Source organism: Pimephales promelas, chromosome 15 (genome assembly GCF_988280905.1).
Source record: "Pimephales promelas chromosome 15, fPimPro1.hap1.1, whole genome shotgun sequence".
Lineage (NCBI taxonomy): Eukaryota > Metazoa > Chordata > Actinopteri > Cypriniformes > Leuciscidae > Pimephales > Pimephales promelas.
Window position 1 is genome coordinate 17,973,156 of NC_142783.1, and position 72,089 is coordinate 18,045,244.

The 72,089-nt window shown below is 37.7% G+C and overlaps 4 long non-coding RNA genes across 6 annotated transcripts; 2 read left to right on the plus strand and 2 right to left on the minus strand.

The window, feature by feature from the left end:
• Positions 1-10,036: 10,036 nt before the first annotated feature.
• Positions 10,037-12,151, minus strand: LOC120474905 (uncharacterized). The gene is made up of 3 exons (XR_016146671.1): positions 11,938-12,151; positions 11,776-11,865; positions 10,037-11,691 (listed from the first exon to the last, which is right to left on the minus strand). It is a non-coding gene; the product is annotated as an uncharacterized LOC120474905 (long non-coding RNA).
• A 24-nt stretch (positions 12,152-12,175) lies between these two features.
• On the plus strand, positions 12,176-13,520 carry LOC148973550 (uncharacterized). 2 transcript variants are annotated; one of them, XR_016146670.1, is made up of 4 exons: positions 12,176-12,468; positions 12,893-12,969; positions 13,183-13,326; positions 13,421-13,464. It is a non-coding gene; the product is annotated as an uncharacterized LOC148973550 (long non-coding RNA). The 2 variants fall into 2 exon arrangements; XR_016146669.1 differs by having other exon boundaries at positions 12,183-12,468; positions 13,183-13,272; positions 13,421-13,520.
• Positions 13,521-44,711: 31,191 nt separating this feature from the next.
• On the plus strand, positions 44,712-49,610 carry LOC120478852 (uncharacterized). Of its 2 annotated transcripts, XR_016146672.1 has the most exons (3): positions 44,720-45,156; positions 45,365-45,644; positions 45,993-49,610. It is a non-coding gene; the product is annotated as an uncharacterized LOC120478852 (long non-coding RNA). The 2 variants fall into 2 exon arrangements; XR_005622774.2 differs by having other exon boundaries at positions 44,712-45,156; positions 45,365-49,610.
• Positions 49,611-52,928: 3,318 nt separating this feature from the next.
• Positions 52,929-54,358, minus strand: LOC120478858 (uncharacterized). The gene is made up of 3 exons (XR_005622780.2): positions 53,528-54,358; positions 53,078-53,182; positions 52,929-52,954 (listed from the first exon to the last, which is right to left on the minus strand). It is a non-coding gene; the product is annotated as an uncharacterized LOC120478858 (long non-coding RNA).
• Between the last annotated feature and the right edge of the window lie 17,731 nt (positions 54,359-72,089).

Consider the following 72,089-nt stretch of genomic DNA (forward strand, 5'->3'; position numbering starts at 1 on the left):
AGTTTCTCCAATCTTCCCAAATTCTGATAGAGGGCCATGAGACTTAGACCTGAGTGCAAAAATGGAGGCTCTAGCCCCTTCCAGAGCTGAGATATCGAAACTGAAAAATTCGGCCCGAAAAAAAAACGACAGTGGTACCCCTTACGTTTTTTTTTTTGGGGCGAAAAATTAAGTTTCTCCAATCTTCCCAAATTCTGATAGAGGGCCATGAGACTTAGACCTGAGTGCAAAAATGGAGGCTCTAGCCCCTTCCAGAGCTGAGATATCGAAACTGAAAAATTCGGCCCGAAAAAAAAAAACGACAGTGGTACCCCTTACGTTTTTTTTTTTTGGGCGAAAATTTAAGTTTCTCCAATCTTCCCAAAACTCTGGATTCTGATAGAGGGCCATGAGACTTAGACATGAGTGCAAAAATGGAGGCTCTAGCCCCTTCCAGAGCTGAGATATCGAAACTCAAAAATTCGGCCCGAAAAAAAAACGACAGTGGTACCCCTTACGTTTTTTTTTTTGGGCGAAAAATTAAGTTTCTCCAATCTTCCCAAATTCTTATAGAGGGCCATGAGACTTAGACCTGAGTGCAAAAATGGAGGCTCTAGCCCCTTCCAGAGCTGAGATATCGAAACTCAAAAATTCGGCCCGAAAAAAAAAAACGACAGTGGTACCCCTTACGTTTTTTTTTTTGGGTGAAAAATTAAGTTTCTCCAATCTTCCCAAAACTCTGGATTCTGATAGAGGGCCATGAGACTTAGACCTGAGTGCAAAAATGGAGGCTCTAGCCCCTTCCAGAGCTGAGATATCGAAACTCGAAAATTCGGCCCGAAAAAAAAACGACAGTGGTACCCCTTACGTTTTTTTTTTTGGGCGAAAAATTAAGTTTCTCCAATCTTCCCAAATTCTGATAGAGGGCCATGAGACTTAGACCTGAGTGCAAAAATGGAGGCTCTAGCCCCTTCCAGAGCTGAGATATCGAAACTCAAAAATTCGGCCCGAAAAAAAAAACGACAGTGGTACCTCTTACGTTTTTTTTTTTGGGGCGAAAAATTAAGTTTCTCCAATCTTCCCAAATTCTGATAGAGGGCCATGAGACTTAGACCTGAGTGCAAAAATGGAGGCTCTAGCACCTTCCAGAGCTGAGATATCGAAACTCAAAAATTCGGCCCGAAAAAAAAAACGACAGTGGTACCCCTTACGTTTTTTTTTTTGGGCGAAAAATTAAGTTTCTCCAATCTTCCCAAATTCTGATAGAGGGCCATGAGACTTAGACCTGAGTGCCAAAATGGAGGCTCTAGCCCCTTCCAGAGCTGAGATATCGAAACTCAAAAATTCGGCCCGAAAAAAAAAACGACAGTGGTACCCCTTACGTTTTTTTTTTTGGGCGAAAAATTACGTTTCTCCAATCTTCCCAGATTCTGATAGAGGGCCATGAGGCTTAGACCTGAGTGCAAAAATGGAGGCTCTAGCCCCTTCCAGAGCTGAGATATCGAAACTCAAAAATTCGGCCCGAAAAAAAAACGACAGTGGTACCCCTTACGTTTTTTTTTTTTGGGCGAAAAATTAAGTTTCTCCAATCTTCCCAAATTCTGGTAGAGGGCCATGAGACTTAGATCTGAGTGCAAAAATTGAGGCTCTAGCCCCTTCCAGAGCTGAGATATCGAAACTCAAAAATTCAGCACGAAAAAAAAAACGACAGTGGTACCCCTTACGTTTTTTTTTTTTTGGGCGAAAAATTAAGTTTCTCCAATCTTCCCAAATTCTGATAGAGGGCCATGAGACTTACACCTGAGTGCAAAAATGGAGGCTCTAGCCCCTTCCAGAGCTGAGATATTGAAACTCAAAAATTCGGCCCGAAAAAAAAAAACGACAGTGGTACCCCTTACGTTTTTTTTGGGCGAAAAATTAAGTTTCTCCAATCTTCCCAAAACTCTGGATTCTGATAGAGGGCCATGAGACTTAGACCTGAGTGCAAAAATGGAGGCTCTAGCCCCTTCCAGAGCTGAGATATCGAAACTCAAAAATTTGGCCCGAAAAAAAAACGACAGTGGTACCCCTTACGTTTTTTTTTTGGGCGAAAAATTAAGTTTCTCCAATCTTCCCAAATTCTGATAGAGGGCCATGAGACTTAGACCTGAGTGCAAAAATGGAGGCTCTAGCCCCTTCCAGAGCTGAGATATCGAAACTCAAAAATTCGGCCCGAAAAAAAAACGACAGTGGTACCCCTTACGTTTTTTTTGGGGGGGGGGGGGGGCGAAAAATTTAGTTTCTCCAATCTTCCCAAATTCTGATAGAGGGCCATGAGACTTAGACCTGAGTGCAAAAATGGAGGCTCTAGCCCCTTCCAGAGCTGAGATATCGAAACTAAAAAATTCGGCCCGAAAAAAAAAAAACGACAGTGGTACCCCTTACGTTTTTTTTTTTTGGGCGAAAAATTACGTTTCTCCAATCTTTCCAAATTCTGATAGAGGGCCATAAGACTTAGACCTGAGTGCAAAAATGGAGGCTCTAGCCCCTTCCAGAGCTGAGATATCGAAACTCAAAAATTCGGCCCGAAAAAAAAACGACAGTGGTACCCCTTACGTTTTTTTTGGGGGGGGGGGGGGGGCGAAAAATTTAGTTTCTCCAATCTTCCCAAATTCTGATAGAGGGCCATGAGACTTAGACCTGAGTGCAAAAATGGAGGCTCTAGCCCCTTCCAGAGCTGAGATATCGAAACTAAAAAATTCGGCCCGAAAAAAAAAAACGACAGTGGTACCCCTTACGTTTTTTTTGGGCGAAAAATTAAGTTTCTCCAATCTTCCCAAATTCTGATAGAGGGCCATGAGACTTAGACCTGAGTGCAAAAATGGAGGCTCTAGCCCCTTCCAGAGCTGAGATATCGAAACTCAAAAATTCGGCCCGAAAAAAAAAACGACAGTGGTACCCCTTGCGTTTTTTTTTTTTGGGTCGAAAAATTAAGTTTCTCCAATCTTCCCAAAACTCTGGATTCTGATAGAGGGCCATGAGACTTAGACCTGAGTGCAAACATGGAGGCTCTAGCCCCTTCCAGAGCTGAGATATCGAAACTCAAAAATTTGGCCCGAAAAAAAAAACGACAGTGGTACCCCTTACGTTTTTTTTTTGGGCGAAAAATTAAGTTTCTCCAATCTTCCCAAATTCTGATAGAGGGCCATGAGACTTAGACCTGAGTGCAAAAATGGAGGCTCTAGCCCCTTCCAGAGCTGAGATATCAAAACTCAAAAATTCGGCCCGAAAAAAAAAAACGACAGTGGTACCCCTTACGTTTTTTTGGGGGGGGGCGAAAAATTAAGTTTCTCCAATCTTCCCAAATTCTGATAGAGGGCCATGAGACTTAGACCTGAGTGCAAAAATGGAGGCTCTAGCCCCTTCCAGAGCTGAGATATCGAAACTCAAAAATTCGGCCTGAAAAAAAAAAAAAAACGACAGTGGTACCCCTTACGTTTTTTTTTGGGGCGAAAAATTAAGTTTCTCCAATCTTCCCAAATTCTGATAGAGGGCCATGAGACTTAGACCTGAGTGCAAAAATGGAGGCTCTAGCCCCTTCCAGAGCTGAGATATCGAAACTCAAAAATTCGGCCCGAAAAAAAAAACGACAGTGGTACCCCTTACGTTTTTTTTTTGGGCGAAAAATTAAGTTTCTCCAATCTTCCCAAATTCTGATAGAGGGCCATGAGACTTAGACCTGAGTGCAAAAATGGAGGCTCTAGCCCCTTCCAGAGCTGAGATATCGAAACTCAAAAATTCGGCCCGAAAAAAAAAACGACAGTGGTTCCCCTTACGTTTTTTTTTTGGGGCGAAAAATTAAGTTTCTCCAATCTTCCCAAATTCTGATAGAGGGCCATGAGACTTAGACCTGATCGCAAAAATGGAGGCTCTAGCCCCTTCCAGAGCTGAGATATCGAAACTCAAAAATTCGGCCCGAAAAAAAAAAACGACAGTGGTACCCCTTACGTTTTTTTTTTTTGGGCGAAAAATTAAGTTTCTCCAATCTTACCAAATTCTGGTAGAGGGCCATGAGACTTAGACCCGAGTGCAAAAATGGAGGCTCTAGCCCCTTCCAGAGCTGAGATATCGAAACTCAAAAATTCGGCCCGAAAAAAAAACGACAGTGGTACCCCTTACGTTTTTTTTTTTGGGCGAAAAATTAAGTTTCTCCAATCTTCCCAAATTCTGGTAGAGGGCCATGAGACTTAGACCTGAGTGCAAAAATTGAGGCTCTAGCCCCTTCCAGAGCTGAGATATCGAAACTCAAAAATTCGGCCCGAAAAAAAAAAAACGACAGTGGTACCCCTTACGTTTTTTTTTTGGGCGAAAAATTAAGTTTCTCCAATCTTCCCAAATTCTGATAGAGGGCCATGAGACTTAGACCTGAGTGCAAAAATGGAGGCTCTAGCCCCTTCCAGAGCTGAGATATCAAAACTCAAAAATTCGGCCCGAAAAAAAAAAACGACTGTGGTACCCCTTACGTTTTTTTTTTTGGGCGAAAAATTACGTTTCTCCAATCTTCCCAAATTCTGATAGAGGGCCATGAGACTTAGACCTGAGTGCAAAAATGGAGGCTCTAGCCCCTTCCAGAGCTGAGATATCGAAACTCAAAAATTCGGCCCGAAAAAAAACGACAGTGGTACCCCTTACGTTTTTTTTTTTGGGCAAAAAATTAAGTTTCTCCAATCTTCCCAAATTCTGGTAGAGGGCCATGAGACTTAGACCTGAGTGCAAAAATGGAGGCTCTAGCCCCTTCCAGAGCTGAGATATCGAAACTCAAAAATTCAGCCCGAAAAAAAAACGACAGTGGTACCCCTTACGTTTTTTTTTTTGGGCGAAAAATTACGTTTCTCCAATCTTCCCAAATTCTGGTAGAGGGCCATGAGACTTAGACCTGAGTGCAAAAATGGAGGCTCTAGCCCCTTCCAGAGCTGAGATATCGAAACTCAAAAATTCGGCCCGAAAAAAAAAACGACAGTGGTACCCCTTACGTTTTTTTTGGGGGGTGAAAAATTAAGTTTCTCCAATCTTCCCAAATTCTGGTAGAGGGCCATGAGACTTAGACCTAAGTGCAAAAATGGAGGCTCTAGCCCCTTCCAGAGCTGAGATATCGAAACTCAAAAATTCGGCCCGAAAAAAAAACGACAGTGGTACCCCTTACGGGTTTTTTTTTTGGCGAAAAATTAAGTTTCTCAAATCTTCCCAAATTCTGGTAGAGGGCCATGAGACTTAGACCTGAGTGCAAAAATGGAGGCTCTAGCCCCTTCCAGAGCTGAGATATCGAAACTCAAAAATTCGGCCCGAAAAAAAAAACGACAGTGGTACCCCTTACGTTTTTTTTTTTGGGGCGAAAAATTAAGTTTCTCCAATCTTCCCAAAACTCTGGATTCTGATAGAGGGCCATGAGACTTAGACCTGAGTGCAAAAATGGAGGCTCTAGCCCCTTCCAGAGCTGAGATATCGAAACTCAAAAATTCGGCCCGAAAAAAAAACGACAGTGGTGTACCCCTTACGTTTTTTTTTTGGGCGAAAAATTAAGTTTCTCCAATCTTCCCAAATTCTGATAGAGGGCCATGAGACTTAGACCTGAGTGCAAAAATGGAGGCTCTAGCCCCTTCCAGAGCTGAGATATCGAAACTCAAAAATTCGGCCCGAAAAAAAAAAAACGACAGTGGTACCCCTTACGTTTTTTTTTTGGGCGAAAAATTAAGTTTCTCCAATCTTCCCAAATTCTGATAGAGGGCCATGAGACTTAGACCTGAGTGCAAAAATGGAGGCTCTAGCCCCTTCCAGAGCTGAGATATCGAAACTCAAAAATTCGGCCCGAAAAAAAAAACGACAGTGGTACCCCTTACGTTTTTTTTTTGGGTCGAAAAATTAAGTTTCTCCAATGTTCCCAAATTCTGATAGAGGGCCATGAGACTTAGACGTGAGTGCAAAAATGGAGGCTCTAGCCCCTTCCAGAGCTGAGATATCGAAACTCAAAAATTCGGCCCGAAAAAAAAACGACAGTGGTACCCCTTACGTTTTTTTTTTGGGCGAAAAATTAAGTTTCTCCAATCTTCCCAAATTCTGATAGAGGGCCATGAGACTTAGACCTGAGTGCAAAAATGGAGGCTCTAGCCCCTTCCAGAGCTGAGATATCGAAACTCAAAAATTCGGCCCGAAAAAAAAAAAACGACAGTGGTACCCCTTACGTTTTTTTTTTGGGCGAAAAATTAAGTTTCTCCAATCTTCCCAAATTCTGATAGAGGGCCATGAGACTTAGACCTGAGTGCAAAAATGGAGGCTCTAGCCCCTTCCAGAGCTGAGATATCGAAACTCAAAAATTCGGCCCGAAAAAAAAAACGACAGTGGTACCCCTTACGTTTTTTTTTTGGGTCGAAAAATTAAGTTTCTCCAATGTTCCCAAATTCTGATAGAGGGCCATGAGACTTAGACGTGAGTGCAAAAATGGAGGCTCTAGCCCCTTCCAGAGCTGAGATATCGAAACTCAAAAATTCGGCCCGAAAAAAAAACGACAGTGGTACCCCTTACGTTTTTTTTTTTGGGCGAAAAATTAAGTTTCTCCAATATTCCCAAATTCTGGTAGAGGGCCATGAGACTTAGACCTGAGTGCAAAAATGGAGGCTCTAGCCCCTTCCAGAGCTGAGATATCGAAACTAAAAAATTCGGCCCGAAAAAAAAAACGACAGTGGTACCCCTTACGTTTTTTTTGGGGGGCGAAAAATTAAGTTTCTCCAATCTTCCCAAATTCTGGTAGAGGGCCATGAGACTAAGACCTGAGTGCAAAAATGGAGGCTCTAGCCCCTTCCAGAGCTGAGATATCGAAACTCAAAAATTCAGCCTGAAAAAAAAAACGACAGTGGTACCCCTTACGTTTTTTTTTTTGGGCGAAAAATTAAGTTTCTCCAATCTTCCCAAATTCTGATAGAGGGCCATGAGACTTAGACCTGAGTGCAAAAATGGAGGCTCTAGCCCCTTCCAGAGCTGAGATATCGAAACTCAAAAATTCGGCCCGAAAAAAAAAACGACAGTGGTACCCCTTACGTTTTTTTTTTTGGGTCGAAAAATTAAGTTTCTCCAGTCTTCCCAAATTCTGATAGAGGGCCATGAGACTTAGACGTGAGTGCAAAAATGGAGGCTCTAGCCCCTTCCAGAGCTGAGATATCGAAACTCAAAAATTCGGCCCGAAAAAAAAAAACGACAGTGGTACCCCTTACGTTTTTTTTTGGGGGCAAAAAATTAAGTTTCTCCAATCTTCCCAAAACTCTGGATTCTGATAGAGGGCCATGAGACTTAGACCTGAGTGTAAAAATGGAGGCTCTAGTCCCTTCCAGAGCTGAGATATCGAAACTCAAAAATTTGGCCCGAAAAAAAAAAACGACAGTGGTACCCCTTACGGTTTTTTTTGGGGGCGAAAAATTAAGTTTCTCCAATCTTCCCAAATTCTGATAGAGGGCCATGAGACTTAGACCTGAGTGCAAAAATGGAGGCTCTAGCCCCTTCCAGAGCTGAGATATCGAAACTCAAAAATTCGGCCCGAAAAAAAAATGACAGTGGTACCCCTTACGTTTTTTTTTTTTTTTGGGCGAAAAATTAAGTTTCTCCAATCTTCCCAAATTTTGATAGAGGGCCATGAGACTTAGACCTGAGTGCAAAAATGGAGGCTCTAGCCCCTTCCAGAGCTGAGATATCGAAACTCAAAAATTCGGCCCGAAAAAAAAAAAAACGACAGTGGTACCCCTTACGTTTTTTTTTTTGGGCGAAAAATTAAGTTTCTCCAATCTTCCCAAATTCTGATAGAGGGTCATGAGACTTAGACCTGAGTGCAAAAATGGAGGCTCTAGCCCCTTCCAGAGCTGAGATATCGAAACTCAAAAATTCGGCCCGAAAAAAAAAACGACAGTGGTACCCCTTGCGTTTTTTTTTTCGGGCGAAAAATTAAGTTTCACCAATCTTCCCAAAACTCTGGATTCTGATAGAGGGCCATGAGACTTAGACCTGAGTGCAAAAATGGAGGCTCTAGCCCCTTCCAGAGCTGAGATATCGAAACTCAAAAATTCGGCCCGAAAAAAAAAAACGACAGTGGTACCCCTTACGTTTTTTTTTTTCAGATGAAAAATTAAGTTTCTCCAATCTTCCCAAAACTCCGGATTCTTATAGAGGGCCATGAGACTTAGACCTGAGTGCAAAAATTGAGGCTCTAGCCCCTTCCAGAGCTGAGATATTGAAACTCAAAAATTCGGCCCGAAAAAAAAACGACAGTGGTACCCCTTACGTTTTTTTTTTCGGGCGAAATATTAAGTTTCACCAATCTTCCCAAAACTCTGGATTCTGATAGAGGGCCATGAGACGTAGACCTGAGTGCAAAAATGGGGGCTCTAGCCCCTTCCAGAGCTGAGATATCGAAACTCAAAAATTCGGCCCGAAAAAAAACGACAGTGGTACCCCTTACGTTTTTTTTTTTCGGGCGAAAAATTAAGTTTCTCCAATCTTCCCAAAACTCTGGATTCTGATAGAGGGCCATGAAACTTAGACCTGAGTGCAAAAATGGAGGCTCTAGCCCCTTCCAGAGCTGAGATATCGAAACTCAAAAATTCGGCCCGAAAAAAAAACGACAGTGGTACCCCTTACGTTTTTTTTTTTTTTTCGGGCGAAAAATTAAGTTTCTCCAATCTTCCCAAAACTCTGGATTCTGATAGAGGGCCATGAGACTTAGACCTGAGTGCAAAAATGGAGGCTCTAGCCCCTTCCAGAGCTGAGATATCGAAACTCAAAAATTCGGCCCGAAAAAAAAAAACGACAGTGATACCCCTTACGTTTTTTTTTTTTCGGATGAAAAATTAAGTTTCTCCAATCTTCCCAAAACTCCGGATTGTGATAGAGGGCCATGAGACTTAGACCTGAGTGCAAAAATTGAGGCTCTAGCCCCTTCCAGAGCTGAGATATTGAAACTCAAAAATTCGGCCCGAAAAAAAAAAACGACAGTGGTACCCCTTACGTTTTTTTTTTCTGGCTAAAAATTAAGTTTCTCCAATCTTCCCAAAACTCTGGATTCTGATAGAGGGCCATGAGACTTAGACCTGAGCGCAAAAATGGAGGCTCTAGCCCCTTCCAGAGCTGAGATATCGAAACTCAAAAATTCGGCCCGAAAAAAAAAACGACAGTGGTACCCCTTACGTTTTTTTTTTTTCTGGCGAAAAATTAAGTTTCTCCAATCTTCCCAAAACTATGGATTCTGATAGAGGGCCATGAGACTTAGACCTGAGCGCAAAAAATGGAGGCTCTAGCCCCTTCCAGAGCTGAGATACCGAAACTCAAAATTTCGGCCCGAAAAAAAAAACGACAGTGGTACCCCTTACGTTTTTTTTTTTTCGGGCGAAAAATTAAGTTTCACCAATCTTCCCAAAACTCTGGATTCTGATAGAGGGCAATGAGACTTAGACCTGAGTGCAAAAAACGGAGGCTCTAGCCCCTTCCAGAGCTGAGATATCAGAACTCAAAAAATCGGCCCGAAAAAAAAAAACGACAGTGGTACCCCTTACGTTTTTTTTTTTCGGGCGAAAAATTAAGTTTCACCAATCTTCCCAAAACTCTGGATTCTGATAGAGGACGATGAGACTTAGACCTGAGTGCAAAAATGGAGGCTCTAGCCCCTTCCAGAGCTGAGATATCGAAACTCAAAAATTCGGCCCGAAAAAAAAAACGACAGTGGTACCCCTTACGTTTTTTTTTTTTTTTCGGGCAAAATATTAAGTTTCTCCAATCTTCCCAAAACTCTGGATTCTGATAGAGGGCCATGAGATTTAGACCTGAGTGCAAAAATGGAGGCTCTAGCCCCTTCCAGAGCTGAGATATCGAAACTCAAAAATTCGGCCTGAAAAAAACACGACAGTGGTACCCCTTACGTTTTTTTTTTTTTTTTTTTCTGGCAAAAAATTAAGTTTCTCCAATCTTCCCAAAACTCTGGATTCTGATAGAGGGCGATGGGACGTAGACTTGAATGCAAAAATGGAGGCTCTAGACCCTTCCAGAGCTGAGATATTGAGATATTTATAATGGCATAAATGCTACGTGGGATCTCAATTGCTGCGTTCCAAAAACCGCATACTTAATGAGTAGGTACTTAATTTCGATAAGTACTTACTTACTCAACGAGCGCTAAAAGCGTAGGTACTTTATAACCAAATCTTGTTGAGTATGAATGAGAACCGGACATCTGCCATGTTGACGTTATCATGTGACCTACTAAGCGTTATTACAAGCGCAACTACTTAAAATATATGAAGGATACGTTTAATTCATCTATCCATAAATATTTTGATATTGATGAAACTTGCTCATTTTTTTGTGTTATTGTTGAAGAAACAGCTTCCCGTTAATTTTTTGAATACATTTAGGGTTGATTTAAGTTGTTATATTTTAAACCTTACTAATGTGACCCACAGTGTTATTCTTATAGCGATATTTTTTTTTAATTAAGAAACCCCAAAATCGTCATCTCTTGAATATGTTGTTAATTTCTTCATTTTATAACCAAAAAAGTTTCTCCTTAAAGTTTTACTCTTTTTATTGATGAATTTACCTTGTTTCATCCTCAGACTTAAAACAACAACACATTTTTAATGTATTATGAAGATATTTAGCCTTGGTATTGTTTTTTCCTGTATATATATATATAATTGTATGATGTCACATTATGATGTACACAAACCAATGATCCTTATATTTTCTGTTTTGTCATTTTGATTGTTACAAGATCATGGAAAGATACCATAGTTGCATGTATGTAATAAGTTTAAAATATATATGCAACAGGTGCACTAACACTTCATAACATCAGTAACTCGACAGCACAACCTAGAACAGTTTTCCTCTGCATTTGTAATGTCTGCACAAAGGACACGGGCAGCTGCTCGAAGATCTCTTTTGGAGAAAACTGTTGATTTTATACTCGGAAAAAATGTAAGTATCACTCCTTAAAAATTAATATTACCTCAGAATGAATTGCATTGTTAGCCCACCCCAAAACTTAAACACAACAATAATATTAAATGCTGACCAATACTTAGTTATATAACTTTTTTACATACTAAAAATATAATTTAATAAAACAAGCAAAATTAAATTTGTTTTGTCATGACAGTTGCATGAATACATTTATATTGCTAAATGCAGTGAAACATCTCAATTGTCAGTCAATCGATGAATTAATGCATACATTAATTAAATAATTATATTTTATATACTGACAACAATAAGAAACATGAATAAATGAGTAAAACAACAAATAAAAGTAACCATCACAATAAACAAATGCATATATACAAGTCAACAACACATGAAACAAAGCTTTATTCAAACTACAAGCATGTATTTACAGGCGCTGAACACCACATCCTACTGCCGACTCAACACATCGGTTCCCATTCTGCAGCTTTATTCTGATGAATTCACCAGAGGGGACTGTGCCTTCATGCCGGAGCTTGTTGCTGTGCTGCGCTTCACAATCTGAGGCAATAAGGGCAGGTGGAGCGATAGAGGGACTCATAAGGGCAGATGGAGAGATGGAGGGTATCATAAGGGCAGGTGGAGCGATGGATGGTCTCATCCATGGGACCACTTCCAGGATTCAGCTCTGGGCTCCTCATCCTCAGTGCTCACACCAGTCTGCAGACATTTCAGATCCTACAAAAATGCACAAACATTACACAAAAGCAGTCATTTTAACAGCACAATGTCATTTAATTTATGTATTAAAAATTACCTTACTTTATATTTGAGTAAAATCCCCAAAACTTTTTTTCCCAAACAAATACTGCCATCATCTTTCCTTGCAGGTCCTGCTCCACCACAAAAGGTCTGCAGCAAATGCACAGAAATCAAGACTCAGAAAAATGTTGTAATTTCTATCCATTTCTGTAGTATACTCACTCAAAGCCTTTGATGACAGCATTCAGCATCATGAGCCTCTCTCTATTCCGGATAAACACACGCGTGTTCTTCTGTCCCTGTAACATACAGACAAGATTCACGTTACGAGCACAACACTGCATTTAGCCTACATGCTGAGGTTGATGTGTTAACTCACTTTTAATCCAACTTAAATGTTCCTCAATATATCAACACTAATAAGGGACAAATTAAATATATGCACTGAAAAAAGTGAACAAGGCATGTCATTACTCTAAAGAAATTTTTATACTTGATGTAACACAAAACAATTAATTTTCTATCTAGCCATCAGTTTAATGTAAAATTTTTCGTTGATTTAAATTAAAAGTAAGTATTGTTAGTGTAAAGTAAATGGATTTCTTTAAATTAAAGTAAAAATATTGGTTTCCGTTGTCACGTGACTTCTGACGTCATCCGTGCCGTGGTCGTGCGTGAGACGTTCAGCTTTCCGCCATCTTGTTAAACCGCATGGAAGAACTCAGCGTGGGAAAACGGGAAGCAAGAAAATTGGTAAGTAATTTTAAACATATGTTTGGGCGTGTTATAAACATAATATATCAGGGCTTGACATTAACACCCGCCATTCGCGTGTGGGTTTCAGCTGTGGTGTGTAACAAAGTAATGTTACTCCCTCTATCATTTTGGTGGGTTGAGTCTTCTCAAAAGGCATCTCTTATACGATAATCGCGTTGCGCATTAGAACAAACACACGCGATTCTTTTGAGTTTATGAATGCAATTTCTAATAATCAAAAGTTGTTCAGATTAGTCATCGCGTAAGATTAGTTCAGAGCGCGCGCGCGCGCGCGCGCACGCGCGCGCTCTCTCACTGAAATCTGCACTCAAACCAGAGATGTACGTGCGATGTAATTAGACTACATCATAGATTCATTAAGTTAATCATACAGTGATTGACCTTTTTTGTTCTATTTCAGCAGCGAATAGTTTCACAGAAATATCACATCAGAACCATTAGTGCATTGGATGGCCAGCTCTGTTTCAACAAGAGGAGGTAAAAGCATTTATTTGTAATGAATTTTTTTTAAATGTGACTAATCCTGAATTTACCATAGTTTTTATAATTGAATTTTGGTATGTAGTATTTTTGAAAATGTCTTGGATGCCCTAATTATAACTTTTGTTGTTTAATGCTTTGTGTGTCTATGTATTTTTTACAACTAATTCTGAAAGTAAAATCACTTTTTTCTGTTTCTCTTTCTTGTAGATTAATGCCGAATTTTTTCTTATCACGACCTTACCTTTGCAATCAAGATTTATGGCCTCTTTGGACAGACAGAGCTCTCAGCTTCTCCAGGTGATCAGGAGCGAAGGTGGACTCCTTCGTGAAAAAACTAAGGATACTATAAAAGTTATGGATCAGATATTGGTTGCATGAGAACAAAATTGCTTGTGGCAATCAATTTAGTAGTGTTTTGGTCTAATAAAAACAATACATTTTGTAGAGTCCGGACATAGACGTCAGAAGAGAGTGCCTTCTGAAGTGCCTGATCATGTACCTTGGTGAAGATGCAAGCTGTCTGATCAAAGAATAGCAGGTAATGTAGACAAATTGCTGAAATTTTGTCCAACCATGTTTGCCTTAAAGGGTTCGTTCACCCAAAAATGAAAATTAAGTCATTAATTACTCACCCCCATGCTGTACCAACCCCGTAAGACCTTCGTTCATCTTCGCAACACAAATGAACATATTTTTGATTAAATTTGAGAGCTGTCTCACTACCACATTGGCTTCCTAAGGGACTGGCTCTTGACGGCCCAGAAAGTCAATGAAGAAAATGTTTAAATATCCCAGGTGACTACCGTGGCTCAACTATAAGTTTATCAAGCGACGAGAATACTTTTTGTGCGAAAAAACAAACAAAAATAACGACTTTATTCGACTATTCCTTTTCTTCCTTGTTGGCCTGAAACGAGACTTCCTTAGATTTCCACGACGCATGCGCGAGAATTGCGATCTCCTTCAACTACTTCATTTCAGTTCTCACGCAATTTAATTTAGTTTAATTTAATTTAGTAAGTTTGGTAGTGACATATCGCTCAAAAGTAATTGTTATCATTTACACATCGGCCTGTGTGACTTTCTACCACAGAATACAAAAGAATGTATTTTGAAGGAGTAGTTCACTTTAAAAAAAAGTTTTGCTGATAATTTCCTCACCCCCATGTCATCCAAGATGTCCATGTCTTTCTTTCTTCAGTCGAAAAGAAATTAAGGTTTTTGATGAAAACATTCCAGGATTTTTCTCCATATAATGGACTTCAATAAACCCCAAATGGTTCAAGGTCCAAATGAGTTTCAATTTTCTGTTCTGTGATACGCGTTCGTGACGTCACGTAATACACAATTATGTTGAAACGAACGTGCATCACAGAACAGAGCAAGGCGAGCATTTGTGCTTATAAAACTTATTATTTTTTAAATGCCCGATTGTTTTGCTAGATAAGACCCTTATTCATCGTCTGGTGTCGTTTAAAGCCCTTTGAACAGTTTGCACTGAAACTGTCATTTGGACCTTGAACCGTTTGGTTCCCATTGAAGTCCATTATATGGAGAAAATCCTGGAATGTTTTCATCAAAAACCTTAATTTCTTTTCGACTGAAGAAAGAAAGACATGGACATCTTGGATGACATGGGGGTGAGTAAATTATCAGCAAAAGGTTTTTTTTAAGTGGACTAATCCTTTAAGAGCCCCCCATTCACTTGCATTGGTTTTGTGTCCATACAATAACAGTGAATGGGGGCTGTGCTGTTCTGTCACCAACGCTGTTCAAAATTCTGCAGAGTACAGTAATTCATACTGGTTTGAAATGACAAGAGAAATTTAAACGATGACAGAATTTTTATTTTGAATTACTTAGGGATGGGCAACGATTAATCGCGATTAATTGTTAGCAAAATAAAAGTTTGTGTTTACATAATATATGTGTATGTAGTGTGTATAATTAATTTGTATATATAAATACACACACACACACACACATGCATGTATATATTTAAGAAATATTTGCATGTATATACTTTATATATATTTATACATAATTAATATTATATATAAATATAAATATTTGACATGTTAATAACACATTTTTCTTAAATATATACATGCATGTGTGGGTATTTATATATACAAATTAATTATACACACTACACACACATATATTATGTAAACACAAACTTTTATTTTGCTAATGATTAATCGCGATAAATCGTTGCCCATCCCTTGAATTACTCCTTTAATAGGGGTTGGTTCACCCCAAAATGCATTTTGAACACTGTTGAGTGGATTGATAAATGCCTCTGATTGGCCATTGTGGTACTGCACTCAACAAATATGTCTGTGATTGTCTACAATGGTCAGCAACTGGGAGCCTTTGAAAGTGTTTAAAAGCATTTTCAAAGCTAAAGAGAGTGTAAAAGTACATCGTCACCCAAAAATGAAAATTGTCATCACTTACTCTACTCTTGTAATAAACCCTACACATTTTATTGAAGATATTTTAATTAAAGTTAACAACAGATGTTTGGGCTCTACATTGACCTTAGTAGTACAGCTAACTAAATTTTGGGGCTGGGTTTTTTTTTCTTCTTCCACAGTCCCTCAATTGCTCTCTGTTTTTGTATGTTTTTAGGATGACCAGAGGGAGGAAGCGGAGAGAGAATTTGAAAAGACCACTATGGCATTTTTTGTGATCCGTGAAAGTGATGCTCTTAGTCGTGTGCTGGACATTTCCATTGCCATTGAAGGTGTGGAAGTACTGAAGGAGTTGCCCACTGTTGCCTGTGCCTGTGCCATGATGTTTGGACTCGTTTATGCACTGAACCTAAAATATCCTGAAGGACTCAAATATACTTTTGAGGCCTTTCAGATAATAATCATGGACATAGAGAGTAAGCAGATGAGCCGAAGGGTGCAGAACCTCTCTTCAAAGCTGCAGGGGTAAATTTGTTTCCTTTGACCCAGCTACAATTTTCTGCTGAAGTTTGATGTTTACATTGTTAGACATTGTGTATGAGGATACTGTACACGTAAAAGAAAAAGTTATGACAAAATAAATTGTCAAAAGTTTGATGCTTGAAGTCATTTTTCTTAAATGATAAAATTACACATTCTGAAAGTAAATAAATTTCTTTATAATACATTAATATTTTAAATTGTATTTTTTTGGATATTTGGTTAGATATGTAAAGTACAATAATTAAGTCAATACAACTTAAGAAAACATTAAGACAAAGTATAATTTGATATTTCATTCAACTTAAAAACTTTATTTGATTCAAAGATTAATTTTTACTTTAGCTAAGTAATGGATGGTTAATTCTCTTCAAAGTAAAAATTTTAAGTTGATAGAAAGTAAATCAATTAGATGTAACCAGTTGACGCAATTTTTTTACTTTGATCTAATGAGACACTTTTTTCAGTGTGTTTAGTTACATTATAGATTTGTTTATTTACAGTATTTACAGCACATTTGTCTAACGTAAGCAGTGTTGACAACAGTGAATTATCCTTCATAATAGCACACAAAACGTTACATCACTCAGATGTATTTTTCATGTTGGGATGTGCTCACCTGCAAAACTTATAGAATATTTTCCTTCCTGAGGTAAATAGACATTTTAAATAAGTGTGTTTTAGATGTATGGTTATGAAAATCCACTTTAGAAACGTAACTTAACGTACATGTGCTTACTGGAGCTCCTGTGTTAACTAGCTCTCTCAGCTCTGGAAGGGTCTAGAGCCTCCATTTTTGTCTAAGTCCCATGACGCTCTATCATAATCCAGAGTTTCAAGAAGATCAGAGAACCTCAAAATTTCGACCCAAAAAAAAAAAAAAAAAAAAAAAAACGACAGTGTTACCCCTGTCGTTTTTTTTTTTTTTTTTTTTTTTTTTTTTGTGCGAAAAAATACGTTTCTCCAATCTTCTCTAAACTCCGGATTCTAATAGAGGGCCATGGGACTTAGACCTGAGTGCAAAAATGGAGGCTCTAGACCCTTCCAGAGCTGAGATATTGAGATGTTTATAATGGCCTTAATGCTACAGGGGATCTAAATATCTCAGCTCTGGAAGGGTCTAGAGCCTCCATTTTTGCACTCAGGTCTAAGTCTCATGGTCCCATCTGAGCTCTGGAAGGGTCTAGAGCCTCCATTTTTACACTCAGGTCTAAGTCCCATGGCCCTCTATCAGAATCCAGAGTTTCAAGAAGATTAGAGAAACTAAAAATTTCGACCCAAAATAAAAAAAACGACAGTGTTACCCCTGTCGTTTTTTTTTTTTTTGTTTTTTGTTTTGTGTGAAAAAATGAGTTTCTCAAATGTTCTTCAAACTCTGGATTCTGATAGAGGGCGATGGGACGTAGACCTGAATGCAAAAATGGAGTCTCCAGACCCTTCCAGAGCTGAGATATTGAGATATTTATAATGGCATAAATGCTACGTGGGATCACAATATCTCACCTCTGGAAGGGTCTAGAGCCTCCATTTTTGCACTCAGGTCTAAGTCCCATGGCCCTCTATCAGAATCCAGAGTTTCAAGAAGATCAGAGAAACTAAAAATTTCGACCCAAAAAACAAAACAAAAAACGACAGTGTTACCCCTGTCGTTTTTTTTTTTTTTTTTTTTTTTGTGCGAAAAAATAAGTTTCTCAAATGTTCTTGAAACTCTGGATTCCGATAGAGGGCGATGGGACGTGGACCTGAATGCAAAAATGGAGGCTCTAGACCCTTCCAGAGCTGAAATATTGAGATATTTATAATGGCATAAATGCTACGTAGGATCTCAATATCTCACCTCTGGAAGGATCTAGAGCCTCCTTTTTTGCACTCAGGTCTAAGTCCCATGGCCCTCTATCAGAATACAGAGTTTCAAGAAGATCAGAGAAACTCAAAATTTCGACCCCCCCCCCCAAAAAAAAAAAAAGACAGTGTTACCCCTGTCTTTTTTTTTTTCTTTTTTTTTTGTGCGAAAAAATAAGTTTCTCCAATCTTCTTGAAACTCTGGATTCTGATAGAGGGCCATGGGACGTAGACCTGAGTGCAAAAATGGAGTCTCTAGACCCTTCCAGAGCTGAGATATTGAGATATTTATAATGGCATAAATGCTACGTGGGATCTTAATATCTCATCTCTGGAAGGGTCTAGAGCCTCCATTTTTGCACTCAGGTCTAAGTCCCATGGTCCCACCTCAGCTCTGGAAGGGTCTAGAGCCTCCATTTTTGCACTCAGGTCTAAGTACCATGGCCCTCTATCAGAATCCACAGTTTCAGGAAGATCAGAGAAACTCAAAATTTCGACCCCCCCCCCAAAAAAAAAACAAAAACGACAGTGTTACCCCGATAAACTATAAGTTTATCAAGCGACGAGAATACTTTTTGTGCGAAAAAACTAACAAAAATAACGACTTTTCAACTATTCCTTTTCTTCCTTGTTTGCCTGAAACAAGACTTCAATAGATTTCCACTACGCATGCACGAGAATTGCGATCTCCTCCAACTACTTCAGTTCAGTTCTCACGCATGCGTCGTGGAAATCTATGGAAGTCTCGTTTCAGGCCAACAAGGAAGAAAAGGAATGATCGAATAAAGTAGGTACTTTTGTTTGTTTTTTCGCACAAAAAGTATTCTCGTCACTTGATAAACTTATAGTTGAGCCACTGTAGTCACATGGAATATTTAAACGTTTTCTTAATTGACTTTCTGGGCCGTCAAGTGTCATTCCCTTAGGAGCCTATATGTGGTAGTTATACAGCTCTCAAATTTAATAAAAAATATCTTCATTTGTGTTCCGAAGATGAACGAAGGTCTTACGGGGTTGGTACAGCATGGGGGTGAGTAATTAATGACTTAATTTTCATTTTTGGGTGAACTAACCCTTTAAGTAAAGTAACAAAGTATTTGTACTTTGTTACATTCCACCACTGTTCATAAATGAGAATCACATCGTAGAGTATACCTTCTCAAGCCACATTCAAAGTGCACGACCGCCCCGAGGCTCGTCTCATTCACCCTTGCATGCAACCATACTTTTAGCTAAAATAGCACACTTCAATTACATTTTGTTACATGTTATTACAATGTCTACTACTAAGTAATTAATTAAGTAAATACTCTGTATCATCGACACCATCAAATAAAGTGTTACCCACTTAAAAAAAAGTGTGCTTGCTACGCATGTTAGGCTACATGTAGTTATTGTAATAATAACTATCCTAGACAGCAACATAGTGTTGGCCCAGATCCGGCCCACATCTGGTACACGTGGATTCCACACGGATGTGGGCAGGATCTGAGCTGGCACTATGTTGCTGTCTGTGATATTAGGCATAATTACATGCAACTAACCCCAAACCAACCCTAATTCTTACCCTAACCCTATAGTAAGTATGTAGATAATTTTTCACACTTAAATGCATAACTATAATATGGTCACCTTAAAATAAAGTGTAACCCAAATGAATAACCTATGATTGTTTCTACAAGTGGGGGAAAGTATTTTAACACCAAAAAAGTACTTATTTCAGCTTTATGTTAAAAAAATATATGCTGTTTTAAGCATTAAAAGTTAGTTCAAGTTTTGTTCTTTCAACAGTGCACTGAACAATTATTTCAGTTTTATTCAGAGCAATCAAAGCATCTTTCTATTCCCTCCTTGGCATTTTTGCTAACCAAGCATTCACACATCTTAACAGTGATTTAGGAGCAACACATCAGCTCGCTCTTAAAGACAAAATCAGACTTGTTTTCACAGTCGACAGTCGATTTTACTGATGTGTGCTCAGCAACCTCTAGAAAACTTTCTTTAGCCGCCTCAGGTGAAGCACCTTCTTTTTGCACTTTGTCTGTGTAATTTATGGAAATATCCGAGTGTTCTCTCCTAGGCAAAAGCGGATTTCCTGAAAGATAAGTGCAAAATTCTACAATGCTGATCTACAAAGTGGGTAAACACGGGAGTGAGAAAATAACACCTCGGGAATGGTCTATGGATCAACATTCTCCAAAATATGATTTCCTAAATCCTTTATAAATTATAATAACACTGATAAGCTTTCGGCTTAAGTGATCCATGGAATCACTGGCTTGAGAGTTTAACACCAGTACCTGAAGAGGTAATTCTGATGCAAATGAGACGGAAGACTTCCCAATAAATGCCACTGGGTGCTGAATAAGGTCCAGGTGGGAGTGTTATTTATACAGTTTGGGTAAAGACTTGCATCAGAGATTGAGAAGAAACGGATTGTTGCTAAGTTGAGCCACGGCTTAATGTATTATGAGAAGTTTTGCTGGGTTTCTCGCCAGTATCGTTGGTGTTCTCACTCACTTTTTGGCAACACGCACACAACCTAGTCCAATCTGCACTGCTGATTGGCCTACTTTCCCCAGCAATTTTGTATGTATGTGCATATATATATATTGTATACGCTACCAGTCAAAAGTTTGGAATAAGTCTGATTATATATATATATATATATATATATGTATGTATATAAGTCTCTTCTGACTAAATTATTTAATTAAAATACTGTGCTGATAGGAAAGCTGAATTTTCAGCATCATTACTCCAGTCTTCAGGTCATGATCCTTTAGAAATCATTCTAATATGCTGAATTGGCTGGAATTGCTGCTCAGTTACTATAAAATTATTATTATTGCTGCTTAATCCTGGGTGATCATGTGACACTGAAGACTGCAGTAATGGCTGCTGAAAATTCAGCTTTGCTATCACAGTAATAAATTACATTCCATAATATCATATTCAAATAGAAAACTGTTACCTTGAATTGTAATAATAACTCAATATTACTGTTTTTACATCAAATAATTGCAGCATTTGTGAACATAAGATTACTTTTTATTTTAAAACATTAACAAATTATCATATTCCAAACTTTTGACCAACAGTGTAGCCTACTGTATGTAACTCCTAGAATGCTTGACACAAGGTGATGAGTGTTTTTTTTTTTTTTTTTTGTAATCTAATACAAGCATGCCTCAGGGTCATGTTATGTGCCACGTGTGTGTTCATAAGCAGCATAAACTGTGAAGTTCTGACGACCTTGAACTTGAAGTTTTTCCCTCTGTATTTTCTAAAGATGAAAAAAATCATAATGATATCATATCATCTCTACAGATGTGATACAGTGATAAATTTACCCCTTATTACTCATGTCACGGCTATAAAAGATTAATACCCCTCCACAGTTTTAGCTCGCTCAAAGGCCATCTCCAGCCATTTCCAGCTATTTGTTATAATTGCCACGACAAACCCTGGTTTCATCTCAATTAGCACCTGAATAGGCACCACTAGAGCTAATAGAAGCTGTTAGTCCATCGCACAATTTAGGCTGAACAGAAATGGTGATGGGTAAAATGCAATTGAATTCCTAAGTGCCTGTGCCTACTTTGTTTGCCAATCAACTGTAGACTCGGGCTTTGTTTCACTAGATACCTTTTGGGGATCCTAATGGAGCAAGTCCTGCCCCCAGGCAATTGGTGCCACTCAGGCAGTCTATTGTTTTTCCTCATAGGGGGTACGCTTCATACTCAAGTAGTATAGAGAATGGCTATGTGAATTAACCAGAGAAATTAAAGAAATCACAGAAGCACCAGATCACGGATTTTATAGCTTTAACTTTTGTTAAATCTGCTAAATGAGTACAGGGAAAGTACAAATAGTATTAACGGCGCTTTCTCGCTCTTTTATCCTGTCTAATTCAAAATAAATCCATAGTGTCTTAATCTTAAAATACTCAGTAATGAAGAAATATAATAAGGAAGCATAACTACTTCATATGATTCCATAAATGACTGCACTTTTCCTATAAAACTATAAGCACACAGGTATTAAACTTTACAGTAAAATCAAGAATTTTTTTGAGCAAGTTGCTTATGTAATATTCGCTGTCTTCTTCAAAAACAGTCCTGTCTTTTTACATTTTTTTTCCGAAAATGGCGTGTTCCTTAGTATTAAAAAGTAATAATGTACACACTTGAATTTGTGATAGAGCTAACCGACAAAAGCACCACGTTTAATATTAAAAAGGGCTGTTGTAGAGACTTGCCCCCACAACTGAACACTCACGGACTGCGCATGATGTTTGGCTCTGAGCAAACGACCTTGAATTAGCTTCCAGTACCCTAAACCTTAATCAATATGAGCTAAGGAAATACCCCAAAGTCAATATGAAAGTGGTAGACTGGTACTCATCTACCTCTTATTTTCTTTTCTGTCTGAGAAAATTAGAAGACTTGAGATACCCTTTAAAAGAGGTGTTTGGAATAATCTTTTCACCAGCAGTACAGAAAGAAAAAATGTTTGTACAGGGTAAGGGATACCAGGAGTTGTGCGGTATTCTAGGTATTTCAATACGGAGAAGTAGAAAGAACATTAAAGTACTTGTGAACTTACATCCCTTAAGTTCCAAAGAGCAGGGATACAAAAAAAAAAATGTCTTAGTCTGGTCTTTAAACACTGTTCGTGTTGCATAAGATATGAGCATTACAATGTTCATACACCTGTCAACGAATGGTGACTTAATGAAATTTGTCTTTGACCAGTAAATTATTCAAGCTACACTGTACTTAATTAACGGCTAACTAAATTATATCTTGCTGCCATACAGAGACTTAATGGGGATTTGTTTTGAAATGGCTTCATCCAGTTTCAAAGGGAAGCTTGTGAGGGGAAAAAAAAGCAAAACAAATGGTGCTCTACTCTAATTCAGTTGAGTGTTAATATAACAAATGCACAGGTTGCATTATAGCTGTGGGAGAATGTCAAATTTGCACTTGGACATCATTGGAGGCAGTATTAACAAACTGCCATTTACACAAAACACCTTTTTTAAGCAATTAAAGCAAAAATGTGTTTTGTGCAACTGCAGCTTGTCACGGATGCAGTGCAGGAAACAACTCAGCCTTACTGTAACTTGACTTTATTTTTTGTTCAGTATAATGCAGTATAATAATCACCCCCCCAGTGTGAGTTTTTCAAGGCGACCGTTATTTAGAACTTGTCACTTTAATGTTTCTATGGTGACGCGTCATTGCTTGTCACGTGACACAGCACAACCGCAACACAGCGCTGAATGAATGATGATCTGCTTTAATGTAATTTTTCCTTTTTTATTAAAAATATTTACAAATGTATTAGCTATAGCATGAAACACTGATATCCCGATTGTCAAATATGAGCAAGTGGGTGGGTTTTATTTTTGAAACATCTTTATAACGATCGCGTTAGTTGAGCTGTATGCACAATGGGCGGCGCCATTTTAGTTTGTTTTACAGTCCAGAGAATCGGATCTGGTGGATTTACAACACGTAAATTCCTCCACTTCTCACGAAAGACATGAAAGTAAGTAGCTGGTGAACTGGGAGAAGAATAGGGTCAAATGAAAAGCTACTAACACAATGTGTATCTGATATTAATAAAACGTATCTTATAATAATGGAAAGGATTATTATTGCGCTTCCATAGACGTCACGTCAGTGAGTATTTTACAACTCAAAATCATTGTTTTGTTATAACTTGTGTATTTAAATGTCTGAAACCTAAAATAAACATTATGTGGTTGAAAACACTCAACAGTTGTGATATGACAGGACCATAGACTGTAAACAGGACTGAGTGCGTCCATCTCTGGCTCTCTGCCAGCCAACGCACGTTTGAATTTAGCCGTTGATCACGTGAAGCACTGACCGTTCTAATCACACCGGTGTGATCGTACGCTCCAAGGACCAGCCAAGACTGATCACAACGGTGTGATCGTACACGTGAAAGGGTTAAATTGCTTTTATAGCAAAAAGCAAAAAATCAACATCGAGTATTTTAGACAAAATATTTGTAGTTTTTCTCTGCCAAAAGAATTTTTTCCAATCCAAGCGACAAAGTCGTTCCTGAATGAATCGGTATCTTTGAATGAACACAGTGGTTGAGTAAATGATTCAATGACTCACTCAACTTGTTTTGTTCCTCACTTAATCAGTGTTTTGAACAAATCGCTTGAGTGATTCAATGACCCGTTCATAAAGTCATACGAATTTTTCATGAATGAGTCATTGTAAATCGGTTGAATTAATGATTTCATTATGCTAGTAATCTAATTGTTTTCTTCAAGACTTTTCAAACCTTTTTATAAAAAACTTAGCTTGGTCTACTTTGGCACAGCAAAGTTAGATTAACCCATCAAATGCTAGTTGGTCATACTAGTTCTTAAGACACAGTCTAAACGTGATGGCTATGTTTTTGCAACTGGTCCCAGATAAAATATACTGCAACTAATTGAACTCATTTTCCAGTCTTTTTCATCATCACAGCGACAGGGCCATTTGAAATAGGTCTTCTGCTAAAGAGGCCGAGGGGAGGAAAAACTTGATGGAAAGTGGACTAACATCGAAGGGAATAAGTTGACTTAAATTCATGACCTTTGATAATGTTTATCCAGACCCTCAAAGCCTCCCGGAGCCTCCTGATGCATGTCAAGTTCGGAAGTGGGCTAATTTAGAGCTGATGCCTACTATGTAAACATGAGGGAAGTTCAGTTGACATGTAACTCATGTATTCTTGAATCTGATTAAAGCAAACCATGGGTCAAAACTCCAGTGCCATTGGCACAGGCATGGGTCAGTCTTAAATTATGCAGCAAGTCAGGGAAGTGAAAAAAGACCTAAATTAGATGAAGGAACTCAAATGTTGCCACTGGCACACCACCTAATTCTAGTCCCACTGAGCCAAAAAAGACCCATAACTTGTTTCTGACACATAAGGTTGACTTGAGTTTATGCTAAAAATATATAAAAAATAGGAAATGTGTCTTCACACAACGCAATGGTGTTTACAACTGCTCAAACAAAAATCAATGCTTAAAGATTTTGCAGGGTATGTATTTCACTGTATAAATTGTTCTAAATGCCACCATATTAGTGTTCATTGACTTCATTTTTTTTTAATATTTATTTTTTGAAAGTGTAATTATAACTGCACTTTCTTTTGCTAGAAGTGTTGTCAATTAAAGAACAATTTGCTAACATAGCATTGTTTCAGCATTCATTCCTCCTCCTTTTTTGCATGTCATTTAAGGGTTAGCCAGGGTTAACATGTTAAATCTGTTTTATGAGGTCTGCTGGAGCCCACTCTTCAACAATACATCTGTTCAACAATTATTAGACCGTTTTTGTCATAAAAAATTCAACACCCCTGAGTGTCGCATGAGTAAGACCTGAAAATTTATGCAGCGAATGGAATACTTAATTTCTCCTAGGAACAGGAATGGAGTAAAAACAGAGATTCACTTAAAATATTCTCCAATTAAATACAGTATGTTGAGGCGATTTTATTTTGGGGTATGCGATGGACATGGAAGAGTTCTCATACATATCATTCTAAACTGCTATGTAAATATCATAGCAATTTAGAAAAATTTAAATTGAATAATAATAATAATAAAATTTAATAATAATAATAATGACAAGCAAAAACATTGAAACATCATGAGGTAAGACAGTGACTTTAAAGCTAGACTTTTCAAGTAGTTAATGGAATGATAGAATGTCCTTTATATATATATATATATATATATATATATATATATATATATATATATATTTGAATAAAAAACTGTATTATATATGTATTAATTAATTATTAAATATTTATATAGTATAATAAAATACTGAGTCTGGGTGAGGAGTCATTAAGTCTGTAAAGGTTGAAAACACCCGCTTTAAGTCATAAAAGTTGAATTATATAAAAAAAAAAATTAGAGCTCATCGAAGGCGTTCAGCGATGACACATTCCATGACAGATGTCTTTAATGAAGCTACACCACTATGACCTGAAAATATGGACACATTTGGATTCAGTGCATTCTCTGCACTTCATTTTTTTTTTTCATTTGTTATTTAATGACCTGCAGAAGCAAGTAGTGCATTGCTTTAACAAACCAATGGACGTAAATGCCTCATTAAGGTTGGAATAGCATTATGCGTCATTTTCTCCCTGTTTATGAATGATCAGAATGACGGATAGAAGGAGTTTAATTTAAGGAAAGATGCTTGGGAAACTGAAAATTGATCAGGATCCCGTTTGGCTTCTGCTGGCTTGTCATGTTCAGATTTGATATGAGAATCTCTTCATGATGTTTCTACACATCATGCAAATTCAGCCATCTGTAGCTTTGTCTGAATGTAAACAAGTCCATCACATGGCAAGTTCTCCATCTGTAGTTTCACATAACAAAGGCAAAATCGCTCAAGAACATTGCATCAGTTTCTCTAGCTTTTCTTAAAAGGATACTTCAAGCACCCCCCACCAAAAGACACCTAAAAGACTGGTGTAAGATAAGCCATTGTTTCCTAAGTTTATATTGTATATGTTGAATGTTTAATACACATTGGCATTTTTTCTTAATGACAAGCTCCTTACAGAAGAGGGCAGGAAGGTAGCATTGTCTGGCCACTTCCTGACTCCTTTTAGGAAAGAGCAATTCCCCCAGACCCTCCACTCTCCCTGGCTGGAATGCGTTCTGACAGGCAGGAGGGATGACCCTGAGAATCACATTATGTATATTTCTAAGCGGCCTCCTGCATTTGCATGTAGGAGACAGTTAAAATAAGGCCATAAATCAGCTGCAAACATATAAATGGATTTGTGGGAGATTGAAACCCTCGGAGAGTCTCCCGAGCAAATATTTCAGGGGCCTGTCTGAGAGATATCCACTGTCATTAAGCCGCGGGAGCTCTCTGACCACTCGCCGTGTATATTTCCTTCATTACATGACCAGGAAGACGGCCACGTATGGCTAGTTCGATAAATCTATCTGCATATTCCTCTGTCTGCTTTGTCATCAGGGACCAGCAATTTAAGAGTTTTACCTATTTTCAGGAAAGTTGAATAAAGGAGAAGTATGTGTCAAAAAACGTTTGTGATTGTGTTTCTACTATCAGCTTGTTAAAATGTAGCATTCATAATTATCACAGATTTTTATTGTATCATCACAATTTACATTAAAGATGGTCCAAACACATAAATTATAAACTGACTTAGGTCTCACATGCAGCAAAAGCATGGGATTGTTTTTTCCAAGACATTCTCATTGCAACTCCAATTTACGTTTTGGCTAATTTGTATGAATAAATATCATTTGTAAGTGTCTGTACGATCTGCTTAGGCCACAATAACGGGTATCTTTAGATTTGTGGTTGACTTTAATGCTTACATTATTCTAATAGTCGTATATTCACGAGTTCACACATTTAATTAGAGTGGATGAGATAATGCATATTTGGCGTGCTGTCCAGGGGGGAGGGCTCCCCCCATGTAAGTGTTTAGGACTGGAAGTGTGGAGAAGGGGTGGTGGAGGAATGCTGCTAAACCATCAATGTAGTGAGGTGAGATTGCCCAACATAAACACCTCTTATCATTGATCACTCGTGTTAATTAACTGAATGTGCTCCTCCCGAACTTTGTTAATAAAACATAATTTTTTTGTACAATTCACATTATAATAATTCATACAAAAAAGCCACCTCATAAAAACACATTTCCGGGTAACGTTATTTAACCAAATGGAACTCCACAGCACCATATTCAAGTAATGTTGTGGAAACAACATTATTAAGTGAATGATGACATGTGGGTCTAAAGGACATTGCACACTGAGCCCGACATTTTCATATGCGTTTTTTCGTGTTCGTCAGCCTAAAAATGCGTCATGCACAGAAACCTTGCACACTGAGTACGATGCGTATTTATTAAACCATTGTGAAAAAAAAAAAAAACGCACAAAAATACAAAATGGATTCGTCAAGCATTAAGGATGATTTTGTTGCCCTATCTCTTATTGAAAAGAGAAGAAAGAGAAAATATTGGGTCCATCCAATCCTGAAATTGCACTGAGAGGAAGGAGAGTTCCACCTCCTTATCAAGAAGTTGCGAATTTATCCCGAGCGATTCAAAATTTACTTCAGAATGTCAGTGGAACAGTTGACGATTCTGGAGCCACATATTAAAAAGAAGACCAATTTCCGTGAACCAATCAATCCTGAACAGAGACTAGTAGTATATGTCTAAGGTATGGACACACACACACAGAGACAGAAGGTTACAGGTTATATATTGTACCCAAATAATACATTAGTTATCGAATTGGCTGCTCAATGACACCTTAATCGATTTCAAAGGGGAGGTAATTGATCTGACTGAAAGGGGAGGTTTATTCCGTTTCTAAGGTGATCGAGAGAACATACTGTATAAACACTTGATCGAATTGAAAACCGAAACTGAAAGGACTGCGCATGTGCAATGATGTGGGGAATGAGTTCCCCTCGGGCCTGAATTATCAAAAAACCTCTCAAAATGCTGGCTGTGGATGCGAAAAACACAGAAAAATCGAACCCGATCCGAATTTTTTTATGACGGACAAAAGTTTCGGAGATGGTGTGCAAGCGTGATTGACATAACGTGAGGTCAATTTTTTTTAAAACGTGCGAAAATTTTGGATGCAATTTTTGGACTCAGTGTGCAATGGCCTTAACTCAAAAATTAATCTCAGGATTTCACCTTTACTTCACAAAAAACAGCACACAATGCAGAAAACCTTAAATTTAGACCTGATAAAAAAATAAAAATAAAAAAAATGGCTTGTGCTTTGAAAAACATCCTTAATTCAAGCACAAATAAATTAATTATAGTTTCACTGTGTTGCTGGTCAGCAGCCATTAAATGCAGTCCCTGATTAAATGCTGACAATGCCATTTAATGAAGGATTAGTGACTGTCGCTCCCACATGAGTGAACAAAGCATCCTGGGAAGAAAAAAAATAGAAACAACTCACAGTCACAGATATAGAGTACCTTTATAAGAATTGCTGCTTTGCAATGAGGACACCTCTAGCGTGACATATCTTTGGAGAGCACTATCTGTATGCTAATGAATCAAATGAACAGGGAGAGGAAGATAAAAAACCTAAAGTACTGCAGATGAGAGAGACCTTAAAGAGTCTGTTTGCAGTGGATGATGATTTTGTGATGAGAATAGAAGATAATGATCAACGCACAGAATCATTCTGATACACAATACAAACAGATACTGTACTCGCTCATCCATTTGTTTATTCAGAAACTATGAGATGAGCGATTACTCTGGAAAAGCTGAACTGGTTAAATGGAGGGAAATGTGCAAGGCGAGTCACCCAAATGAGTGTAAACTTGAAATGAAATCATGAAGCTCAACAGGGCTTACATGAGCACTCTCAAAATTGTGCAAAACGTTTAGGACATTTTAACGGGGTTTTGGGCAATGTGTAGTTTCCCTAAATTATGCTCAATATATTTACATTTTGAGCATGAAAAAATACAATAAAACATCTTCAATCTTACCTTTGAGTGACTTTATTAAATCAAGAGTGGTATCATCTGAACTTGTACAGAATTAAACCTCATTGCTGCACAGTCAATTACACTTTAATACAAAAAACAAACAAACGTATGCATAGCAATTTTTTATGAACCATGTTTGCAGTACGTCTGATTCATATGGCTTCTCCTCCAGTGCAAAAATGGCATAAAAACACATTACTTTTTAATCTATATCAGTTAAAGCTAGGAGCAACACATTATTATCATGTAAATACATAAATGATGCTGATAGCCCTTTTTATTATTTATGAGAGTGGACTCATAATCACATTACATTATGGTGCTAAGAAACCCAAGAGGTCAGAAGTGGTTTACATTAATGGGCAGAGCAGTCGCAAAGGATGCTGAGCATTACCATTTAATAAGGCTCATAAGTGTCATTTTGATTGGCATTAATGCCATTGTTTTAGCATGGAAACTTTATCGTGGCCGGCACGTCAGCCCATCCTCAGCCCAAGCGCTTGACGAGCAGACATGCAAGGGTGCCGACTCATATGGCTTCATGGGTCCAATTAATATTTGAAGATATTAATGTAGATAGTAATGAGCGTATGAAAGTGGGGCATGGAGGCCTTCAGAGAGCCTATGCTAAGGGACAGTGTGTTTCAAAACAAGCAAATTACAAACATTCTTACCCCGGACGTTATGCTGGATATAAACAGGCGAATGGCTTCTTTTGTGAGATTTGATTCTTTTCTGCTGCTTGGCTCATCACCAGCGCTTAATTCTTTCTGGTAGGGAGCCACATCTACATTTGAGCTTATTTCATCACCGAAACACGTGTGCGCGATCTCCAAGGATTCTGCTCACATAAAAAGTGATTTATTTTAACTTTCTGAGTGAAAATATGATATTTAATTACTTCTGGTGGGAAAACAGATTCATCTTCTGGTGAGTTATGGACAATCTCGCTCATGAGCGGAATGAATGTAATATCAAGTGAAAACTGTTTCATAAATCTGTGAGAAAATGCAAATGTATTTTAAAACCGGAGCCTCGCAAGGTTAAGCCAGTGATCTGGCAGCCAATAACGCTCATGTTAAACACTCAAGACCACTGTCAGATATGAAGGTCTCAAATGTAAACCAACAGAACGGTAGACGGTAGTAATGCTTGCTATAAATTAATATAGCGTATAGCTAACCGATATTTCTACTGCATATACAGTAAATCTGATGTATGGTAAAGTGTATGAGTACCTTCTTAGACATGCAAATTATGATGGTTGCAAATGCAATTTCTACAAAGTAAAGCCTTGTTAGCAAGGAAGTACCAAACATTGAGGACAATCAAGATACCTCATCACTTTGTTCTTGAAAAAAGGAAGAAAAGAAATATCTTGAAATCTTGGCACTTTGAATCTCCTACTCTTTTGTGCATTTGCATAACAAAGCTCCAAAGACTAAGGTAGTGGAAGAAAGAAATATTGTAGCATCAGCCCACCCCATCCCTTGGTCTCTCTATCAACATGCCATCAGCACAAATATACATGTGCATGCACACACAGACATTCACAATTAGAAAAATACATCCTCACATCCACATGTGTGGGTGGATGCATGCGTATACAAAGCATGTTTATTCTCCAATCTTTGCACACACGCACAAAAGTACACATATCTCATGTTTTATACATATTAGCACACACGCACATACACTCAACCCAAACATACAACAATCCCCTTCACGATAAAAGTTTCTGACAAGAAAACCCCAAAAGATCTGTAATCTCTGTAACGCACTGACTGAACACACAGTCAGCAAAAAGAAAACCTTTAAAATGGAAGTTAAAAAGGAGAGTAAAAAAAAAATAAATAAAAAAAAATCACCCCTCTACTTGACTACAATCCCCCCCAGCCACCTACATATACCCCCTCCTCTCCTTCAGCACCTCACTCAGAAAGAAACAGGATGAAATGACATTACGCATATGAAAATGTCCAGAAAGATGTTTGATTTATGTATGCATTAGATGCAAATTCTATTACAGGACACAAGGCGCTTGTGAGATTTCTCTCTGAACACTCGGCTGCCCTGATCAAACCTGATCTCATTAATTCCGACAAGGGGAGAAAGATAGAAGGAGCGAAAGAGCGAGAATTGGAAGAAATTTACAACCCGGACACAGATTTAAAGAAAGAAAAAGGGGGTAGTAAATTGCGTTCTAGCCTCTAAGGCCACAGCAGACCGACTTGGACCAGGCACCAGACCACCAGGGGAACGGCACACTCGGTCAGAAATCATGTTTACGCAGCGCAACCGCAGCACCACACAGTGCACACTATGCAATAAGAATTTACATTTACAAACCTATTTTGGCCATATTTAGTGTACATAATATGCATTTAACAGTTAGACATACAGTGGGGTCCAAAAGTGTGTGATCACATTTGAAATCTGGGATTTTAACTTGGCATTTAAACCTTGAAAACAAATAAGTTTTAGGATTTAGAACATTAGCATAAAAAATAAACATTAGCATAAAGAATACATATATTTGTGTTTGAATTAGATACCACAATAGATCATTTTTAACAGTCCTCCTAGGCCTTTGAACCCCACTGTAATTGTCCATTTTTAATGGTAGATAATGACGCAAGAAACACAAAGGCCAAGGTTGTGGGTTTGATTCGAAGGAAGGAAGGAAGGAAGGAAGGAAGACCATTAAATAGAATAAAATGAAATGAAAGCATCAACATGATCTTAATATTAATAAATGAATTCACTGAATATCAAAAGCAAAGTTAAAAAAATGCACGTCCACAATACAGTGAAGACCATGATGATGCCAGGCACGAGAACGGAAGAAGCATCAGGACATTGCAGACCCTCCTCTATTCTTTCTTCACCTTCTCCTGTGGCTGCAATGATTGAGGTCAAGCTGAGGATTCTTTACTGGCCTAACTAATGTGATTGCATCAGAGCAATACCCTTAAACCATATCAGGTCCTGATCTGCATACTAATTGGCTCCACTGTCCTTGGCAGTGACCTTGAAGAGGCCTACACCGCAGCCAGGAGAAGGGGGTGTGAGAGAAATACGCACACTGTCCGTCCTGAGCATGCATTTTCATGCAAAGATACCCCTGCTCCGAATAACCCCTGTTAGCAGCCTATCTGCTTCTCTATGCATCAATGCAAATTATAACAATGGCCAGGGCTTTATTCCGAGGGTAAGCCTGCGTGACCCTCCGTGACAGGGAGCGGGGCAGACAAAGGGGCCTTTCCCATTGACTGCACATGGTCACTGTCACAATGCCTCACTCTTGCCTGCATGCGCTTAAGAAAGGAGATATGGGGGGTGCCGGTTCTGCGAATACAATTTGAAACCATAAAATGCTAAATAAAAGCATATGTTTATGATGCCATTTCATTCAGTCTTCTTGAAGAACGCCACGTGTGTTCTCTGAAAGTGCTGAGCTATACGGTACCATGCCTCTAACATTTCCATTGAAGCTTAGTCATCTAAATATATCTGCTTAAATTCTCTAGCGGGGTTTTTTATTATTTATTTATTTTTGTAACATGAGCCTAAAGGGATTATATAGTATTTTTGACACATGCAGCATAACTTCTTATCTGAAACCATCGGCTGATCTCTGACTGGCTCAGTTCTATTTCTCTGGATTATAGTAAACATTATCACACAATTCACACATTCAGTACACGGCATTTCATTAAAACAATTTGACTGTCATGACAACTCTTGGAGTGTTTGGCATGGTAATGGATATGACAATGTTGATATGTTTGGTCTTGGCAGAATTACATCGCTGCTGTTGTTGGTTATTGCTACTGCCAATACATATACAATACGCTCCTATATTAATGTTTACTGCCAAATAAAACATGCTGCTGCTGCTGTACAAAGCATGCATCAATACAGGTGGAGTTGCGGAAGGTGGAGGGTTTCTGAAGCATGCTGCAACTGTTACAGCAAATATGGACCAAGTATTTTAAAGTTGAGCAGCGAGCTCATTGGCTGCCGATGTAGAGAATGATGTGGAGTTAAAGGGATAGTCTACTTTGAAATTAATTTTTGGTATGTTTTAGCTTACCTCAAGGGCATTCAAGATGTAGGCGTCTTTGTTTCCGCAGTAGTTTCAATTTTGTTATTTTTAGGTCAAACCGTTACAAGTCATTAAATCATGTTTAGTTTGGACTTCTCTGTGCATGAGGTGGTGACCATAGACCTCCATTATATGACTGATAGACACGAACGGTTTGACCTAAAAATATCACAATTGAAACTACTGCGGAAACAAACACACCTACATCTTGGATGCCCTTGAGGTAAGCTAAAACATACCAAAAATTCATTTCAAAGTGAACTATCTCTTTAAGGACCTATCAGCATGCAACATCTTGAGTATCATGACAACTTTTTTCGTATTTTCTTCTGTCTTTCGATTGCTTAAAAAGAAGAGGGCATGGTGATGACATACACAGACAAAAATATGTTTTCTTCACTACCCAAAACATGTGTTTACTGAGAAAATAAGTAAGGTTTTTTTTTTTTTTTACGTTTTTCATGTTGAAATGTTTTAACATACACATGAAATAACCTGTTTGCACAAACTTGTCTTATTGGCCTTAATTGAAGGTACAGCAGCCAGTTCAACAGAAGCTGAAAAAAAATAAATAAATAAACAAGCTCATTTTTATCACAAGTCTTATGTTTGAGACCAAGGCTTCAGTGAATCAGCTACATTTCAAGGTGGATGTGTTGGACAACCTCGGAGACATTTGCTCACGTTGAGAATGGTTATCATGAAGCAGATGTATTTGCTCTGGCACTGATTATTCCACAAGAGAACAGCCAAGCAATCTGCTAGTCTTACATATGCTGAATACAAAGAGTGCATTGGAGAGGCAGGTAGTAACTGGAAAAAAAAAAAAAAGTGCAACAGATACAGACCTATGTTACGGGTCTGACTGCTCCATCACGATTTGCTTTCTTCTTAGGTGTGTGAAGGAATTCAAGAGGAAGAAAGAAGTGTTCAGTGTGTTTAAGTAACTCTCAGTTTTAAAGCTAAGGAAAATACAGAGATACTACTGAATATACTATTCTAAGTGATTGTTTTAAGGAAATGAACACCCTCAGAGTAAGATAATGAGACAGAGTGCAACCATATATTTCGCCAATGTTGTGACACTTTTAAACACAGCCATTCGATTTTCTTCCACACAATTTGATTTTCACACTGTTCCATTTCTGTTTAAGCCTGTGTTTCCTACAGGTTAGTTGGATTTTCTTTTTGCTGTGAACATGGACAACCTCTTGTCTTATCTTATCTGTACAAGTAAAACTGTGGAATTGACTGCTGCTGTAGTCTAAGAGATGACCATAAATTACTAAATCAGTGAACCATTACCTAATCATTACCTTATAGTAAGCAGTGATGGCAAGTGCTGATGTGTTCAGAGGGGTCATACAATTATTATAATTATTTTTTAAATGACACACTTTTCAGGGTGCAGGCTATGGGTGAAGGCTATACATCCTATGCTTGACTACAGTGTTCTCCAGCTAAAATGTTTAATTCAACCATTATAACATTTATGTCATCTATCTGGTCTCTATGTGTTATATTATGTTATGTATCTAAAATGAAGCGGGAATGATAATACCTAATATATGGTGACAACAGAACTCAGTCAGCAGTGTTACATTTAGAGTGAAGCACACGTCAGAAATGTACAATGCCATCTTAAAGAAATTCATCCTTAAATAGACTCTGGACATTCTATATCTAAGGCCCTGATCACTGCTTTACACATCACACACACATATGCAAAAACATCTATAAATAAACCATGAAAATCTAGAGAATATGGTTCAAGGGAATCACACTGCGAAGTGATTACTACCCATTTCTATCATGCCCTCTTTTATTGTTTGATCCTATGAGGCAGTGACAGATACTAAGTATTTAGATGCATTTATATGCAAATAGATGGAGGAGTCATGCCAATTATTTCAATCTTATTTGCGTAGTAACCGTTTAACTATTAAAAATTAAAAGCAAGAGGACACTCTTTCTTAAACCCCCTTTCTCACTCTCCCTCTCATTTATTACGTGACTTTATTTTTATGTACCATAAAAAGCTCACCACATAAGACAAGTCACTCAAACCAGGTCTCACGGGACACAACAGCATCGTCAGTGGATCATTAGACATCGTGAAACTCACAATACCTAGTATCACCTCACCACTAAAAAAGAAAAACAGCCCTCTGCTCTTGTTTTGCTTCATGCCTTTCCCTCCAAAAATTTTAATACAAAAGAAAAGCGTGAAACCTCGGAGGGATGAGGTGAACCTACTTGAAGATATTTTAAAAAGAAAAATGCTTTGTTAAAAATACAAGTCCTTCGGGTTGTCTGTGTGCTCTCTGGTTTAAGAAACTCCTTTAAGTGGAAGAAAAACCCTGTACCGCAGGGTTTTTAGGTCCTGACATATCTGTCACTTGCAAAATATGAGGTAAAAGTGCATAAAACTTCTTGCCTCTCGCTTTATCCTCTCCAGAACAGTAGCACCTTTTCCTTCTCTTACTTACAACTTATTTTGAGCTGAAAACTGTTTTTTCCGGTCCCCACTACAGTTGCCAAAAATGACATTGAAAACTGAAATGAGAAATAATATAGTCATCTCACAATATTTGGATTGTTTTGACATGAAAGGGAATAGTTCACCCACAAATGAAAATTCTGTCATCGTTTACTCATGCTCAAGTTGTTCCAAACTCATATGACTATCTGTCTTCTGCCAAATGCATGATACATTTTCATCAACTACTAAATCATTATTAAAGTGTGGTAAAAGAAGTCCATAACTTCAGAGTTATAATTCAAATCTTCCAAAGGTAAATGAGAGAAATAGTGATGTCCAGTTCATGAATTTATTATTCTTTTTAAAGCAATTGTTTTATGATCTGGTGGCAAAGATCATAAGTGAATAACAATATATAACACATGTTAATCATATTGACCACATCTATAATAGTTGTATGGTGTAAATTGTAACTGCATGGAAAAGAGAGAGCTACAGTTCATCAATCTAAACTTTTGCCCTCGAATTCATACAGGTGTGGATCAACATACAAGTGAGTAAATGACAGAATTTTCATTTTTTTTGGGTCAACTAATCCAGATTATGCATCCAAACCCATACATTGCCAAATTAAAAACAATTAAGATCCAAAAGTCATTCAATATTTAAAAACTAATATATTGTAACACCAGTAACAGATGTTGAGGCCATATTACACGTTAAAAAAAAAAACGAACAATGGAGACACATTCTTTTAGACACCCTGTCTGAGATAGAGCTCCTGAATATTATTGAATATGGCCATTTGCCACTCTGACACCAACTGCTTTGTACAGGTGAGAGTGAAGTGGGGTCCCTTCAGGGATCCTTTTGTATGAAGCAGCAGGAGAAAACTGTTAAATTGTACCAGCCCTCTTCATATGTATATATAAAAATGCCCTGAACAAGATGCTTATCTTAATAGATGAAGTAGGAGCAAAAGAGCTATAATTTTAATCAAATCTCTGGCTTATTCGTACGAGGCCGTCGAGCGCTATTGAGGTTGTAAATGCATGTTGTTGGGACTTTGCTGAATGGACTCAGTAGGGGGTGTCTCTCTCAGTAATTATACCTCACTTACAGGTATTTCTGTTGCTGTGCTCTTTATCTTCTCTTGTAAAGAGGAAATCAATTTGTACAGATGTATATGAGAGAGGTGATTGCCTTGACTAGAAGGGGGGAGAAAAAAAAGAGTGGCTTGGCACAAAAACGGGAAAAAAAAAGCATTGTCATAAAATGGACAAGTCGTTTGGAAAATTGAGGAGAGTTGCTTTTGAATGTGTTTGTTTGGGTCTTTTGTTAGCTTGTATTTAGTGTCTGCCACAGGTGCACCGCACCGCCTGCAAATTTGCTCTGCGGCACTAGTGGCGCAGTCTCGGAAGAAAGAAAAGAAGAGGTGAAAGAATGAAACAACTGAAGGAAGAAAACTTCAAAAATGACTGCAACCTAATTGACCTAAATGATTCACTTGTCACAAAACTGCTCAGAGACACAACGGTTAAGATACAAATGAAGCTTTAATGGCGACAATCTAGACACGCAATCCAATAAACAGGCAAAGGTCAAATTCACAGCTAGGCAGTCCAAACAAACAAACAAAACAGGCAGGGGTCAGAGGCAGAACAATAATCCAAGAACCAGGCAAGCAATCCAAAAACCAGGAGACAGGAAACCAGGGAGAAACACTCGGGAATGCAGTGTAACAACATAAAAAACTTTGCAGTGAGTGAATAGTTAACAAGGTCGAAATAGGCTGAGACTAACAGGGCAATGAGACACAGGTGAATGTAATCAGTGATGATGAGTCCTGGCCGTGAGTTATGGGAAATGTAGTTTGTGAATGAGTGATAATAGTCTGTGTGGAGTGCCCTCTAGAGGCTCTCAAGGGCACTCCAGCTGGTGACCGTTACACCATATTTAGACCATAGACCGTTATATCTGCATATTTACTATGGTCTTGACACTTCACTCTAACAAACCACAGGTTATGCCAACCCGATCTCACGACCAAGTCGTACGAATTCGACGAATGATTAAAAAGTGGCTAATTCGTAACAATTCATACGACCTCACTCGTACGAATTAATACGATTTTGCTAAATCGTACATATTTTACGAATTGGCCAATTCGTATGAATTCGCACGAATGACCTACCCCTTACCCCGCCCCTAAACCTAACCGTCACGTGGGTTTAGACAAATCGTACGAATTAGTACGAGTGAGGTCGTACGAATTAGTACGAATTAGCCACTTTTTAATCATGCGTCGAATTCGTACGAATTGGTCGTGAGATAGTGTTGGTTATGCAGGTCAAACAATCTAAATATTATTTTTCTGACTAGGTTTGTTTAGAGACATTTAGATTGCACATATTGCATTTGGTGCAATTAGCTATAATAATAATCAAAAAAATGTTTTAAATGTTCATACAGACATTTTTCATACATACATTTTTTTTTTTTTTTTTTTTTTTTAACACCGCATACTTTTTCCATGCTTTTTAACGAGTTAAGATTACAGATTGTAGCCTGGATGCCAAGCTGAACATTGGCCACAACATGTTTTGGTCGGGAAGTTCGGTCTGGACTCGATGCATTGAGGAGTAATTACGATCGGTTCAGAAATCGTCCGGCCAATCAAATTGCCAGGGCGGGCTTTATACGATGATGGACAGTTGATCTGCAATTACATAATCATCACGTTATCAAAGAGTGCTTGGATTGAACTGGTTTCCCTCAAAGATGACTGCAGCTGGAGAATTGAGATGTATAGATTCCGCTTTCGCGTCTGTTGTTTCAATACGGGATTCGGCAAAAGTTTAATTCACCAGCTGGCTCCAATGGTTGCAAAGAAGATGGGATGCAATGAAAACCCTCTAGTAGTTGTGGTTTCTCATTTGGTCGCACAGTCACACTCATGGTGGACCAAGTAAAAGCAGCAACACTCATTATTTTACTACTTCTTCCAGTGTCTGTGCAGCTAAGTTCTGTTGACAACTTAGTGTTGCTTAATATACGTCACTTACTGCGTTGCTCTGGTTGTAGGTCTATCCAATTGAGTGCAGAATTTAAACAAATAAAAATATTACCTCATAATCAAAGCCCTATGGAGCAGTATCAGACTCACTTTCTTATTAGAATATGAGTATGACGAAGTCAGGCTAAACAGATTGTATTATATGAGCGACATTCAAGAGAGATTTATATAAGCAGGCAGGCTAAATTATCACAATTAAGGTCATCATCATCCTACTTGAGAGTGGTCAAGTGGAATAATGTCAAGACATTAGGTCCCACAGTTTCCAGCGTGCATGGTCACACAACTGCTGAATGGAGCCATTAGTGTCCAGCATGAGCACTCGTGGCACTTATTAATCAGGACTGAGATTACATAGCTTAGCATATTCTACATGTATAGCTAGCCAGGCTCGTGGGCGTCAGAACGACAAAAAAGTTCTGTCACAAGCATTAGCAAAGCACACAGCGATTGTCAGGGACAATTATTTCTATTTAGAGGATTCGGGGATTCAAGCCTGCCAACAAGGCTTAGATAGCCCCTGGGGCCGGCTGTGGCTATAGTGGACAGGAAGGCATTACGGTCTGGCCACGGCGCTGTGGGAGTTAAAATGACACATGGTCCAAAAGCTGAAGAGACAATCGAAGTAACCAGTATGGACTGTGGCCTGATGCTACATGTATTCTCAATAGACCTAAAGGAAGACCAATGCTTACACTGATGAACATATTGTGCAATTAGACATATCACATTGTGAAAGAGTAAAAAAAAAAAACACTGTGGAAGGATGGGTTAACAGAAGCACGCCAATCTTCAGCAAAGTTAACAAGCGTAAGGTTTCATATATTTCTAATCTTATCCGTTTTTATCTCATCTTATTATTTTCATTCTCCACACATGAAGTACTCTTGACCCAATTACCAGTTCTTCGGGCTGCGCACTTATTTGTAATCCAAGTTATTATCTAGTCTGAATTTTTTTTTATTTTCTTTGTTTTGATACCTTTCCTCAGCTCCCACGAGACTGTGTTGAAGGAAGGGGAGGTTCTAACACCATATTTTTCTTTTGGATTCTCAGTAAATGCTTTTTCTCTAGAGGGAGGGAAAGAGAAACTGCTCAAAGTCTGGAAACGGTGGTGCCTTGATCAAATCAGCTGAGCTGAAAAGGATTCAACCACAGAAATAACAAAGACGGAGGTGATTAGCAACACATTCTTACCAGCGTGGTGCTCTTACTTCATGGAACACAGCATTCTTTCTTATATTGAATCTGGGGCAGTGGGGGTCCAAAAGACTGAGACCACAAATAAAATGGCTTATTTTTATTTTATTTATTTTTTAAATATATACACACACATAATATAACACATTTAGTATTATAGTAGTATTTATTAAAAGTAAGCAATTCTCATATCGCCTATAAAGAATATAATTAGGCTACCATTAATTTTAGAATGCACATTCACACAGTCAGTTTGGGATTGACAACCTTAGCCTATTTAATATCAAAGTATCAAGTCCCATTCGCATAACGGCTTAAATGCACTACATTAACATTTATTCATTTAGCAGACGCTTTTATCCAAAGCGACTTACAAATGAGATCAATAGAAGCAGTTAAACTACAGTAGGACAACAATACATAAGTGCTATAACCCCTCTCATTTTAATTTTAGTGCAGTTTTTTATTTTTTTAGAAGAGAAGAGAAAGTGTTAGTAGTACTGAATCAAGTGCAGACAAAAAAGATACGTCTTCAGCTGTTACTTAAAAGTGGCTACTGACTCAGTAACTCTGGTTGAGTTTGGCAGATCATTCCACCAGCAGGGAACAGTCATGGTAAAGGTGACGACAAGACGACATTCGCTAGCAGAGCGCAAGTTTGTGGATGGCACATAAGTCTGAAGTAATGAGTTTAGGTAAGAGGGAGCAGTGCCAGTGGTTGTTCTATAGGCAAATGTCAGTGTCTTGAATTTAATACGAGCAGCAACTGGCAACCAGTGCAATTTTGTGAGTAGAGGAGTGACGTGTGCTCTCTTTGGCTCATTAAAGGCTACTCTGCAGCATTCTTGGATCAATTGTAGAGGTTTGACAGAGCATGCTGGAAGACCAGCCAGGAGAGCATTACAACAGTCCAGTCTGGATAAAACAAGAGCTTAGACAAGGAGTTGTGTAGCATGCTCTGTAAGGAAGGGCCTGATCCTCCTAATGTTGTGCAAGGCAAATCTGCAGGACCAGGCAGTTCTAGCAATATGGTCAGTGAATTTCAACTGATCATCAATTACCCCAAGGTTCCTAACTGACCTTGATGGAGTTATGGATGATGAGGCTAGCTGAATGGAGAAGTTGTGTTGAAGTGTTGGGTTGGCCGGGATCACAAGCATCTCACTAGTCAAGTCGCTAAACAAATAAGGGACCCTAGCTCTAGCTGGCCGTAAATATCGTAAATATTATACACATGCAGATGAAAATATTATTCAACCAAAATTCCACATTCGAAAGAAAGCTTACTCAATGTTGTGGTGAATTTGTATATGGTTAACAACGTTTGGGATGCTTCATTTTATACAAAATCTTCAATACATTTTGGATTTAAAAAGATCTACACCCAAAAATAGGCAAGAATAAACATGGTGACAACATATGTATTATTTCCGACAACAAAGCATTTGAACGTGACTAGCTTGTAATCACAACTTCAGAAGTGGGAAGTAGTAAATTTCCAATAGTTTGCGAAGGGCTGTCAAATAAAGGACTCGCAACCGTTCTGCTGCGGTGTGAACATTAAAGCCTAAAGACAATTCTTCTTTTTTATAAAATATTGCAGTATTTATTATAAATGGTTTATAGCTTATTTTTTATTAATGTGTCCTTGTATAATCATTAATCAAAGTAATTTCCCCTCCCTCTTGTTATGGCATCTCTTTTCTGATGAAGTGTTAATGACAACCTATCAGTCACATGGGATCACAGCGTTACCAAATGACACCGATCCAATCCTAAGGCCCAATCCTACATTTTTTCTCGAAAAAGCCATTTTACTCGGAAATACATCACATTGGAACAGAAAAGACTATTTAACTTCGGTTTCATGGTGACTTTAAGATGATACAAAGAGCATCTTGAACAGAAGCAAGAAAGCAGAGTCACATGATCAATGGCACAAATGTTCTATTAAGCCATGTCCACACTAATACGTTTTCGTTTAAAAACATATTTTTCTCTCTGGTTTGGCCTTCCTTCCACACTGACACACATTTTAAGTCAATGAAAACTTTAAGTCAATGAAAAATTTGAAAACGCTGTTTTCGCGTTGTAGTGTGTACTGTGAAGCTAGAGGTATTTGAAAACGATGAAGTAAGTTTAGCCATGTGATCCATGTTGTACCAATAGATATTCATGTTTGATTGTGCATGTGCTATTCACTTTTACATTCTTGCTAAAATATGTTACTTTGCTCACTCTTCATATCACAGTCCTGCAGATGACAGAAAATGTACTCGCATTTGTTGTCATGCGGCAATACAGGAGAGCAGTCGTGTTTTAGACCAACCATATGGTGACTGAGTGCGATCTGGATGCATGATGGGGAGATATTTTGCTAAATAAAATGATCCTGTTAGAAGAATTGTGTAATAACTTTATTATTTATCTTTTCTATCTGTTTCCATCTCACATGAGCAGTAAGGGGAATTTAGAAGCATCTCATCCACACGGAAATGTCCGAAAACGCTAGTGTGGAAGGAGAGCGTTTTTAAACGAAAACGGCATTTTCAAATGTATCCGTAAAAATGGACGTAGCCTTGGATTAGTGGCCGAGAAATTTGTTTCAAACATCATAATGTTTCATTGTTTACTGTTTTACATTTGAAATCCAGCTTTTTAATGTGTTTTAAGTCTTTTGTACCACACTTTAGATTTACTGTAGAAATAGTGGTCGTGATGGTTATACAGTAAATGCTATCATTCAGATATTTGTATGCAACCATTAGAACCGAGGCCATTATGATATTTCCAGTGTCCTTGGTTAATGACACCAAACAACAGGACATATGTGTATGGATCCAGAGCCAGGATAACTAATATTTCCTCATCAAAGAGCAAAGCAATCGCTCTCCACAGCAGAGCCCAAGGCGGACCGTGGCGAGGTCCTAATGAGATGTTTAGAGACACGGCTGGCTAATGGAACATTCTGGAGTTTGCCTGCTTAACTCCAGAGCCCTCTACCTGAGGAGACAAAGGACGTTGTGTCTACCAGGGGAAGAGCCGAATTTCAGATAATCTGTGTCATTCATATTATGCTTCCTGACACAAATGATCAGATAATTCACATCTGAAGTGAATTAACATCTGTTGTTTGAATGGGGCTAATGTCTAGCAATTCATCAATTTCACAGTCTAATATTGCTGACCAGAGATTCATGTAACATGCCCAGATTTAGGCATTGCAATGCTTGGCGCTCTGCAGTGTGTTCTTGCACTAACAGTGCTGTCAAAATTAGAAATGGATATAATAAGTGTTTGTGGTGCAGAGATAGTTCACCTTAATCTGAAAATCAGACATTTGTTCGAAACATGTATGACTCTCTTTTATCTGAGGACTACAAAAGATGATATTATAAAACAAAAGTCCAAAAGAGGTTCACTGACATTTGAAAAGTCCCCAGTGACTTCCCCAATGTTCCACAAAAGAAAGTCATAGAGGTTTGGAACAACATGAGGGTGAATAAATGAGAAATGGAAAACTTTTAAATTAAATAGTGTTTAGAAATATTTCGTTTAATCACTCCCCAAACTGAATAACACCCCAAATATAATGGGGGCATTCTGTGTATGTTGATTTGTGCTTTCAACATAATGTGTTATTGTATGTATTTAGCATACTGGAAAAAAAAAAAAGATTGCACAGACAGGATATAAAACAAATCAATAGTAGATTATCAAAACAGTAATGATCAAGCCTGTAAATTATACAATCCTTAGTTTAACCATATACAAACACACCAGTTCTATGAATTTTTCATGGATGTCTAAGCCTATACATCCTCTTCAGACTTTGCATGAGTCACCCAAGGGGGCTTGACATTGGGAGAAAAAAAGCTATGGTATAAATTCCTGGGAGATTGTAATTGTACAACGTACAGTGGCCTCACTAGACACTTTAGTCACACTTTATGAATGTCATTGCATTTGATAAAATATGTGTGGCTTTTCTTCTCAGAGCTAACATCATCTTTATTCACTTTTCAGGTCTCAATGTGATTTTACAGTGGAAATATGAAGTCAGTTCACACAAGTATTCTTGTGGAATAACCACAGGTGAAGTTCATCATACGGTCATGCTATGGAGGTGTTTTGACAACTACACCTTTTTATCAGGATTTTTGAGTGGTACATCACCATCCGTCATTTTCTCATTCTCATGACTTTGTTAAATGCTGAGGAAGACCAGAGAAAATATTTTAAAGAAACTGTTTTGGTTCATACAATGAAATTCAATGGAGTCTGGTGCAACACTAGACCCCATTGACTTCTATTGTATGAAAAAAAGAAAAAAAACTGACTTTTTAAATTAAAAAATCTCATTTTGTGTTCCACTGAAGAAAGAAAGTGATGAGGGTGAGTAAATGATGACAAAATTCTTAATTTTTGGGTGAACTCTCCCAAAAAAAAAAAAAAAAAAAACATCTTGGGGCCACTTTACAGTACATGCACATACATACAGAAGGTCAAGGGTAAAGGGAGCCATCTATCAGTATGTGATCGTGATTTCCTCAGTGCCACATTTAATGCATATTAATCCGTTTTCCCATTTAAAGATCCATGACAATCGAAGCGGTGAGCTCTGCACCTCTTCGTTCTCACTTCGCTGAAACGCTTCACCAAAAAATCTAAGCGCCGCCACTAAGTCCTCCTACTGCAGACGAGAGAAGTGAAAGATTACTGCGTTCGGCTCATTAAGAATGTTTTATTTTGTCTGCAATTCCCCCCCACCCCCGTCTATTGTCTCTCCACCCTCTCAGCTCAAGTCTCGGCAGAGTCACAGCCCTGGGAGCACCGCGGCGACGGAATAAACGCAGAAAATGAACTGGAAGAAAACAGGGAGGCGAGAAGAACGGTACGGCTGGCCGATGGTGGCCGAAAACTCAAAGGAGAGGAGGGTATGATTAAATCAAGCTTAATTCTATTTTGATAATTGTCTGCGTACGCGGCCGCGTCTCGCCGTGGGGATGTTGTGACTTGTGTACGAGACTGACAATGAAGTCGGCAACAACAGCTGCTCGGTGCCGGCTAGCTCGTGTACCTTGCCGCTCAAGTCTTGTCAGTCACATTTTCCCTAATTAACTAACATCTGCTTTCCATTTTCAGTTACACTGCATCGCCAGCTTGCCTCATCTGAATCCCTGACTCCTGACCTCCCCTGAGGAAGGTGCTCACTGTCAGAAGAACCCCCGGCATCCTACCGCCACAGAAAGGTGATTCCTTTAAAGCACCAGAAACGGATGAAGGAGCGAGAGGGGGCTGCGCGAGGCGGGCAGACGGGGAGGGGAGCTGTCGCTTGTGTCAGGTTAACCTCAGAGACACATCCGGAGCTCAGCATCTGGGAGACGGAGAGGAGAGAGAGGCACCGTCGCTCCATTTGGCGCAAGTGAGTTTGGCATTAAGCATCATGCAGTGGCTTTCATCAGCTTCTCTCTCTCTCTCTTTCTTTCTCACCTTCACTCCCTCCCCCAAAATAAAAAAAAAGGCTAAAACGCCAAACTTTGTGCACTGTCAGTCCCACGGGCTGTGCTTATTCCCAGATTTATGTTAGTAGCGTTAAGTGTTAAAGATAGAGAGAGAGAGAGGAAGAGAGAAAGAGCTTTGCATGCGGAGAGGAAGGAGATGATACTGATGTTTGTGCAGCACATGTGTTAAGTCACTCACACACACACACCACAATAACACCTGAAATCGCGGCAGCTGGTGCTGTTAAACATGCATTGTCTTGTTCCAGTTTCACCTCTGCAGCAACAGATAGCAACAAAAGTCCTATAGAGGTCTTTAAGGTAATCAATTATTATGTCTTCAACTTTTTGATATTACATTTAGTTTAATTAAATTTATAATTTGCAAAAGTTACTGTTTATTAAGTTTGTCCTGTACACCTTTTGTGTAGGAAAAAAAATAAAGCCACTCTCATTGTTTTACTTGTTGACTGTGTGGACATGCGCTATAAATGATCATTATTATTTCTTAAGATTTATTCTCCATGGTTTTTACTCTTGATCACAAACCTCATGATTTGTGTGGAAATGCAACAAATCTCCCAGGTTTAAAAAAAGGGGTAAATGATTACATAAAAAAAAAAAAAAAAAGAACAGATGGGCCTGCCTAAAAAAATATGATTTTCTACAAATGATTGCATTCTCTCCCCTTTGGTGTGAAAAGTAGACTCAAGAACACTTTTAAATAATTTGTTCAATTTGTTCCACAGCCAAAGAAAAGCGGCTTGGTGGAAATTCAGATTCATTAAAACTTAATTAATATGCATCATTATGTAAATGAGGTTGCAGTTAATGAGTTCTTAAAAGAAGCCTTCCTTAATTAGTTCACTTTTTAATGGCATCATCATTTATCTTTTTTCTTTGAAGCAGAATGACGCGAGGACCTCGCCGTTCCCGAAAGTGCTAAAATTTTCCATTTTTTAATTATTCTTATTTCCTTAATTTTTATATGATTAAGAATGCATTTAGGGAAGTAAATAAATGAGAAAAACTTAGACCTTTTTTTTTTTTTACAGACTCACTTATTTCCATTAAAACAGAGTCTCTCTAGATGCCAGAGTGTTTAAAAAGTTAAAGGGAAAGCATCTTTTTACAAAACAATCAAGGCTGTCTCACAATTACCTCCCTGGCTTTTGCAAAGTAGCTTCATTTCCACTAAATCTGAGCAGCCTCTTAATTGCTCTCTCCAGTTGGGCTGCAGTATATATTACCACACTCCATTACTATTTATGGAGCCTGAGAATCATATTGCAAATATGAAAACGACTGTGGTCATTTCCTTCTGCATTCATTCTCTCATTTATTCATTTACATATTCAATCATTTATTTATTTTTTCCTTTCTTTTTTTTTTTTTTTTTTTTTTGGATAAACAATTCACCTCACCTGATGGGTTTGTGAAACTAAATTAACTATACATAATTTAGAAAATCATGTTTATCTGGCACCAACTTATAGAGAAGGTGTTTGAATTTCCATATGGAAAGCATGCAGCACATTTAATTTCTCTTCTCTGCGACTTGTGACCCAGGTGAGGTGGAGATCAGCATCTGTTGTATACGTAAGTTGTATAATAAAACCTTGCAATAAAGCAATTGCAAGTAGAAGGATTTTACTTCTCAGAGGCAAGATAATGCTTAAAAAATAAGATTTGAAGACTGTGTGTGTGTAGAAAGGTAGAGAGGGTGTGTGTGTGTGGAGGGGGAGACGATGTTTTTATGTTCCCGCTCACTAACCATCACTCTGCTCCTAATTGATAACCACTGGCATTTGATCAGGCGGTCTTCAAACAAGGAATCTATCTTTGTATTTTGTATAAGAAGACCATCTGTTGTTGCAGAGCTCTACATTCATTAAATTTAATTTCTCAACTCAGGAATACAATTTTAATTGTCCATTGTTACTGGAGGATTTTCCCCATCATCCCTTCCTGATTCTTTTTTCCCCCAGGGTGGAATTTGGGGGTTGTTTGCGGAAGAGTTTTGTGTTTGTTTGTTTGTTTGTTTACCAGTACTCTGCTGATGTGACCTGGCCATTTTTAAAAAATGAAACTGACGTTTGTGTACACTGTATATATATATATATATATATATATATATATATATATATATATATATATATATATTTGTGCGTATGTATACATGTCAGTTTCTCTTTTCAAAAATGGCCAGGTCACATGGACAAATACTAATAAACAAACAAACACCAACCAAACCCTATAATATAGATTAATATACAATAACCATATATACAGTATATACATATATAAATATACAGTATAAAATTGTGTATATTGTATTTGAATTTGGTCTTGCAGAAAGTTAATTGAAGCAAGTAAAATGTGAACATAATAGTGGTGTATAATTAGGAAATAGAAATGAGTGTATTTGGACCCATTTCTTGCAGGTTGTTTTGGACATTTTTGAGCAGTGAATCGTTTGGCATTTGGTGTTCTGTGAGGAGCGACGGTGGGCATGTGTTAACTACACACAGGACACTCGAGCGAAAACCAGACGCCCACCGAATCCTTCAATCTGTCATTTCCTCTCGCAGCTCCCGAGCAAGATAAAAATAAAGCGAGCACAAAACACTCTCTTATTACTCTTTCAAAATAATGCTCTTCACACTTTAGTTCACTTCTTGGTAGCCTTTACTTGGAAAGCATATAGCAGTGAGCATATTGTTTGGAAAATAAGTAGGCCTAATTTATTTATTTTTTTATTCGCCATGGGTGTTCAGCAAATGATCTATGATCAGTAACAAAATTCAAGAAACTGTTGTATTAGTAATCTGGCTTGCCTACAAAATAATTCATATATTTCTTAAACAGTTATTTCTTGAAAAATTATTTGTTTTATAATGAATCCCCAACCAAAAAGTGTAACAATTACAATATAGTGATGAAACAATTTCATAAATTAAAACATTTTAGTTCAGTAATACAGGACAGAAATAATAGATTTAGCTTTAAAAATCTTTCTTTCTTCCCCTTTGAGATGTTAATTAAAATTATGCTTATGAACCAAATCAATGTTTATGATGTATATTAATTAATTTCTTTTCACTGTGGCAGGTGTAACAGCTGTTGGTCATTATATGAACCGAGGAGAGAGAGAAAAAAAGAAGCATTCCTGGTGCTTTTTTTTTTTTTTTTTTTTACTATAGAAGTGAGACTTCTTTTCCCCCCGTCCGACCCGTGAGAGAGAAGTAAACTGCTGGTTATTTGGGTTCAGGTGCTTAAATAAAATAATTTTTGACACACGGTAGCCTGGGGTTTGATCCCATGATTCATTGGGGTTTTTGTAAGACAATGAGCGGTGCTGCTTGATACAAGGCTTTTGCATTAACAGTTAACTATGCATGAATGTAAAACCCTTGTGGTTTCTGAGACCACTATGAATAAAGGATGCATGCCTTGCAAAATTTAGCTTAATAGAGTTACCAAAATGAAGTGGAGAGTTTTGGTAGTGAACTATGACTCTAGAGACAGGAGGTGTACAACTTAAGACGAGTTTCGACGTGATGTGTGCTGTACGGAGAGGCGGCGTAAAAACACACGAACACGGTTCTCAGAATCAGAGAGCACTTCCTCTCAAGTACTTCTGATATAAAATCACTTTGCTTGCACTGACTTGACCCAGCAAGATTTCAGTTAACGGATTTTCATGGCAATAGTGCAAAAATAATATAGTGAAAATCAACTTTATATGAGAAAGTCTTGCTCGGTCAGTTCAATTAACTGTTCTAAGTGTGCTGGTTTAAGTATTTTAATCTTAATAAATATAAATACAGAAAGTGTTGTCATTCAATACATACTGCTAATTTCAAGTCAATAAAGTGCTTTGTTCATTATGAAATGTTTTTTTCTTTTTTTATAAAATGTGTGAAATAAACAGGTCATTTTAAAATTGTGTATGTGTTATTTTTAAAACATTTTTTTTTCCATGTGCACATTAACAAAATGATAATGTAAAAAAAAATACAAAGGTTACACAACTATTGATACATTTATATTTACTACATTCAAATGATCTTTGTAAAAAAAAAAGAACTTTCAAAGTCACAATTATCATAGCACTTTATTTAGATGAGAAATATTTTAGAGTCAGTTCTCAAAGAAAATATTATTTATTTTAAAGCAAATCCACACGTGATGAATTATTTAAAGCAACTGGGATTGCAATGCCATCAAATGGCAGAAAACAAAGCTTTACGCCGTGCTCAAAGATTTCTGTTTGAGGAGCAGAGAATGGAGAAAGAGATGTTTAATGCTAAACACAGAGGGAGAGAGGGAGGGAGAGAGAGATATCTCAAACTGCTTATGCAAAAATAATTGGTAACCTCCATGTACTGTTCTGCACTATTATTCAAATCTCGCCTTTGTTGGCCTTGTTTACAGGATGTTAACTGGCGCATTTTCACCCCCAGAGTGGACCCCTATTTTTCTCTCAAACACAGTCTATTCTCACAGCTGTTTGATTTCCAACTGCCAAATGCAGTTTATTTCATTCCTTTGTTTTTGTTTTTGTTTTGTCTTTCTGATTTGCGCCAAGTTCTCAAAGTTATCTTAAAAACTAAACATGTTCCCTCGCAACTAGGGCTGTCAGTTGATTTAAACTTTTAATGTAATTAATTACATGATATGACAACTAATTAATGTAATTAATCACAATTAATTGCATGTATCAATATTTGGAGGCAAAAGCCTTCAAATGAAGATCATTTAAAGATAAATTGTTGTGGCAGACAAATAAATCATTGAGCAGACATTTTAAAAACTGGCTTTAGAAGTTTTTTTAGTATTATTTATTTTATTTTGCATACTGACTGACTTGTATTCTTTCTGCACTACATTGTGGATATCTTTGGTCATTGTGTAACATCTTACAGCAATCAGCACTGTGTTTTAACACTAGGTTGTCCACCCTTGCATTCTGTATCATTTCGTTAAGCGTCATCTAGCTGTAATTGATAGCAAATATACATCCGGTTTGAACGATGCTACTCATTTTGTGCATGCTTTTGGTAAGTGTGGTTTGGCGGGGTATGTTGGGTGTAGTTGCCAGAACTTTCAAAAAAACAAAAAAACATGAAGGTGGCAAAATTGCGTCGAAGGTACGATGGTAGTCTTCGTATTATAAGAAAATGTTCTATGTGTGCAAGCTCCTCTCCTTGTTGAACTTTGAAAAGTGTTAAAGAAATCAAATGTTTTATCATATAAAAATAACAGCCCTACTTGCAAACAATACTTACAATAAAAGCACAAGTTATTCATAAAACAAATACATTTTAGCAGAAATTTTAAAGGGTTTCAAATTTATGTTCTGAAATATCAATATTAACCCCTTTACTTTATAAAAAAAAAAAAAAAAAAAAAAAAAAAAAAAGCACAGATGACCTATTTATGAGTGTTCATGTATTTTTGCTTCTCTGAATGTTGCCGGGATGTTGTGTGTACAGTATCTGTGTCACTGCAGGTATGAGAACAAGATACAATCGCTGTCAGTCGGTAAGCAGGTAGTGCAAAGAATACCCTCACACACACAAAACAAGTTATAAATACGAATGTGGTGTAGCAGGTAAAGAAGTTTGGCGGTGTTCTCACCCACTCTTCCTCAGCTATAAGCAGCCGAGTAAGAAGAGGGGGGGGGGGGGGGTGTCAGCGGGAAGTTCCTGCCATCCAGCGCTCTGAACCTGTGGGTTTGTGCCGGGCTGAGCACAGGTGGGCGCACCTCTACGTTCATGCGGCATCGGAGATGCGTTCGGAGGGGGAGCCAGCTCAGGCAGCCTGGGCCGCTCATGCAGGAAACAGCAGAGGAAGCCACAGGGTTTCAACAGCACGTGTGCACATAAGCAAACACGCAAACACACACTTCTCAGGGAAACAGTGCCTTAGAAGTCACATCAGACTGTCTGACAACACTGTCCCAATTAGGATGCCCCATAAACAAGGGGGAAGTGGTGCCTCTCTTGGGACCAAGCTGCTCACCCCCACTTCCATCCCTTTCCCCTCTCCACTAAAACATGCCATGGATTGCAGGATGCCGCTGTACATCAAGCGCTCTAAAGTGCCAAAGTCATCTATGATAGCACAAGGTGTCGCTTAGGAAAGTGCACTTCCCCACAGAATATGTGCTTCTTGGAGTGGAGTGGAAAACTTTGCTTTGTGAGTCTGAGTTACTTGCTCTAGCTATAACCCTGCCAATTATCACTGGCTTCTGTGTCAACTTTAAACCCTGGAGAAAATCAAAATGTCATTGCTGAAACTTTGTTCATGGAAACGCTTTAGATTTGAGTGGAGACAATGAGATGCATGTAGGTTCTTTAGCTTAAATGCAGGGTAGGTGATTTGTTTGTTATGGTGGTTGAAAGTCTCTTCACATCCTGATAGCAATCACCAAGTTACAGTAGGTGGTCTAAATGTATTTATATGTATATATCTCATCTGTGGAAGGTGTAGGCGTTCAATAATTGATACGATGCCCTACCTGTCTATCAATGTATGCATTTCCATACCTCACACTTCATCAGCCAGCCCGTTATCATCCCAAGGCGTCATATACGACACTTTTAACAAAGCGTAGACATCCTACGCACATGGCACCCTTTAGCGTCAATATGAGACGCAGATACATATGAGGAAGAAGGCGCCTCCTAGTGTTCGAACCCTAACCCTACCCCAGACCTAAACCTACCATAACCGAAGCGTGTTATATTGACGCTAAAGGCTGCCATGTGTGTTGGATGTCTACATTTTGGCAAAAGCGTCATATATGACGCCTTGGGATGAGAATGCGTTGCATCAGCATGTTTCATGCTATGCAGAGTTAGACAAACGTCAGTCACCGAGCATCACAATCAGAGTTTGAAATTAACACCCGCCAACCCGCCAAATGCGGGTAAACATCACCTATGGCAAGTAACGTTGTCGAATCACTGGCCAATTTGGCGTTACCAGCCATTGATTCGTCTTATTATGTTCATTTACTTTGCTGGGGAAGTTTGTGTATGGCAAATCTACGCAGATTTAGCACAAATACTAAACTCGTGGGTCATCATGAAAAATTAAATACAATGTATGGCGCTGAATATGCATATATCTGGCTTACTTGAACATGCACGTCACTACGCATACAATTTGCAAGAGCTTACCAAAATTGGACATGTTTGCCTGGTCTGATGAGTCTCGATATCTGTTGAAACATGCAGATGGTAGAGTCAGAGTTTGGCATAAACAGTATGAGAACATGGATTCATCATGCCTTGTTTTAGGCCCCTTAGTGCCAATTGGGCATCGCTTAAATGCCACGGCCTACCTGATAATTGTTTCTGACCATGTTCATCCTTTTAAGGCCACTTTGTACCCATTCTCTGATGGCAACTTCCAGCAGGATAATTCACCACATAGAATTAAGGCAGTTCTGAAGGCGAAACAGGGTCAAACACAGTATTAGTATGGTGTTCCTAATAATCCTTTAAGTGAGTATATATATATATATATATATATGTGTGTGTGTGTGTGTGTTTGTGTGTGTGTGTGTGTGTGTGTGTGTGTGTGACCGGTGCGTTGCTCACCTCACATTAATTCTTAATGATTTAAATTGTTTATTTTGAAGTTTAATTTATTATGGTTTGTTACTTTATTTAAAATCCCTTAGCATTATTAATAAACACAGGACAAGGTTATGAGTTAAACAGTTTATTAAAGTTTGAATGTATGGAAGGGTGAACACTACTTATATTCTCTCTTTACTGTTTGACTTTACCTGAGTCCTGGATTCCTCTGGTCCATGGAGTGAGCGGCCGCATTCCATGTGATGGCCAACAAAGGAAGAGGCGGGGCTTCAGCCTCCATTTTTGTGCTGTTCCAGAGGAAATTGGACTGTACCATCTTGATCTGATGAGGAGGGGGATTCATTTTTATTATTTCATCCAGTTTCATTTCTATTTTTTTTTTTTGTTTGAAGCAGTTTTGTATTGTGCTTCAAGTAGTCGATTAAATTATGTTTGTTATGATAGTGTATATTTTTAGATAAAAATTTGTTGTTAATTGGGGAAAGTTTTATTTTGATACTTACCTTTTCTTTTTGTTTGGTAGAGGCTAAGGGGTATATTTATCAGAGGGAACGTGTGAATGTTAGTCAGAGGAAATGGGTTAAGACAATCAACAATTCACGAATTAATATTTAAATAAAACAGGAATAGTAAATAGAATTTGATTTTTTTTTTTTTCGTGCCCTTTCCTTCCAAAGCCAAGCATACTCCACACTCCAGATCAGTAGGTGGCGGTAATGCACCATTTATGTTGGTCTGCCAATCCGCCATTAAACACCACAAGAAGAAGAAGAAGAAGAATCTTAGTCAGATTTTTGTCCGGCCATAGTAACATCATGGCCTGCTGACCTTAGTGGTTTTGGTTGTTATTTTGTTTACCAGGGAAGATATATTTATTTTGAGGCCGGTTTAATTTTTGTTTTGTTCATTTGACTTCCATCTTAAGTCTATGATTTTTATATGGACTTTATTTTGGAAATTACTTTCATTGGATCTGTCCCTGTGTGTAATTATTCTTTAGAAGAAATAAATCTTCTTATCAGTTCACGTCACGACCTGTCCTGCCTGTTCTTGGCCACGCCCTTACTATATATATATATAAATATATATATATATATATATATATATATATATATATATATATATATATATATATATATAGAAATATAGAAAGAAAGAAAGGAAGGGGGGAAAATGTAAATAAGTAAAAACACTGTTTGTTCCCCTATATATATATATATATATATATATATATATATATATATATATATATATATATACTGTATATATATATGGTGAGTGAAAATGTTAATTTCAAACCTTGATCGCACCAAAACAGCAGGCACCTTTTACAGTTCCCTCTGAACCAAAACATTGAGCTTACACTGTGTTCACACCATAACGTAATTTGTAAGAGGTAGAACCTGTGATGTTATACGGTTCTTGACTCAAATGTACGCATTTTACTATCAATGCCAAAATGAATCTGCAGCAGTCATGTGATACAGGTCAGTTCTTTTTAAGTTGTTTATGTTCATTATTAGTGTAATGTTATGTGTTTTGAGACATGAGGTAATTTAACACCGTCTCTCATGACGCTTTTTGCTCCCTTCTATCGGCGTGCATGTGTTTTGAAGGAGACGTGGTTTTGGAGTCGCTCTGAAGGCAGGGTGAGAGCTTATGCTTTCAAAGCTAGCTCGCTATTGCTAGCCTACCCTACCTTTAAACCTGTAAAGCATGACATGAAACAATACATAACAAAAATATTTTTGTTGAGTATATTTGATACATTATGATTTTATGGCTCATATGGTATGCAAGAAAAATGGTATGCAATAGGTATGCAAGTGGAGTTCATACTCAAGAAGTGATTTACAAAATGATTTTTTTTTTTCAAAAAAATAAATGAACAATCAGAGATCAGAAGGAATGTAGAAGATCATGCTTTTTCAGCAAAGTTTTGAATGTGTTGATAATTTAGAGGCATTTAAATTGTGTATATCAAATGTAAGAAATAGATTATTTATCATCATTTACTCACCATCATGTCTTTATATGTCAAGTCATCATGTCACGATGTTTAGCAGAACATGATCCAAGCTGCTCTTATACAATGAAAGTGAATGGGAACTGAAGCTGTCAAGCTCAAAAAACACAAAAAAAAATCTAATTTTGCATATTTAAATATATGTCAAAATTGAGAATAATGTCTTGCATTTATGGCTTTTTTATGACATCTGAGAACTTGACAAGTTAGATTATGGTGCTTTATGTCTTTTGTACGTTCATTGCATGCAAAAAGAAAAGCAGGAGCATTTTGCTTAACTTCTTTGGTTTTGCATAGATGAAAGAACGTTGGATTGGATTCACTGGTGAATGACGGTGGGTACATGATACATTTTTTTTTATTATTATTATTATTTTGGGGGATAAAATGACACAGGGCAAATTCATACACTTGGCCAAATCCTTTGCACTCAAAAGTGTCTCATCTCTACATTTTACTTGAATTTCATTGTTCTGCTCTGCTCAGGTCCTACCTGTCTCCTTTGGCAAAAGGCTACATCTGTGTGCTTAACGCATTTCTAACGAGCTGCCGTTGTTTTTCTGGAATGCACTGGAGATCAGTCATCGTGCCACAGCGAGTAAGATCACATTTACATGAGTAAACCATGCATCACTCTGACGCGCCAGACACCTTCTTTTGCAGAATGAAGAAACGACTTGTTATAATTCACAAAGAAAGATTAACATACTTCTGCTGATGTCATAAAAGTGTGCCATGTTTGGTTGCTTCTGTGAAAGAGCAATTCAAAGATCAAATTTACCAACAGCATCAATGCAGTTCCAATCAGAAATGTCTGCCAAAGTAAGACTGATTGCACTGTCTCTGAAATATTTCCGTGCAAGCAAAAGAGCAGCGATCATGTATGAACAAGGATAAACAAGGGGAGGGGAAAAAAGAAATGAGAAACAGAATGTCCATACAAAATAATGATACAAAAACTGAAACTGAAAAAAAAAAAAAAAGCGAGTCTATCAAATGCATCACCGTGAACTGTAAACTTTTGTGCAGCCTGATAATATGATATTATGGAGGCCTGAACAGATTTTCTTCTTCTGTTTTACGGGGCTGGTGGTGAGAGGAAATGCTGTTCAGTCAGTCGGCATGAGTCTATTTAGAATGCTGAGAAAATTCGAGCTCCTCTGTTAAGTCTCTAGTGAAGTAACCAAGAGTAAGAAAATTAAAACAAGACTCTGATCTGTGATCACACTGTAAGTGTGAATTTTAAATTAATCTCAATTTAACAAGCCTCAGCGCAATCGTATGCGAGAATATATAATACAGAGGGGCTAATTGAATATTTTCTCAAGCGTCTATATCCTACTATTTCACTTTTTATCCATTTAAGGTTTATAATAGCAGAGATTTAACATATTAAATAAAGATAATAATGTCTCCTTTTTTTTAATAATGATGTATAAGTTTTTTTAAGGTTAAAGTTGTAGACCAATCACAAACCACATTGTGCTTCACACAAATAGGGTACAAAAAAAAAGTCACTTTATCGTCTACAACAAAAGCTCAGTTAAAATAGTTGTTTAACCCTGTTGCCAAAAATCATAAACAACATTCTAAATTAAATGGATCATTGGACATTTAAAAAAATTGCATAAACATACTGTATGTTTTCCCAGTGTTCAATAACGTTTACTGAACAAACACCAGAAAAAAGAAAAAGAAAAAAAAAAGGCTGTCTAATGCCTTATTAAGATTCAAAACTCATACAGTAACAAATATACACAAATGAGGCCAGCGACCTTTAAAATGAGCTATTGATACGCTCGGTTTGAACCACTGGTACCTGGCTCTCCACACAGTCCAAACTGACACACACCCCTAATTTGACTGGCATATTCTATTTATTATCATGCAACTGGATCTCAGCCAGGGTTTGTTTTCAAGGCGCCCATCAAACACCCGGCCGGCCCGGCGTTACAGTGATGTCACCGGCGCAAGTTGAATATACACAAAGTGGTTTGCCGTGTTTAAATAAATGGAGCTGAAATTTCAATTTTGAACCTTCCCTCTTTCCTGTCAGATAATTTGGTTGATCCAAGTGGCAAATGCAGGGCGGCATAATGCAACATTCCTCTTAAGTGCCAGTAGGTTAGACGCTGAGGGGAGGCCCAGATCTCTCCCTTTAACGCCACTCAAGCAGACTCTGCCTCTCTGCTCCGCTGCCTGGGGATCATTAAAGACATTTACGGCTCTGTAGAAGTCTCCAACTCGCTTTGATTCAAACTGATCTGGGTCTGGAGTTTATCTGTCAGTATGTGATAAATGCTGAAATAAAAACAAATCATCGAGCGGCAGTGGCACGAGAAAGAGATGCTCTGGGGTCAGAGATGTCGGCACCAGGATCTCCCCTCACACATTATCGCGAATAATTAAGACGCAAAGTTAAGTTGAGCAATTTTATTATTGACTTATGTATAGTTAAATGTCTACTTTAAGAGACAAACAAATACTACTTTTTTATATAACGGCGAACGGTTTGAGTCTTCAGTCTCATCAGCATGCCCTTTTTAATCTGAGCGACTGGAATTATTGCCTGTTACGGCTGTGTATCCTTTAGGAAAAGTGGAGGAACTATACTCGATATCAACAACATTAGCAGGAGAGCTGTTCTCATTGCATTTTAATCAACTTTGCCAGATTGAATTTCAGAAATGTAATTCTGCCCTCCACTGGCACAAAAAAGGTGCACACAGAAAGGCAGGCATTTCCTGACTGATACCAGGTAGATATTGTGTGTGTGTGTGTGTGTGTGTGTGTGTGTGTGTGTGTGTGTGTGTGTGTGTGTAAACATATACAGTTTGCCAATTAAGCATCACTTGTATTTTTTATTTGCATATTACTGGGTTAAAGTGAAGAAACCTGATAATAATAGAAAATGCTAATTCTACAGAAAATACATTTCCTTCCGTACGCATTTAAACACATTTGATAAAGACCTTTCACCTTCAACAAAAGAAACACAATAATAATAATAGAATAACACTATTCAACAAAAGCATAATATAAATTATAAACAAAATTATAAAAGGCAATGCATGATTTACACATTTGATAATGACCTATAATCTCTCTTTTTTTGTGAGCAACTTTTGCCAAATAAAAAAAAATCACTTACATAAAATCACATTTTTTCCTTTTGCGAATGACTGCTTTATATGAAAAACATGATAATAGTTGAATAAAATAATATATTTGCAGAAATTATACAAGAAAATCACGATTTCCTACAGTTTGTATTTAAATTGATAATGACCTTTCCTCTTTATTATTTTTATTTTATTTTGATAATTTTTTTAGTGAACAACTGTCTCGCCACATTTTGCCAAATGAAGCGTTACTCACATACAATCACATTAAATAAATGAATGCATGTTTTTTTTCTTTGCAAATTACTGCTTAAAGCGAAAAAGCAGAAATTAAGAAAAGCGTGATATCCTACAACACACTTAATAATGACCTTTAACCTCATTATTTATATTTATTTTTTTTAGAGAACAACTCCCTCTCCACATTTTGTTTTAATTCTCTTCTTTTGACTTTCAACATGTATGCGTTATTATCCAACCCTGGTTGATCATGAAACAAAAGCCTGATGCCTCACTGAGAGGTGACACAGTCTCTCCCAGGAGGGATCGGCAGTGCCCATGTCACCCGGGGTGTTGCCAGGAGCGACGGGACCGGTGTTCTGAGAGCAAGTGGGAGGGGGGTGGTGGTTTGGGGAGATCTAGCGCAAACAATCATACCGGCTTCCACCCCCCTCTCCTGATGCTCTTTGAGCACCTTCACATGCCTGCTCTTCCTTGAAGAGCATCGCTGCTCCAGGTGCTAAAAAGCCACATGTTAATCCAGGCCTGTCTTATAGCATAAATAATAATGATGTCTATAGAGACATATCAACTACAGTAAAGCCTTCGGTGCTACTGGGGAAAAAAAAAAAGCTATAGATTAACCAACAGTAACAAAGTCGACTACGCAAAGTGACATCACTTAGCTAAAACTTAGGGGTATTATGAAAACAAAACACATCTCAGATTCATTCTACCAAATGTATAATTTTACTTTTCTCCTACTGTGAAGGAAGGGGAAAGTGTTTACTGGGATTCCCAGGGAAAGCAGGGGGGGAATCACTTGGTGTGTTTGCCAAAAAAATGTTTGGTAATTACATGTAGGGAGCAGCTTTTCTGACCGCCATGCATTTCTAACAAAGACACCTGCATTTCCAGCTGAAAGGGCAAATCATAAAGCATTTGTCATTCTGATTCAAATGCTCCACTGAGGGAGTGTCTCCGTTATAGCCAAGTCCACAAAAAAAAAAAAAAAAAACACTTGACAGTGTTTCTCAAGTCTCTCTGGTTAGCACATGTGATATATAGAACAGAAGTGTGGATAAAATCTGAACATGGCTCATTTCAAGAGTGTTTTAATGTGTTCCTGAATCCTACTTGGAAGTGCTCATTAATTTGGCCAATACACCCAGTGTCATAGTTCTTGTCATGCTGAGAAAGAAAAGGAGACAAAAAATAGGCCGTTATGAGAAGCCTAATTTACTCTCTGACTGAAAAGGGCCCAGCTTTTTGCCATAAAGGGCAGAACACTCGAAACAGGTGAAGGTTTTTAACAGCTCTCATCAAAAACCCTGTGCATATCTTGAGCTCATCTAATATGACTCTGCACCTCAGTTTAGCTCTCTAACTCACTAATAATGCACGTCTGACATGTGTGAGCACATTATGCACTTATAAACATAGGCTACTAAAGGCAATGAAATAAATTGTTTTTGGATAGCCACAGTAAGAATGTTTAATTAATTTGAAAATATGCTAAATTGAATTCTGTTATTTGAGATAAAATAAAAATAAAAATACTGTAAACAAAAACAATTGCATTAATCAGAGGTGGTGTTAGGGAGGATATTTTTTTCAGGAGCAAGACAGATAGAAGTTTCACTAAGCTGCTGCTTTATCCAATGAGTTGTGATATAATGCGTTTTCAACTTCTGAGCTGAAAGAATAATCAACACGAAGATCCAGAAAGTCTGATTCATTCAAGTGAATCGGTTCATCAAAATGTTTCCCTCACCTATAGACCTCAGTCGGGTTAGACGCCATATTGAATTTAAAGAGATAGTTCACCCAAAAATGAAAATTATGTCAGTAATTACTCACCCTCATGTTGTTCCAACCCCGTAAGGCCTTTGTTCATCTTCAGAACATGAATTAAGATATTTTTGATGAAATCTGAGAGCTGGATCACTCCTCCATACTAGTCCATAGGCTTCTTAAGGGATTGAAACGTGAAACAAAAATAACTACTTTATTTCAACTATTCATTCCCTTCTCTCTGGGCGATCTTTTGTTGTATGTCACACGCATCAAACACATGACCAACATCGGCCAACAGTGAGCCTACGTGTGACGTTTAACTGACTAGAGGCCCAAAAAGAAGGAAATTAATAGTTTAAATAAAGTCGTTGTTTATGTTTGTTTTTGCGCACAAAAAGTTTTCTCGTCGCTTGATAAACTTAAGATTGAGCCATGTAGTCACTTGGACTATTTTATTGATGTCTTTAATAACTTTTCGAGGCCGGCAAGTTTCAATCCCTCAAGATGCCTATGGACCAGTATGGAGGAGTGATCCAGCTCTCAGATTTCATCAAAAAATATCTTAATTCATGTTCTGAAGATGAACAGAGGCCTTACGGGGTTGGAACAACATGAGGGTGAGTAAATACTGACAGAATTTTCATTTTTGGGTGAACTATCCCTTTAATGCGTATGAAAACGAGGCTGTGACGGATAGATTTACAGTCTTTACATTGGCACACACTGTATAAAGGTCCTAAATCATGTAATTTTCACAACTCACAACTTTTAATGGAATTTTGTCAACTTTAGTTTTTATATATACAGTATATATATATATATATATATATATATATATATATGATACGTCAGCTGAACGATTATCAGTACAATCCAATAAACACACTGTATTCTATCCCTCACAGCCTTGTTTTATACCTTTCTAAAATTAAATATGGAGCTACCCTGACTAAAGTCGGCTTCACACTGTTTGATTTTGGCCACGATTTAGCCGTCACAGACTCATTTTGTGAAAACTAAAAGATTCCTCAGATCCTAGGCCAAAATCTGAAGTCTTTGATCGCTAGTTTGACATGTTGGCCGACAGCTGATTAATGACCATTGCAATCAAATTTTACCTCTGACAATGTTCTGGCAGTGTCAAAAGATTTGAGGCGGAGTCATGCAGTGTGGCTTTTCCTACAACAAACATCAAATCACAAACCAATAGGAGTGCAGAACATGATGATGGAAATAGTGAGACAAAAAAAAAAAAAAAAAAAAAAAAACACTTGCTCCACATGTTCGCCATGATCAAGATTAACTCTAGAGATTGTTTTTGTTTGCTAGCCACCATTTTTAACCCGCATGTAACTGCAGCTCAGAGTCACCGAAAGTGTCACAGATTCACGATGTAAAGCTCATTAATAACAATTGAGATCCTCTTGCCCCCTTAAGTAACTTAAAGGAGTAGTTCACTGTAAAAAAAAAAAAAAAACTTTTGCTGATAATTTACTCACCCCCATGTCATCCAAGATATCCATGTCATTCTGTCTTCAGTCGAAAAGAAATTAAGGTTTTTGATGAAAACATATAATGCCCTTTACTGGCAACCAAACGGTTCAAGGTCCAAAAAACAGTTTCAGTGCAAACTGCAAACTGTTCAAAGTGCTTTAAACGATTACAGATTACAGACGATGGGTCTTGTCAACGAAATGATCGCTCATTTAAAAACAAAACAAAAACAAAGTTTAAGTTTTATAAGCTCAAATGGTCACCTTGCTCTGTTCTGTGATACGCGTTCGTGACTCTCGTTCATCAAATTGAACAAATCTTTTTCCGAGTCAATTTGTTAATTTCGTTCGTTGAATGAACCAAATGACACGAAAAAAGATTAGTTCATTTTGATAAACGAGTTCGAACAGGAGAGTCACGAACGCGCATCACAGAACAGAGTAAGGCAACTATTTGACTTTATAAAACTTAAACTGTTATGTATTTATTAAATGAGCGATCGTTTCGCTTGATAAGACCCTTATTCATCATCTGGAATCGTTTAAAGCCCTTTGAATAGTTTGCACTGAAACTGTCTTTTGGACCTTGAACCGTTTGGTTACCAGTAAAGTCTATTATATGGAGAAAAATTCTGGAATGTTTTCATCAAAACCTTTTTTAATTTATTTTCGACTGAAGAAGGAATGACATGGACATCTTGGATGGCATGAGGGTGAGTAAATTATCAGCAAAAGTTTTTTTTTTTTTTAAAGTGAACTACTTCTTTAAGTTACTAAGTGCAGTTAGCCACGTTTTGTGGGCATAGCTACTACTTTTTCTTTCCTACAGAAATTTCCACATTCATGTCACGGCCCACGAAAGGCCACAATTCTGCCAGAAAGTGCTTTAAATGTAGCACTATGCTTTTCTTGCAGGGTCAAGATAAATAGACAAACATCTACCACAGAAGCAGAAAAAGACGTACTGCAAATCCATGCAAATTGAGAAAGAAGCAAAGAGTGGGAGTTTCTGCCAGGCAAGCACTCTTAGCTTCCCCCTTCAGACCACCATCTTTTGTTTGTTCTGAAGTTACACATATAGAGTTGCTATCAGAAGCCAGGAAGGAGTGAAAAAGGGTGGCAATGAGAGGGGGGAAAAAAGGAGCTATAAGCATTTCAAGCTATTGCTGAAACAATCCAATTACAATGCCTATCAAACTTAGCTTCACAGGTTAGAGCTTCTAATTGCCTGACAAAAATTGACACTTCAGTCGCAACACTGTAATATAATAGAGGGCCAAATTAAATTTGATCGAGGGGCAGAAAACGACGCTATCATTCAGCCGCGCGGAAAAGAGATCAACTGGCATGATATAATGGATCAAAAATGAAAATTATTCATTAATCGCGTTGGGTTTTCCAATAATGGAAATGACACAGTTCAGACGCTGCCGTAAAAACACTATTAATTAAAGGGATGATAGATCTAACAAGGCATGGAACCGAGAGAAGTCTTCCTCCACTCCTCTCCGAGGTGAAGGATTGTGGGAATGGGCTGACTGACAGGTCACTTCTCAGTTTGTGACAGTGAGTGTAATGTGTGTGTTGTGTGTCAGTGGCATGTTGTGGACTTCTAAAAAACAAAAATGCAATATTAAAGAGGTCATATTATGCCCTTTTTACAAAGTCTTGATTTTGTTTGTGGACTGTACTAGAATAGGTTTCTATGCATGCATGTTGAAAAAAAGCATTTTACATTGATGCACTACGGTCTCTATGACGCCCCTCTCATCCTCACCACCTTTTTTTATTTTTATTTTGCATATGCCTAGGGCAGGAATTAGTTAAGGAATACTATGACGTGTACATTCCCAGAGGAAATCTCAAGACTACAATCTAGACGTTTTGGCATTTTAGCGAGTTAAGAAACAGTGCTTAGTGATACAGAGAATAACTCATTTTGAAGTGACTCTGTGCTTTGTAACTTTGCAGACCTTTTTCATGCTCAAATGGCAACATTAAGTTGAAAAAGTAAAAAGGTATAATAGGTCCACTTTAATTATAGAATATAATATTTAACATATTTATTATAAGTAAAAACTTTTTTTAAATATATAATATGAATTTAATATACATTTAAAACTTAAAAAATGTAAAATTTTTGGAGAAAGCACTCCATCTTTTACCTCTTCAGAGAAGGCACCCCTGTTGTGTGCGTGTGTGTGTGTGTATGTGTAAAAAGACGAGAGACCCAATATTCAGCAGCAGATGAGACGTGTGCATGTGTCTGTGAGAAAGAGGCAGATGAAGAGAGGAAGATAAGAGGAAAAGATGACAGCACTCAAAGGCTAAAGGCAACGCTTTCTCTCATCTCCTGACCACCGGCTGACCCCGAGAGCCGATAGAGTGACCCGGCTCCCCGTGACCCTGCCAAGCTGAGCGCGAGGCTCCCCAGCCGAGCCCACCGGAGCTCCAGCCTCACTGATCTCCAGCCCTGTAATTGGGTCAAAGCTCTGCATTGCCTTATTGATGTGCAAATGCTAACTGTCGAGGCATGTCACTCTCAGCCATATTAGAGAACACCTCGAGGATGACTGCAGGAGATCAAGGACGCCAATGCACCATTTCATATCAAACTCCAAACATGAGAGGGGTGCTGTTCATTAAAATTTAGGCCATCAAGAAATATCCAATTCAAAAGAAATGTCTAATTTGAAGTGGTCCTTAACAGTACACGATCATATCTTAACGTATTTAACAACCAGTTTTGACATAAGTAATGGCAACCTAAAAAAAAGTATGTTCTCACAAATTATGATAAGAATGAAAATCATGGAATGTATGAACATGTCAGCTATAAGCAGGAGGAAGCACATCAGTCAGAAAGTCAAAAGATATCATTTGATATAGAAGAAGGATATCTGATTTGATATTCATATACATGAAGTTATGAGGACACGAAGTTTCTCTGAAGCAAAGGAAACTTAAAAAATGGATGAAAAGAAAAATAGACACAAAAATTAAGCTAAACAAAAATGAATCATGAAATATAAGATCAAATAATGTATACATACTGTATTTACAATGTGTGTGTATATATATATATATATATATATATATATATATATATATATATGAAGAGTTCAGATGCAAAAGCCTCTAAATGCCATTTGAAATTTTCTTCTTTAATGATGATTTTTATCAAACTTGTATATTTAAGTTCAGTGATTTCACTTAAATGGCAATGATACTTACCTATTAACTGCTATTTAAGTGAAATTACTGAACTTAAATATACAAGTTTGATAAAAATCATCATTAAAGAAGAAAATTTCAAATGGCATTTAGAGGCTTTTGCATCTGAACTCTTCATATATATATATATATATATATATACTTATTTTTTAAAGTAATTAAGATACCTTAAAAAATTACTATTTATGAAATAAATTATAGCGAGATTTAATTAAAAGAAATGGATATAAATATTTTAAAATTTTACAAGCATAAAATTAAAAACTATTTCAATGGCCGGAAAAGACCACAGAGAAACAACATTAATTTTCTAAGTCCATCACAATCAACTGGAATCAATGTAGGTAAAAAAAAAAAAAAAAGAAAGAAAGAAAGAAAAAAAAAAAGAAAGAGACAGCAGCAGATAGAGACCTTCAAATGAAATTTTTGCAGTGGGTTTAATGTGGCTTTATGGGAAGCATTAAGTTCATTACATTTCTTTTATTGCCTTGACATATCTAGTAGACTGTTAATGTGTTCCTCTCGGTTGATTGTACATGCGCAAGCAGCGTTCCGAGGATCAAAACATCAGATCGCTGGGACTGTCATGCTGTGAAAGAATTTAAAAGTACTGGTATCCCAGTCTCATAATTGGGTATCGATGGCCAACGATTCTCTCAATTTCATCGTTTTTCCACTTGGACAATCTGGTGGAACTCTAAGACAACCTAATTATAACCCCCGCTGAGGAGGCCGGCCCTGAGCAAGGTTTCATAACTGTCTCAACTTTCTCATCCTCTACAAACTTTCACAGGGACATGACACCGATACTAATCAAGTCAAGCCAGTCAGACAATGCTGAAGTGAAGAGTTAATCATGGGATGAACATAACTACAATTTATTCAAAGCTACTCTTTCTCCAAATCAGTCTTGATGTCTTATTCAGAAGTAGGGAGAGAGGTTTTCAGCACTGTGCACAGGCTTTCACTTGCTGTTTAAAATGGTCGCTTCTCATGCTAGCAGGCTACTCGTTTTAAAAACGTAGTTAGCTAAACGACAAGCTAACAATAAGTCACTAACTACATTTACTACATAAAAAAGATAAATACATAAAAAAAGCATAATATGCTTAAGCTCGGTAAAGATCCCCTGTGGTGAAAATCAAGTTTTTATTATTGTTTATATGTCTATATGTGGCGTTTTTAATATAGTTTAAGACAAACCATGTACAAATTCATAAGTCAACACCATTGCAGAGTATTTTTTCCTTGTTCCCTGGATCACATATTCTAATCCTGTCAGCGTGCAGGGAGGACCTTAGAATATCATTATTATCCTGGTTTATTTTTTATTTTTTGTTTATATGAAAAATCTGGTATATTAACAAGCAGGTGAAATATGAATATGATGCATATTGCGATGTTATGATGAACTATGCCTTTCTTCACTGACATTCAAAGTTGTTCAAAGCATTTCTAAGTATTCTGATTTTTAGAAGGCTCTGACAAGTGGTGAACAGGGTTAGCAACGTTAGCAACACATTAGTAGCTGTTTGATAACATAGTCAAGCCAAAGGCTAATCACATCAATTACTGCTGGCCTATGTGTCCAAAGAAGAGAGCGATACATAAAACGCATTACCATTCTTAAACATCAACTTGTAGACAAGCCTGTATAATTCACTCTTCATCTTCTCATTCTGAATTAGTTTCTGGTTCAGACATATACGGCTGAGTTAAACCAGTCTTTCCATCGTTTAACATTTACTTACTAAAGTAAAGCTGACCGACAGGATCAGGTATTGGAACTGAGTGGAGGTGGGGCCTAAGATGCATATTAATGGATCCATGTATACAAAATGAAGCAAGGGAGTACATTCAAGTTACATTCAAGCTATTTCAAGGTATTATTTTAGAAGAAATTATTTTCACAGGAAAAAAATATATTTAAACATGTAATTTTGGTGATCAAAGATGAGTTAAGGATAAATTTATTGACTAAGTGGGGACTTTAATAGAGCTATAATATTATTTAGAGGTACACTGTAACTTTTGGCCCTCTAGCAGTAAAACAAAAATCAAAACTGCATGCATTTTGTGTAAGAACGTTGTTTTGGTTGTGCTTCGACTCTGCGTGACTGTGCAGATCGTTCCGTATAATACGGAATCGTTCCGTATTTGACACATAAAAGTCTTGTTCCGTGTTGAACTGATACGGAACGCACTTTGTTACATATTTTTGATAATCAATTCGATGCAAATCCATGACATGAATGAACAAAGACCCGCTCTAATGAAAAGTTTGAGAACTTGGCGCCCCCTTGGCGGGCTGACGTGTAATGACATAGCAACATTACCGCTTTAATGTCCATCTTTATTTTTCAGTACATTTGTTTTACAATATATGGCTATTACTGTCATGGGATTAATATTAATTATTATTGCGTAGTAGTGTAATGTAGACAGACACAACTAAAATGTTTGAATTTTCTTTTGTTTAATTTGCACACTGAATATGGGTTGGAGCTTTTAATTTTTTAACTCTCAAAGTGCACCAGATTGATGAATTTAACATTAAAATTCACAAAATTTTCTTTTTGGAAAAATGAATCTGGATTGGTAACGTGGTAAAAAATTCATTGTCTTCACAAGTCAGAATCTCTGAATTACGGTCATTTCAACATGCCGTGAACGCACCTTAAAGGGTACATATCATGCTTTTAAATCATTCATTTTTACATATAAATCATACCGTTGTGGTCTATATAAAACATAACTGCAATGCTTGGGTCTGAATTCCTCATTATTATAGCTCCACAAGCCCCTTTTCTACCCCTTTTCTGATGTGCGTCTTACCACAAAAAATCTGTATTGACAATATGATATGTTTAGAAAAGCAACACAGCAGCTAAATGACCATTGATGAAACTCAAGAACAATAATACTGCAGACGTGTAACGTTACTTCAAAACAAAAACAAAGAAAGACAAAGGTACTGCTAAACCATGACCGCCATGTGTTTTAAGAAAGTAAAGTACTTTATTTTTATTAACGATATTTACAGCTTATCGAAATACTCTGTTCGTTGTCTCCAAAGATGGAAGGAATTTACCTCTCATTCAGACGAAGTCAATCGGCAAACCCTTCTTTATACTGGCGGAGGTTGTTGAAGTGGGAATCCTTGAAGTGCTTCAGGTAACTAACGTACATCCAACAACCGAACATTTTGACTTGCCCTCTCGTAACTTCTGCATCATTGAGCTCGGACTACAAAATCGGAGCGAGAAATAATAATGGCGGATTGCTTGAAGTGTTGGACCGTTAGTCAATGCCCTTATTTGGCAGTTCCACTGCAAATACGTTGACGTGATAGTTCAAAAAACGTCATAGAGAACAGAAAAATATAGGTTGAAAAATATGACCAAAACAGAATATAAAGATATAAACGAACCACCTAAAGAGAATAATTTCATCTTTTCTGTACTTATAAACACTCCAAATATACAACAAGATGCATTCAAGGGCTAAAAAAGTGGATTTTGCATGATATGTCCCATTTAATACCAAAATAACACTGCCTTCTCGTAGATGTCCTAACTGCACGCTATGCCAGAGAAACGGATGAACATTCTGATAAAGTAAAAGCAACACGCAGTATATTGCTATTATTTTAGTATATTGAAGACATGAAGATATTTTACCAGTGCCTTGTTTTTGTTTCGGAGAGATCCTTTGAAGTAGCTCGGGATTGCTTGTGAAGGGCTTGAAAAGCACTTTCTTTTGGTCCCATCATCCAATTAGTGTTGTCATGATGTCATTCTCCTTCATTAATGTCCTCCTGATGGAGTCAAGAAAAAACAATACTTCATGTAAATTGTCTAACTTCAAATTACACCCCTAATATGAATAGTGATCAGTGACCCTGGAGCTGCCAGCATCGCCCCTGCTCGGCGCAATGAGGGATATTTCAGGCCAGAGAACAGGTGGACACCAGCCAGGAGAGACGGTTAAGCCGGCTTGCCCACTAACAGGGGTCAGGGTGGGCCGCACGTCACATAAATCAATCCGACGTGTTCACCCAGGCCTGCACTGGCACAGCCCAACCCGCGGCCCGAGCCCCATGCCCACTGAGCAACTGGCTGCGGTGCTATTTTAATGCATGGTTCAGGGGTGCATTTGGAACGGGTCAGCTGACTTTGATCCAGGGCCTGGCTGGAGAGACTTCAGGTGCCTTCTGGTTCCACAGATATCACGCCAATGGTATGAGCTCGACTGCAGGGGAATCGGGCTCTCTAAAAGAGATCCTGGTGGGCAGCAGAATGAATGTGCAATGGCATGTGAAATTCAGGACATCAGTCACTGTATTTTCCTCATTCCATGTAATACTTCAGATATCAGATTTTTCTTTCTTTATGACATTCATGCATTAATATTTCTCTAATTAAAAAAAGGGAAGTGATTTCCAGTTTGCTACTCAAGTAAATAATAATGGAGAGACTGTGAGTTAGCTGTCACAAAGGTACACAGGAAGAAAATGAAATTCAATTTATGGTTACACTTTAAAAGTTTATCTCATTTTAACATTAATTAATGCATTACCTTACATAAACTAACAATGATCAATATATTTTTACAGTAATTATTAAAGTGTAAATTGCAGGTAAAAATTTTCACGAAGATAATGCAATGTGCCTATTAAACATAAAGATAAGAATCACCCACAATTGTTTTTATATATACCAAAATGCAAATAATATGAAAAGTTGGTATGTTTTACAGTGGTTTTAAGCACGCCCCCTCCCTTCCACTAGGCTGGGCGTGACGTCATAAAAGGGACTCCAAGTTTTACTGTCTATGCCTGGTCTATGCTCCAAGCTTAGAGTTACCGTTAGTCTAAACGGCAAGTGGGCTAGCAGTTATATTGGAGACCTAGCTAACAAAAATAGGTTAACTATTGTGTTTGTGCAGGATGTATGAATACAACAAAAATGGGGGAGAGGCTCCACACGTTCCCCAAGGACAAACGACTGATTCATGTCTGTAAGTGTTAGCATACCCGAGGTAGATCTCAGGTGTGCAAGCTCGACCCCTACCCGAACCAATTGTGTCCGAGCCCAGCCCGGCCCGACACATTAACTGTAATTATGAGCCTGATTTAAACCAGACCATTTTTTAATACATGGGTCAGTATTATAACTGACGTTATCAACTGCTTTCTATGTTACTTTCTCCTACCTGCAACATTTATGTTTTGTCCCGCTCCCGCCCGCATTATGGTTTGTTAAGTTCTTTATACACCACTGAAAACAAAGTTATGGATGTAATTTTGCATTTCTGTGAAAAATTGCATCTTTAATACCCAAACGTAACAACTTACTAACTATTGATAAGCAGCAAATATACTTTGAGGCAAAAGTCTTGGTCAATTGTTCGTTAATAGTGAGAATTTGACCCTAATCTAAAGTGTGATCAGATTAATAAATGCTGTCGAAGTATTGCTTATTGTCAGTTCTTGTTAACTAATTTAACTACCATGAACAAATGAAACCAAGTTATATACCAAATATATGGATAAAAAAATGTAACAACTAAATGTACGCTTACATTTTAAAATTATTTACTATCAGCTATGACATCTAAAATGAGGATTAAATGTTTTCTAGATGTTGCTTATTTGGCCCAGCGTGTTTAAATAATGTTTCTGCGTTGTAATTGTGAATGTGATTCTAACCATCTCAGACAGTCACAAAATCTGTTCAATGCCATTACAAGACAATAACAGATTAATAAATAAATAAATAAAAAAACTATCTCCAAAGGAAAAAGAAAACAAAAGAGAGAAATTGAAGTCTGCATGTCAAGATAATGTCAAATTTGGTCAAAATTCTTATGGGCTTTCAACTTTTCTCTTTGGTTATGTTATTCGTGTTTGCATTGAAGTTTTCCATATTTTCTTTCAAATAATTCATTAATGGCTTGCTAATCTCAAGAGTGGATGAAAGGACTAAATTCCAACTAAATGATTTATACAAGTGCTTCTGAAACTCACCCTTATTAAATGAATAACTCCTGCCAATAAACCATGGGTATCTGCCATTTAAAAAGTTGAGGAGACACCTGAGAATTCTGCAAGAAATAGGAATAATTCCTCAAAAAGAAAATTGGCTGGCTGAACTGGGAGGATTAAAAGTAATTGCAATTTCCAAAACATTCGTTTTGCAAGTGCTGTTGTCTGTAAAAAGATGATAAAATACTCAATGCCCCCTGTCTCTAACTTCAACAATAGTCAATCAGACCAGCCATTTTACTCAACCAAAGAAGAAGCTCATTATCAGTAATTACTTTTAAATTACAACAAAGTTACTTTTTCAAATAGGTAATGCAAGTTACTTTGTTTTCCCATTTACAGACTTTTCTCTTGTCCCGGTGTTGAGAGAAATCAGGAGTGAAGTTCAGAGGCGTTGTGTGTAAACATATACGTTTATTGCAGTTCTATCTGCTAAATGTGAGCATGCATTTACTCATCTCACATTCACAAAAACAGATTTAATATTCCTCAAAATGACTAAAACAGTGAAATGCAAACTCAGTAAATTACCCAAACCTGCAATAATTAAATGTTACATTTAATATACTTAATGGATTTAATCTCACTTTTTTATCTAATGTCTTGGCTGCTGACCTCCAATTATCCAATTCAACCCATAAGCAAAAATGACTATGTAAATTATTATTTTTTTTTTTAACTGTGCATTCACACCGCCGCCGGCCGCGAGCTCCGGCGAGGATGGCGCGACACGTCTTGGACGACGAGAGCGGTGAGGAGGGTTGAAATCAGTTCAACTTTATGGTAATAAGCAAAAAATGTTTGGCGGCAACCGGC